The sequence below is a fragment of the Erinaceus europaeus genome, chromosome 3 (assembly GCF_950295315.1).
Source record: "Erinaceus europaeus chromosome 3, mEriEur2.1, whole genome shotgun sequence".
In the NCBI taxonomy this organism is placed as follows: domain Eukaryota; kingdom Metazoa; phylum Chordata; class Mammalia; order Eulipotyphla; family Erinaceidae; genus Erinaceus; species Erinaceus europaeus.
This window is the reverse complement of record NC_080164.1, coordinates 87,645,126-87,717,214: the sequence shown is the minus strand read 5'-3', so window position 1 is coordinate 87,717,214 and position 72,089 is coordinate 87,645,126. Positions and strand designations below refer to the sequence as shown.

At 44.1% G+C, this 72,089-nt stretch overlaps 1 long non-coding RNA gene across 1 annotated transcript; it reads right to left on the bottom strand.

Annotated features, from left to right (window-relative positions):
• Positions 1 to 21,113: 21,113 nt before the first annotated feature.
• On the bottom strand, positions 21,114 to 44,110 carry LOC132537514 (uncharacterized). Its single transcript, XR_009548975.1, has 3 exons — positions 43,859 to 44,110; positions 39,161 to 39,319; positions 21,114 to 21,197 (listed from the first exon to the last, which is right to left on the bottom strand). It is a non-coding gene; the product is annotated as an uncharacterized LOC132537514 (long non-coding RNA).
• Between the last annotated feature and the right edge of the window lie 27,979 nt (positions 44,111 to 72,089).

Genomic DNA, 72,089 nt, shown 5'->3' with positions numbered 1-72,089 from the left:
TTTTTTTTTTTCCAGCCAGGGTTATCGTTGGAGCTAGGTGCTATAGACCCACTGCTCCTGATGGCCTTTTTATTTTATTTTATTTTATTTTATTTTATTTTATTTTATTTTAGTTTGTTTGACAGGATAGAGAGAAATTGAGAAGGAAGGGGAGGGAGGGAGAGAGAAAGAGACATCTTCAGACCTGCTTCACCACTTGTGAAGTGTCTCCACTGCAAGTAGGGAATGGAGGCTCTAACCTGGATCCTTGCTCATGGTGATAATTGCCTCCAGGGTTATCACTAGGGCTCTGTGCCAGCACTCCAAACCCACTCTCTCTGGTGGTTATTTTCCCCATTTTATTGGATAGGACATAGGGAAATTGAGAAAGAAGGAGGAGACAGAGAGGCAGAGAGAAAGACCTGAAGACCTGCTTCACAGCTTGTGAAGCATCCCCACTGTAGATGGTGAGCCGGGGTCTCAAACTGGGAGGCTCGAACCGGGATCCTTGAGCTTTGTACTATGTGTGCTTAACTGGGTGTGCCACCGCCTGGTTCCCAAATTTGTGAGTTACATATAAAGACATTGTAGGGAGGGATATGATGGTTATAAGCAAAGGACAGCCCATATGCCAAGTCTCCAGCCAACTCTAATGATAGATAAACCAGTTATCTTTATTTCAAGTCACCTTGTTCCTCTATGGAAATGGGATAGACAGAACTTCTGAGTGCATAGACATTGTGTTGATAATATGTGTCTATTGAAGAGAGTTATCCCTTTTACTTTTCTTCTTCTTCTTCTTCTTCCTCTTCCCCTTCTTTTTTAACCAGAGCACTGCTCAGCTGTGGTTTATGTTGGTGCAGGGGATTGAACCTGGGACCTTAGAGTCTCAGGCATGAGAGTCTCTTTGCACAACCATTATGCTGTCTACCCCCACCCGAGAGTTATCCTTTGACTGAGTAAATTTCACCTTTGCCTGCCTCTACAGGCCCCCTTTTCCCAGGAACCCTTGGTTCATTTGTTTTCCCTCCCTTCCTTCCATTCATCCTCCCTCCCTTCCTTTTTCTTCCTTCCTTCCTTCCTTCCTTCCTTCCTTCCTTCCTTCCTTCCTTCCTTCCTTTCCCTCAAGGGCAGCCCAGGATGCTTTACCACAGGCCTCAAGGCTTCTGCCCTCCCCTAAGGGTAGTTCCAGACTCCACCCAGATTCTTCCTTCTCATTAAATGGCATTTAGGGCCTGCAAAATAGCTCAGTTAGAGGCAGAGAGAGAGACCCCACAGAGAACACAGCACTGGAGCTTCCTTCAGTGCAGTGGGGGGCCAAGTTCGAGCCTGGGTTGTTCACATACTGAAGTAGCAGACTATCATGTGAGCTATTTCACTGACCATTATTGTTATTATTTTTTTTTTAAGCATAAGATAAAACATCAGGAACTGAGTGATTAGACATGCCTTTGTATATGCATGTTCTCTTAGCCCTCCCCCTGAATTGTTTCTATGGGCAGAAATCTCTAGCTATTTTTTAATTAACAGAGAGCTAGCTGCTCAACCCTCCCAAGCAATGCAAATATTCCTCAGGACTGTTCAGAGCCCAGAGTAACTGTCTTATCTTAGTTGTCCTGCTCTGACTCTTTGTCTACACTGGGTAAAGCCAGGCATTCTGGTATGTGCTGTGGTGTTGTCCTTGGGGCACTATGCTCACCCTTCCACATACTGTACCCATCTCAGCTTTCTAAGGCAGTTAGTGTCTACATCAAATGACTCTCCACCCCTCATCAGCACTCTAGGTCCAGGAGAGAAGACTCAGACATTATCCTTAAGGAGTGGTCATGTGGGTTATAGCAGGTTGCTCACAGTGGGGGCACAGGGGGACAAGCTGGGGGAGCTGAGGACTTCAGGGGAGCTAGAGACGAGACCTCACACCAGGCCTGGCAGAGCAGAAGGTCCACTGTTTATCTAAGTGAAGCCACATGACAAGCTAAGAGAACATGAGGCAGAAGAGCCATTGTACTTGGTGTGTGTGTGTGTGTGTGTGTGTGTGTGTGTGTGTGTGTACAGGCAGGGTGGTTGAGAGAGGGAGGGAGACTGGGCCATTGTGCACTGGGCACAGGTTCAAGTCCCTAGTCCTCACCTGCAGGGAGGAAGTTTCACAAGCAGTGGAGCTCTGCTACAGGTGTGTCTCCTCTCTGTCTCTCTCCCTCATTCTTATCTCTCTCCATCTCTTACCCTCTATAAAAATAGCTCCCAGAAACAGTGGAGTCATGCAGGTCCTGAGACTCCTGCAAAAACCCTGGGAGAGAGAGAGAGAGAGAGAGAGAGAGAGAAACACCTGTGAGGAACTGTAGCCAAAGTCTAGGCCAGAAAGGGTCTCGGCCAGGAGTGTCAGCCAGGAGCCACCCCCCCCCCCATGCTCTTCTTCAAGTTGCACAGCTTGTTAGTCCTGCTTAATCTGTTTCTGAACTCGCCAGAACCTGGTCTCTGTTGTCAGTCCCCAGTGACCTCACCCAGGGCCCATTTCTCCCATCAGTGTTCTTCTGAAGTGTAGTATGGCCTGGCTCTTAGCCCTGGTTCCATAGAACTGCTGCCCAGAGGACAAGACCCAGTTCCCTCACTCAGCATGGCCAGACCCTTGTCTGCTCCAGGTTGACACCCCTACTTCATCCCCTCTGTTCTGCTTAGATTTTTCAGTCCCCAGCACCTGCCTTATCCTGGAGCATTCCAGAGCTTTCTCCAACAGTCAGAAAGCCTGCCCCCAACTCTACAGTGTGGATTCTTTTCCTTCAAGACTTGATTGAAATATCACTCCTGGTGGAAGGTAGATAGTATAATGGTTATGCAAAGAGTCTCTCATGCCTGAGGCTCCAAAGTCCCAGGTTCAATCCCCTGCACCACCATAAGCCAGAGCTGAGCAGTGCTCTGGTTGGAAAAAAAAAAAAAAAAGAAAGAAAGAAAGAAAGAAAGAAAGAAAGAGAAAAAAAGAAATATCACTCCCAAGCATAACCTTTCCAAGCACCCCCCCCCCCCAATAGACAAAAGTATGTCCTCCCCTTCCTTCTCAGAGTCCTTTATGCATCTCTGGCTTTTCTTTTCTTTTCTTTCTTTCTTTCTTTCTTTCTTTCTTTCTTTCTTTCTTTCTTTCTTTTTTTACCAGAGCACTGCTCAGCTCTGGCTTATGGTGGTACGGAGAATCTCTGGCTTTTCTTGGAGAATTCCAGTGTCTGTTTATCTATCTGCCTCCCACTCTGAGCCAGCCAGTGCTCTGAAGGTCCCCTGGAAAAGGCCTGCAGGATTAAGAGGGACATGTACTCAATACCCCCTCTCTCTGAACATTCATCTCTGTCACAGTGGCTTTGTACCTCATCTACAACACTAGTTTGTTGACTTATGTGATCACTGAAGTAGATAGTCAGCCTGAGTCAGGCAAGTAGAGAGCCTTGGAGAGAATTCAGATGGATGCCCTGTCCCAAAGAAACACAATGCGAGGCATGAGAGGTGACACAATAGATAAGACACTGGATTCATAAGTTCAGTGTCCAACATTTCATGTTCTAGAGCAACGTTCTGGTTCCCTTTCTCACTCTTCTTCTCTATCTCCCATAAACTAATAAATAAATCTTAAAGAAAAGGAAATGTAATATAAGCCACATTTAAAACCTTCAGAAGCTTGTCACATTAAAAAAAAAAGGGGGGGGAGTCGGGTGGGTAGTGCAGCAGGTTAAGCGCAAGTGGCACAAAACGCAAAGACTGGCATAAGGATACCAGTTCGAGCTCCCGGTTCCCCACCTGCAGGTGAGTCGCTTCACAAGCGGTGAAGCAGGTCTGTAGGTGTGTTTCTCTGCCCCTCTCTGTCTTCCCCTCTTCTCTCCATTTCTCTCTGTCCTATGCAACAACAACATCAATAACAACAACAATAAAACAACAAAGGCAACAAAAGGGAATAAATAAATAAATAAATATTTTTTTAAAAGTTAAAAGAAAAAGTTAAACCATGGTCCACAGTTATTTTCTTGGCAATAGTCCTGAACTTGAAATGCCAATGTCCCTTAACAGAGGACATGATGTAGTCACATGATGGGGTACTACTCAACAGTAAAAAGTAAGGTACCCCTAACACCGGCAGCAACACAAAGTGAGAGCAGTAAAAACTGTACATAGTATATGATTCCATTTACCAGAAATTCTAGGAAATGCGAACTCTTCTAAAGTAACAGAAAACAGGTGGATTATTACCTCAAGATGGGGTGAAAGGAAGAAACTACAAAGTGGCACAGGAAATCTGCTGGGGTAATGGTTGGGGAATATCTTGACTATGATGACAGCTTCATGTTGTACTCATATGTAAAAATAGAATTGTATACTTAATCTTTTTTATTGTTGCCACTGCTTTGGACCAACTTTTTCAGATAGAAAGAACAGAAAGAGAAAGAAAGGGGGTGGGAGGAGAGAGAGACAGAGGCTATGACACTAACTTCCTCCACTGAAGTGAAGACTGGGCTCAAACCTGCACCATGATTATGGCAAAGTTAGCTATATTTCTCTATTGAGAAAAAATTAACCCAAAAGATATAATAACACTGATTCAGAGATATGTGCAAAACATGGAAACAACCAAAATGACTTTTGCTAAATGACTGGATAAAGACAGTATGGGACATCAACTCAATGGAGTATTCCTCAGCAATAAAAAGATGTTATGTCCTTTGAGATTAAAGTGGATGGAATTGGAGAAGATGATGCTCAGTGAAGTAAGTAAGGGGGTGAAGAACAACCACAGAATGGTTTCACTCATATGCAGAATATAGAGAACTGAGCATACGAATGTGAAAGAGGGAAAAAGCCAAGCTATATCCAAGACTGTGGGAGAACTATAGTGGTTATCTATGGTGACAAGAGTTACGAGGGGAAAAAAGTCTACACTATAAACCACTAACCCCTTAATAAAAATTAAGTTAAAAAAAGATAAAGATAAAAAGAAAGGAAGACATCCTGAACTAGAGCTATAAAACTAGACCTGCTGTCAAATTCCTGACCCACAGCAAGTCTGCTTCTAACAAATGATTGTTACTCACCCATCCAAAAAGATCTGTGTACTTATATGTTCTTAGCAGCACAATTTGTAGTAGCCAAAACCTGGAAGCAACCCAGGTGTCCAACAACAGATGAGTGGCTGAGCAAGTTGTGGTATATATGCACAATGGAATACTACTCAGCTATAAAAAATGGTGACTTCACCATTTTCAGCCGATCTGGGATGAAGCTTGAAAAATTCATGTTAAATGAAATAAGTCAGAAACAGAAGGATGAATATGGGATGATCTCACACCCAGGCAGAAGTTGAAAAAACAAGATCAGAAGATAAAACATAAGTAGAACTTGAACTGGAATTGGCATGTTACACCAAAGTAAAAGACTCTGGGGTGGGTGGGTGGCGGGGGAGAATACAGGTTCACAAAGGATGACAGAGGACCTAGTGGGGGTTGTATTGTGTTGGTATGTTTCTAAATTTTGCTTATAAGACCTTCTGTTTTGATCATCACATTAGGTTCGCTTGTATTACTTATGATGTGGTCTATTTACATAATCACTGTTTTACCTGGGTCCCGCCCTGCCTGCAGGGTATTGGTTTAATCCCCACTGGTTAGATGGAAGCTTTCTATGTTCTTTTTGCACTCTTTTTTATGCTCTGCCCCCTCTCCTAGTCATTTCCTTTCGCTTGCCACTTCCAGTGAAGAGATGCATAAAAGGCGATATATCTGATTAATAAACGAGATACTGCTTCCCAGCTCAGCCATGAGTCCCTGGTCGTCTCTCTACCGCCCGTGAAGCTAGCCCAGCCCGGCAGTATTGTTATATGGAAAACTGGGAAATATTATGCATGTACAAACTATTGTATTTACTGTTGAATGTAAAACATTAATTCCCCAATAAAGAAATAAAAACAATAATAACAACAACAAAAATGCTTGTTACTAGTGGCTGAGAGGAGATGCAGAGGATAAAGTGCTGAACTCTCGTTTCCTGCCATCACATGTGCCAGAGTGATGTTCTGGTTTCCTCTCTCTCTCTCATAAATAAATTCATTTTTAAAAATGAAGAAAGAGGGGTCCAGGCGGTGGTACACCTAGTTGAGCGCACATGTTACAGTGCACAAGGACCCAGGTTTGAGCCCCTGGTCCCTACCTGCAGGGGGAATGCTCTGCACGTGGTGAAGCAGTGCTGCAGGCCCCTCTTCCTTTCTGTCTCCCCCCCTCCCCCAATTTCTGACTGTCTCTATCCAATCAAGATAATAAAATTTATGTGGTCTGGGAGGTGGTGCAGTGGATAAAGCATTGGACTCTCAACTGTGAGGTCACAAGTTCAATCCCCGGCAGCACATATACCAGAGTGATGTCTGGTTCTTTCTCTCTCCCCTCCTATCTCTCTCATAAATAAATAAATTCTTTTTTTTTAAAAAAAAGCTAATAAAATTTAAAAAATAAATTCAAAATAAAGATATATTAAAAATAAAAGGAGTGATATTTTTCATTGTTTTCTTTTAATTTTTCAACTTTTTATTACCTTTATTTATTTATCAGATAGAGATAGTAAGAAATTGAGAAGGAAGGGGGAGATATATAGAGAGAAATAGAGAGACACTAGCAGCATTGCTTCACCAGTCACAAAAAGCTTTTCCCCTACAGGTGGGGACCGGGGACTCAACCTGGATACTTCTGAACTGTAAAATGTGTGCTCAACCAGGTGTTGTACTTCACCACTCATGATCCTTTCCCCTTGCAGGTGGGGACCAGGAGTTTGAATCTGGGTCCTTGCGCACTGTAGTGTGTACGCTTAACCAGGTGTGCCACTACCTGGCCCCTGAGGTTTGGTTCTTCAATCAAAGTTTGCTGACACATCAGGAGAAAAACAAGGAAGTCAGGAAGATGCATCTGTGCAAGCATTGGGGACCAGGGAAGTGGAGTGATTTCCCTCACTTTTTACTTAAAGAGACCAAACTGAATTCTGAACTATGTTCCCTTGCTCTCCCAGATCCTGGTTCTAGTAACCATTTGCCAAGCGAGCTGAGTGTCAGATGACTTGGCACAGAACATAAGAAATGAAGCTTTCTTCTGGGCTTCTGCAGAGTCTTTATTTCTCTCCCTGGATGTATAAACAATTCAGTAGCACATGATCAGAGTACAGAAGTGGTGTGGGGTTAGGGGGCGTGGGGAGTGGAACCCACATTAATTTCTTTCGAGGCTAAGATAAACTGGCAGATTTGGCTTTATGGAAGGAGATAAAAGCCCCTAAATACAGTGGAATGACTCTTGGGGCCCCGAGCCTGGTACGGATGCAAATTAAAATCAAAACTATATAAACAGCAGCACAATGGCCCTATTCAGGCCTCCTTCATTAGTGGCCAATCCTCCAGGGTCATAGCCTGCAAACACAACTTCCCTTTTCTTCTCCTTCCCAACTCATCCCCAAGCTGGTCAACAAAAGGAGGCGAAAGACAAAAGTGGTTCTAATTGATGTGGCTCTGGGGAGAGGGGCTTGGGGGGGCTTCATTCTTTGTGTGCACAGCAGAAAGCAAATGTGGTGTGTCAGGCCAGCTGACAACAGACCTCCTGCCGAGGATGCTGAGGTCCAAGTTCCTCCTCTCCAGCTCCTCATGGTCAGATGATGGTCCAACGGGCACCTTGATCAGCCCTAGTTTCCTGGTACTCAAGAGAGTCAGCTTCCCCAAAAAACTGGCTTATGGAGGGAAATCACAATCAACAGCTAAGCCTAGAGTGAAACAGCCTGCTAGCATGGCAGCTCTCACTTTCTGGTGAGTTCACTCACTGTACCAACATCACAGTAATTGGCTGTACTTGGGGTGAAGAGACATGATGTTCCCCAGCTTATTTCACCCCTGATTAAACATTCAGACTCTAGGAGGGGACCACTGCTTACAATACATGGACTTCTCTCTTTTTCTTTTAACTTAATTTTATTAATTTACCAAAGTATTGCTCAGTTTGGGCTTATGGTGGTGTAAGGAATTGAAATTCTAAGTTTGAACTTGAAGTCTATTTACATAACCATTATGCTATCTCTCCCACCTGATAGTTTTTGGTTTTATTTGTTTTTTCTTTCTCCAATGGGGTTGACATTCCCCATCATATATTCCTCTCCAAGAAGTGCTTCAGATTCTAAGGTGCTCCAATTAGATTGCTCCTCTTACGAAGATTCCTTTCAGCTCACCTGACCCCAGCCCCACACATATAATTCCTTACTATTTCCCTGTAGCCCATTTGTGTCCTCTTAGATTTTTTTTTGTAAAATTTTCTCATATTCCTGTTCACTTTTTTTATTTTGCTAGTGATTTAGTAAGGCTTTGAGATTATAAGATTACATGGGTATGATTCGACACCATGCCCACATCCAAATGTTTGTGCCTGCTCCCTCAATAATGACCAATACTGTTCTTGCTTGGTCTGAGAGGCTACTTCACTGACACCTATCACAGAAAGAAAAGAAATTGTGCCCAGGGAGTCAGGCGGTAGTGCAGCGGGTTAAGCGCAGGTGGCACAAAGCCAAGGACTGGCGTAAGGACCCAGTTTGAGCCCTCAACTTCCCACCTGCAGGGGAGTCACTTCACAGGTGGTAAAGCAGGTCTGCAGGTGTCTATCTTTCTTTCCCCCTCTGTCTTCTCTTTCTCTCTCCATTTCTTTCTATCCTATCCAACAACGATGACATCAATAATAACAACAATAATAACTACAACAATAAAACAACAAGGGCAACAAAAGGAAATAAATAAATACATAAATAAATATTTAAAAAAAGAAATTGTGCCCATGTGGCAATAACTGGACTGTAAACAGCTACCCCCTCAACAAGGTGATTTGGAAAGAAAAATAAGACATAGTAGGGTACACAGATATGAACTAATATTCATAGACTGGTAAAGACAATTGCGCTATTCTGCATTTGTAGGGCAAAACAGGAGGAGAGGAACTTTGCTGAATGGCCAGATGGTTTCATTCATTACATATGAGAGACAGAATGTTTTACATGAAGCAGAGAGAGAACTCGATCCAGAATAATGCTCCAATATATACAACTCTAGGGAGTGAATGAGGAGCTTCAGACAAGCAAGTCCAATGCTTTACCATTTGAGTAATTTCCCAAGTCATTGTTCTCTCATTTAATTAACTTTTAAAAATTTATTAATGACAGAGAGGAAGAGAGATAGAATACCACTCTGGTACATGCAATGCTAGGGACAGAACTCAGGACTTCATACTTGAGAGTCCAAAGTTTGATCCACCTCCTAGGCTACATTGTTCTCTTATATTGAAATGGTAATAATCTTTGCTCTCCCTATCTCATGGGCTACCAATGAAACAAAAAAGATCATGAAAACAACTATACGTGGTAGATACACATTGCACAGCCATGTTCTGAGGCAACAACAACAAAAAAAATCTCTCTCCACACTGAATGAGAGGGCAATGCTTTTCACTCATTAGAACAAGTTAGAGCACTACCCATCCACACCAAGGTAAACTTCCAACAGTTCTAAATGATAGTAACCAAGACAGCCAGAGTGCATACCCCCCCAATACACACACACACACACACACACACACACACACACACACACACCAGCCCTCCAGAGATCCTTTCCTACAGGCATGAAGCTTCACTCTGCTCCACCCAGTGGACACTTCCCACCACACTGCTCTGACTTCTGGCAGAAGGACTGGTGCCTGGGAAAGGGACAAGCCAAAGACAGAAATGAGGAGAGCACAGAGGATGGACACATTTATTTATTATATTAATTTATTGGATAGAGACAGAAATCAAGAGAGAAGGGGGAGATAGAGAGGGAGAGAGACAGAGAAACACCTGCAGCCCTGCTTCATCATTCACAAAGCTTTCCCCCTGTAGGTGGGGACCAGGGGGCTCAAACCTGGGTCCTTGCACATTGTTAATGTGTGCTCAACCAGGTGTGCCACTATCTGGCCCTTGGAGAAATTTGTTGTGTGTATGTTTATATATATTTTTTCCAAAGCATTTTCTTGGGGAAATAGTGGCTTACAGGACACTATTGATACATGAATACAGTTTATCTCCTCATGATATCTCCCACCACCACACCAAGTCTCTCTTTATCATTGTATTTTAGGTACCTGATGCTGTCTCTCCCCAACACTACTCCTATTCCAGAGGCCTTTGCTCTGCTGTAATACACCACAACCAGCACCACCTAGAAGTGAGATTCAGTCTCCTCCTTGTGGCTTATTTCATTTAACATAGTTCACTCAATCTCTATGCAAGATATGGAAAGGAAAAAGACTCCATCATTTCTTACAGGTAAGTAATATTCCAGTCTGTATATATACTACAACATTTTAAAAAAACTTTTTCTTTTGTTAAAGGTAGACAGAGAAGGCAGAGAAAGAGAGAGGGAAAGAGACCATAGCACTGAAACTTTCTTTAATGTAGTGGGGTTCAGACTTGAACTTGGGTCATGAACATAGTGAGCTATTTTGAGCTATTTTGTATATAAGTGAACTATTTTGCTGGCCTTAGCAAAATCAGTTTTATCTGGAGATCCATGCATTAACTATAAATTTTTTTTCCTTCCTTCCTTCCTTCTTCCCTTCCTTCCTTCCTTCCTTTCTCTTTTAATAAGGCCATTGCACAAGTTACAAGGATTGGAATTTAGAAATATTTTTTATTTTTTAATGTTTCTTGTTGTTTTTGCCGGGCTGGCTTCGCGGGTGGGAGACAGAGATGACCAGGGACTCATGGCTGAGCGGAGAAGCAGTATTTCTTTATTGATGAGCGGGGACCGGTACAACAAATTAATCTCTTCTTATTACAACACAATTCTCTCCTCCATCTCTCTCTTCCGTGGAAGAGTCAGCCACCAAGGAAATATGTATGATAGGGGGCGGGGAGAAGAAAGAAATGCGAACTAGCGATGATTAAACCAAATGTCCCAGAGGTGAAGGGGGGAGACCAAACCAATATCCGGGAGGCGGGGGTGGGGGGGGTGCCCAGCCAACGTGCAAACAGAACACATAGCAAGCAACACAAGCGCACAAGCAGAATCCAGAAGCATACCAACAGTTTCTTATCCTTATTTATTTTACCAGAGCACTACTCAGCTCTGGCTTGTTGTGGTGTGGGGGATTGAACCTGGGACTTCAGAGTTTCAGGCATGAGAGTCTCTTTGCTTAACCATTATGCTATATACCCTCACCCTAGACATGTTTTTCTTTTTCCTTTTTAAATTTATTTTAAAAAGGAGATATTAACAAAACCATAGGACAAGAGGGGTACAACACCACACAATTCCCACCACCAGATCTCCGTATCCCATCCCCTCCCCTGATAGCTTTCTTATTCTTTATCCCTCTGGGTGTATGGACCCAAGGTCATGTGGGATGCAGAAGGTGGAAGGTCTGGCTTCTGTAATTGCTTCCCATTGAACATGGGCGTTGACTGGTCGATCCATACTCCCAGCCTGCCTCTCTCTTTCCCTAGTAGGGTTGGTATCTGGGGTAGTGGAGTTCCAGGACACATTGGTGAGGTCATCTGTCCAGGGAAGCTAGACATATTTTTTAAGGGCCACTATTGAAATTGCTACAGCACTCAGACAAAGGGAAAGGGAGAAGAGGAAGACACCACAATGAGCCTCTATTCAGAACTGCAAGAACTTGTGGGTGGAGACAAAATGGCTGAAGTGCTGCAGTCAAGGGAAAGGGCTATGTCACCAGGTTGGGGAGATAGCATATGGTTCTGCAAAAGACTTTCATGGCTAAGTCAATACCCAGCATCACTATAAATCAGATCTGAGCAGTGCTTTGGTATCTATCAATCTATCTATATATCTATCTTTCCCTCTGTATCTCATTCAAAATAAATAGTAAAATAAAAAAATATATTTTAAAAGAAGATATCCCTTCTGTTAAAAAATGAACTGTGTCATCAATCTTTTAAAAACATTATTTCTTTAAAATATATATATTTTTTTACTTAAAATTGAATAGAGACAGAGAAATTGAGAAGGGAGAGGAAGGGGGGATAGGGAGGGAAAGAGACAGAGAGACACCTACAACCCTGCTTCACCACTCTCGAAGCTTTCCCCCTGCAGGTGGGGCACCAGGGATTTGAACCTGGGTCCTTGTGCACTGTAGTATGTGTGATTAACCAGATGCGCCATCAGCTGGCCCCTGTCATCAATATCTCTTGATACACATCCAGCCCATTCTTCCCACCTGCATGGGAAGAATCACTCGATGCCCTCTAGAGAAACCAGAAGGGTTTTGATTTGTTTTTGTCTTTTTAACTCTATTGAACTGTGAGCAAGGATGCAGCCTGGGCTGAACCTCAGAAGCGTTCCCAGTGTCTTATGTGTTCAGGTCTTCAGCTGCCTGTTCTGTGGAGGTCAACAAATTCTCTCCTCAAGAATTGCCCAAGTGACTATACGACCACAAGCTTTGTTACTTACCTTTTTCCCTGCTGGTGCTAAAGTACGTAAAAAAGAAAATGGATTTCAAAGACATTTTTAAAAGTCCCTGCTCTCATTTGGCTCTTTCTAATAAAAACTCCACTATAGGTCCCTCCATGTTCTTATCACCAATATCAGAATGTTCCAAGACACTGGCTTGCCTCGGCAGAGGGAGAAGAATTAACCCTGGCAAAAAGCTCACGTGTCTGTGTACTGTGTAACCAGAGGCACTTATTTGGATCCAGGCTCCATTCTGGAATGAGCCTTCCTTGTGGCATGTTAGATCATTAGTACTTGGCTTTCCTTGTCTAACTTACTCCACCAGGCATAACACCCCCACCACCACCACCATCATTTTGTGAAGTAATGGCCGTGCTCATTTTGAACATGAGAAAAGACAGACTTGGCAATGTACAGCAATTGCTCAAGCAGCAGTCCATGTCTGGACTTCGCTGTGCCTATCTGTGTGCTTCATCATGGCCCCCAACTGACCCCATTGGCTGCCAAGTGCTTACACACATTTGCAGAATTAACAGGGGTATGCCACCACTCTGGACAAAAGAGACCACGGGTAGGGACTTTATCAAGTGACTTGGCACAATAGACTGTATTAGCCTGTCCCTGTGACCTAGTTTCACAGTGTTGATTCCTTGGAGCCTTGTAACCTTGGAGGTTCAGCTACTGATGGGTTTCCTTTTGAATTCTTACAGTCAGAGCTGGTGAAATAACTCATTTGAAGAGTGCACTGCTGCAGCCTGCACTGTTCCCAGCTCTGACCATGAGCTTCAAGCTCAGACAAATAGGGGCCTATGGGTTACACAGGCTCTTGTGCTATATATATATGCCCTGGGTCAGGTGGATGGAGGTAAATAGTTCATTCTATCCACGGAATTTTTTTCAAGAATGGGAGCTACTTTCTGTTTAAGCCAACTCACCAGTGTGTCCTGGAACCTCACCTCTCTAGAGCCCTACCCCACTAGGGAAAGAGAAACAGGCTGGGGCTAAGAATCAACCTTTCGACACCCAATTCCAGTGGAGAAGCAATTTCAAAAGCCAAACCTTCCATCTTCTGTACCCCCAAAATAACTTTGATTCATGCTCCCAGTGGGGGAGAAGTGATAGGGGGGAGAGGATAAGAGGGTTCTCAACTCTAGCTCTATCAGGTCCCAACGAGAGGGAATGAAAAGAGAAATATTTGGATGTAGTAATAGAGGTATGTGTGGCTTGGAGGGGTAGAGAGGACTGGACCTGGAAGGAAAAAGGGGCAAATATGCACAAATGTAGACAGATAGCTGTAGAGATGATAGTTAACCCATATCTGCAACCTTGGGAGAACTGGTATTCAGAACTCTGGTGGTGGGAATGGTGTGGAATTATACTCCTGTTGACATGTAATTTTGTAAATCAATATCAAATCGCTAATAATAAAATTTTAAAAAAAGAAAGTGCACTGCTTTGCCCAGTGTGACCCAGGATCAAGCCCTGCCCCTGCCTCTCTCTCTCTCTCTCACACACACACACACACACACAAGCTCTTGTAGTTGTATGCCACCATAAGAACATGAGAGAAGTCAGGAACCATTCTGAAGAAAGTTCGCCTTATTACAAAGACCACCCATGGCCTAGTCATTCCCTCTAGTTCATATCATCCCAACCATCACATTATAAGCAGCCATTCTTTTTTTTTTTTTTTTTACTTTTTAATTTGGGGATTAATGGTTTACACTTGACAGTAAAATACAATAGTCTGTACATGTGTAACAAATCCTAGTTTTCCACATAACAACCCCCATTAGGCCCTCCTCTGCCATCATGTTTCAGGACCTGAACTCTCCCCCCCAGCTCCCCACACCCCCACCCCCAAAGTCTTTTACTTTGCTGCAATACACCAACTCCAGTCTAAGTTCTGCTTAGTGTTTTCCCTTCTAATCTTGTTTTCAACTTTTTATTTATTTATTTTTGCCTCCAGGGTTATTGCTGGGGCTCAGTGACTGCACTACGAATCCATTGCTCCTGGAAGCCGTTTTTCCCCTTTTTTTTTTGCCCTTGTTTTTATCATTGTTGTTGTTACTATTATTGTTGTTATTGCTGTCATCGTTGTTGGATAGGACAGAGAGAAACTGAGAGAGGAGGGGAAGACGGGGGGCGGGAGAGAAAGACCTGTTTCACTGCTCGTGAGGCGACCCCCCCACTGTAGGTGGGGAGCCGGGGCTCAAACCAGGAACCTTATGCAGGTCCTTGTGCTTTGCACCACATGTACTTAACCCACTGTGCTACCGCCTGGCCCCCTATTTATTTATTTATTTTTTACAGAGCACTGCTAAGCTCTGGTTTATGGGGGTGCAGGGGACTGAACCTGGGACGCTGGAGCCTCAGGCATGAGAATCTCTTTGCATAACCATTATGTTATCTACCCTCACCCTCAACTTCTTTCTATGACTTATCTCACCTAACATGATTTCTTTAAGCTCCATCCGGGATGGGCTGGAAAAAGGTGAAATCACCATTTTTAATAGCTGAGTAGTATTCCATTGTGTATATATACCACAACTTACTCGGACACTCATCTGTTGTTGGACCCCTGGGTTACTTCTAGGTTTTGGCTATTACAAATTGTGCTGTTAAGAACATAGGTGTACACAAATCTTTTTGGATGGTTGTGTTTGTTTCCTTAGGATATAGCTCCAGGAGAGGAATTGCAGGGTCATAAGGTAGGTCCATGTCTAGCCTTCTGAGAGTTCTCCAGACTGTTCTCCACAGAGGTTGGACCAATTGACATTCCCACCAGCAGTGCAGGAGGGTTGCTTTGTCCCCACAATCTCTCCAGCATTTGTTGCTGCTACCTTTTCTAATGTATGACATTCTCTCAGCAGTGAAATGGTATCTCATTGTTGTCTTTATTTGCATCTCTCTGACAATAAATAACTTGAAGCATTTTTTTCATGTGTTTGTTGACCTTTTGTATCTCTTCTGTGGTGAATATTCTGCCCATGTCCTCTCCCCATTTTTGGATAGGGTCATTTGTTTTCTTGTTGCTGAATTTGGTTCTTTATGTATTTTGGTTACTAGCTTCTTGTTTGATGTATGGCAAGGATGATGGTTTCTTTTGCTGTGCGGAAGTTTTTTTTTTTTTTTTTGCCTCCATTGGGGCTCAGTGCCTGCATTACGAATCCACTGCTCCTGAAGTCCATTTTCCCCATTTTTTGTCACCCTTGTTGTTGTTATTGCTATTGTTGTCATTGTTATTGTTGCTAGATAGGACCAAGAGAAATTGAGAGAGGGGGGGAGAAAGAAAGACACCTGTAGACCTGCTTCACTGCTTGTGAAGCTACCCCCTGCAGGTGGGGAGCTGGAAGCTCTAACCAAGATCCTTACTCTGGTCCTTGTGCTTCACACCATGTGTGCTTAACCAGCTGCGCTACCGCCCAGCCCCTGTGCAGAAACTTTTTTAATTTGATGTAGCCCTATTGGTTTATTTTTGTTCCAGTCTTCTTCATAATTGGATTTGTGTCACTGAAGATGGCTTTAAAATTTATACAGAAGGGGGGCCAGGTGGTGGCGCACCTGGTTGAGCGCACATACTATAATGCACAAGGACCCAGGTTCAAGCCCTTGGTTCCCACCTGAAGGGGAAAGCTTTGCAAGTGGTGAAGCAGGTCTGCAGGTGTCTCTCTGTCTCTCTCCCTCTCTATCTCCCCCTACTTTCTTGATTTCTGTCTCTATCCAATAAATAAAGGTAATAAAAAGAAAAAAAATTTATACAGAAAAGAGTTCTGCCAATATAGTTTCTGGTCTAACATCCAAGTCCTTGATCCACTTGGAATTTACTTTTGTGTTTGGTGAAATATAGTGGTTCAGTTTCATCCTTCTGTACATTTCAACTCATTTTTTCCAACACCATTTGTTGAAGAGACTCTGCTTTCCCCATTTAATAGTCTGGGTGCCTTTGTCAAAGATTAGATGTCCACAGGTGTGGGGGCTTACTTCTGGGCTCTCAATTCTATTCCACTGGTCAGTGTGTCTAATCATGTTCCAGTACCAAGCAGTTTTGATTATAATGGCCCTATAATACAATTTGAGCTCTGGGAGTGTGGTGCCTCCAGTTCTGTTCTTTCTTCTCAAGATTGTTTTGGCAATTCTAGGTCTTTTCTGATCCCAGATAAACATTTATAGCTTTTGTTCTATTCTCCTAAAAAATGTGCTTGGGATCTTGATGGGGATTGCATTATATTTGTATATGGCTTTGGGTACTATACTCATTTTAATGATGTTAATTCTGCCAATCCATGAACATGGAATATCTTTCCGCTTCTTTATATCTTTTTCAATTTCCTTGAGTAGTGACTCATAATTTTCAGTATACAAGTTTTTCACTTCTTTTGTTAGGCTTATTCCTAGATATTATATTGTTTTTATTGCTATAGTAAAAGGGATTGATTTCTGGATTTCAACTTCTTCTAACTTAGTGTTTGCATAGAGGAATGCCACTGACTTTTGAATGTTAATTTTGTAGCCTGACACCTTACTGTATTGCCTGATGATTTCCAAAAGCTTCTTGCTGGATTCCTTAGGTTTTTCTATGTATCTATCATGTCATTTGCAAATAGGGAGAGTTTGACTTCTTCTCTTCCAATCTGTATGCCTTTAATTCCTTGTTCCTGCCTGATTGCTATGGCAAGAACTTCCAGCACTATGTTGAATAGTAATGGTGATTATGGGCAGCCCTGTCTAGTACCTGATCTGAGGGGGAATAAGCGTTCATTCTTATGAGCACTAAGGATAAACATCCTTATCCAGAATACAGAACCAGAATTATAAAGTGGTCCAGGAAATCCACAAAGGACAAAGCAAAGAGTAGGGGATTTGAGGTGATTTGGTGAAGCATCCTAGCTGTGCCTTTCTTATTGCAGAAGACCTACTAAGAAAGAACAACCTTCTATACCTCTTCTGTACAAGTTCTGAAAAACAATAGTTAAAGAAAATGGAGGCTGGAGAGATTTAACTCAGTCTGTAAAACCACCAGCTTGCAGGCTTAAGGTCCCAGAAGCTACAGGATCAATCCCTATCACCAGCTTATGCCAAAGCTGAACAATGTTCTGGTCCACTCCATCCTTTATTCCTTATTCTCTCTCTCTCTCTCTCTCTCATAAAAAAATAAATCTAAGATAAAAGGACTCAAACACTTAAAGTGTTCTAACAACCAGGAATATCTAACCATAGAAGAGACTAGTGAGATGATGAATTCACCCAGCTCTAAAGACATTCAAACCAGAGCTAGATGACATTTATCGAGAATGCTATGGCATGGATTTCTGTAAAGTTTGAAAGGCTAATTTAAGTCACTTTATGGTTCCCTCAAATTCAAAGAACCTACAACTCTGAATAAAGAGTTTTGAGGACCCCATTTGGAAAATCAGTGCTTCAAACCAAATTTGCTCTTTCTAAAAACATCCACATCTTAAACACAACATCTCACTAAAAGCCAATACCAATTTTATTTTTTATTTTAAGTATTTTTTTAAATTTATTATTTATTTATTTATTTATTCCCTTTTGTTGCCCTTGTTGTTTTTTTATTGTTGTAGTTATTATTGTTGTTGTTGTTGTTGGATAGGACAGAGAGAAATGGAGAGAGGAGGGGAAGCAGAGAGAGGGAGAGAAAGACAGACACCTGCAGACCTGCTTCACCGCCTGTGAAGCGACTCCCCTGCAGGTGGGGAGCAAGGGCTTGAACCGGGATCCTTACGCCGGTCCTCGTGCTTTGCGCCACCTGCGCTTAACCCGCTGCGCTACAGCCCAACTCCCTATTTTTAAGTATTTTATTTGATAGGACAGGGAGAAACTAAGAGGAAGAGGGAGATAGAGAAGGGGAGAGACAGAGAGACATAGCACTGCTTCACCACTCATGAAGCTTTCCTCCTGTATGGGGTGGGGGGAGACTGGGGGCTTGAACCTGGGTCTTTGTGTAACACATGCACTTAGCCAGGTGTAGCCACCACCTGGGTCCATCATTGTTCATTTTCAACCAAGCTTTAGTTGGTTGTGATCACAATTCACTGCTAACAAAGTACTGAAGCTATGTGAGTAAGAAGAATGACTTTTTGTCAAGAAAGACCAGAAGGTCTCTAACTTTAGAGTAAGCAGCAAGGAATGTGTGATCAAAATAAGAACTCTAATATTTACATTAAACTTTGTCACTTACAGAGGGCCTATGAACCAACAGATCCTCATAATAACGTGTGAGAAAGTAACATGTAGTGCAGTCTGGGAGGTGACGCAACAGATAAAGAATCAGATTCTCAAGCATGGGAACCAAATATCCAAGTTCAATTTCCAGCATCTCATATGCCAAGAGCAATGTTCTGATACTCATCTCTCTCATAAATAATTTTTGAAAATACTGTCTATTAGTCACTATCATCCATTTGTACCATGAGAGTACCATAGTTACAGTAATCATAAATGACCTCTTGGTGATAGTAAGAATCATGTTGATAGATGTTTGCTTGTTTGATCTGTGAAGCCTGGGACCTTGGAGCTTCAGGTGAGGAAATCCTTTCGCATAACTATGATGTCATCTCCCTGGCCTGACACCATTTTGGTCACTGCCTCACAGTTCATAGCTAAGAAGTAAGGACTGAAGAGATTTTTGCATTTTTGGAAGGGAGGTGGTCACAGGGAAGTTGGCACAACGCTCAGCACATCCTGTCCTCACAGTGTCCACTTACTACAAGCTTGCCAGCATTTTCCTGTGCTTAAATAATCAGCATAGTTTCACACCCTGAGGATGTCTTTAGCTTGAGAAGCGAGATACAACAGGAGATGATGATCAAAGCTCCTGTGCTTTAAATATAGGTTGTCATGATTGTTTGCTGCCTACATCTGTGGGGCTGGATTTTATATCCTGTTTTCCCATCGGGTATAGACTATCTCCTCCTCTCTTCAGTCACAACACTTGCCTTTAGAGGATTTGAGAAGGCTGACAGTGTGCAAATGTTAGCTGACTTATGTGCTAATTAGAGAGGGTCTGCAAAACTGTCACCTGGGAAACCACGCCATGCTGCTAGGGCTCCTTGAGGGTGGTGATTGGGCCTGTGAGTAGCTGCAGCCATCTTTGCTTCTGGAACTGGGAAACGGCCCTTATCAGAGAGATGCCTGCCAACATATGCACAGGCAAAGTTGTGCTTGGTTGTTTGTTTATTACAGGAGCTCTGTTCAGTTCTGGCTTATGATGGTGCTGGAGGTTGAACATGGGGCCTTGAAGCCTCAGACATGTAAGTTTTTTTTACATAGCCATTATGCTATCCCAACCCTGCAACATTTTTTCATTTTCTTTTCTTTTCTTTATTATTATTATTGTAATTTTTTTATCACAAACATGGGTCATGTACATGACATAGCAGGTACATTTTCCAAGTGAACTATTTTGCCAGTCTTGCTGTTTTTTTTTTTTTTGGGGGGGGTTGGCTTGATTTTGTTTTGCCACCAGAGTTATTGATGGAGTTGTATTTCATGGCTCCACTGGGGCCATATTTCCCCTTTTCTATCCTTCCTTCCTCCCTTTCTCTTTCCTACTTTCTTTTTTGATAGAGGATCACAGACAGAGAGAGATAGAGAAGGGTAGAGAGACAGAGAGAAGGAAAGATGCCTGCAGCACCATTCCACTACTCACAAAGCTCCCCCTTGGTGGGGTCCAGGGATTTGAACCTGCCAACACGTGTACTCTACCAAGTGAGGTCCCCACTCCCATGAACACCGACTCTGAGCTCATACTGAGAGGTAAACATATTAAGATTTCTGGTGGGTTAAGCGCATGTGGCGCAGAGCGCAAGGACCGGCCGTAAGGATCCCTGTTTGAGCCCCCGGCTCCCCACCTGCAGGGGAGTCACTTCACAGGCGGTGAAGCAGGTCTGCAGGTGTCTGTCTTTATCTCCCCCTCTCTGTCTTCCCCTCCTCTCTCCATTTCTCTCTGTCCTATCCAACAACAAACAACATCAACAATGGCAATAATAATAACCACAATGAGGCTACAACAACAAGGGCAACAAAAGGGGGTGGGGGGAATGGCCTCCAGGAGCGGTGGATTCATGGTGCAGGCACCGAGCCCAGCAATAACCCTGGAGGGAAACAAAGAAAAAGATTTCTGGAGCCCTTCATCCCATGTTAGGAGCCGTGGGGATAGCCCATGATCCAGCTGGGGAGCTTGGACCTGTGGTGCCATTACACTCAAGCTTGGTCAAGACAGTTGAATACTAGAGATCCACCTGCAAGTACAAGTCACATGCCAGCATGACCTTCTTCTCTCCTACTCAGTCACTTTGTTTGCTTTCTCTTTTCTTCTCCCACCAGGGCTATTACTAGAGCTTGGTGTCTATATGACTTCATAGTTCCTGGCAGCCCCTTCCCTCTTTTTTCTTTTTTCTTTTGATAGAGGGAGACAGAGAAAAGGTGAGACACCTCCAGCACTGCTCTACCACTTGGAAGCCTCCCCCAGCAGGTAGGGTCTAGAGACCTGAACCTGGGTCCTAGGGCATGGCAATGCGTGTGCTCTACCAGGTGAGTCATCACTCAGCTGCCACCCCCCCCCCCCAATTTACATGTTTAACCTCCCCCGGTGAGATTTTTCTTTTGGGACCAGATGGTGGCTCACCTGCTAGAGCACATGGACGTGGGTTCAAGTTCCTGGTTCCCATACACAGGGGAAGCAGGACTGCAGGTGCCTCTCCTTCTCTCTCTCAAAAAAAAAACAAAGTGGGAGTTGGGTGGTAAATAAATAAATAAATAAAAATAAAATAAATAAAAATAAAATAAAATAAATAAAATATTTATTTAAAAATAAAATAAATAAAATATTTATTTAAAAATAAAATAAAATAAAATAAATAAAAATAAAATAAATAAAAAACAAAGTGGGAGTTGGGGATAAATAAATATTTTTTTAAAATCCTCCTGGAATGAAGTTGGACAAGAGGCCTGGTGAAAAACAAACAAACAAACAAAGCCTGCTGTCCTATTAGCCTGGTTGATATAGGAGAAAGATTTCACCATATGCTCTGAAGTGTTGCTAATGATTACAGCTTGATGCATGGCTTCATTTTCTGTTTCATGAAGGGGATCTAGAATCAAGTGCCTCAGCCCAGTCTAGCTAGAAAATATCACAGTTTGAGGTTATACTTCAAAGAGTATGACATCTTCTATCTATCAATTGTTTGACCGGGACTCTTTCTATGGCTCCATGACTCTGGAGTGGGACAAGATCTTATCTTATCCTGTGGGAGAGGAGGGCAGCTATACCTAGTTATCCATATGACTCCTGCTATCCTTGGTCTTTGATGATTCTGCAACACCACTATTAAAGTCTGCATCTCGGTAGACAGCATAATAGTTATGCAAACAGACTCTCCTGCCTGAGGCTCCAAAGTCCCAGGTTCAATCCCCAGCACCACCATAAGCTGAGCAGTACTCTGGTTAAAAAAAAAAATAATAATAATAATAATAATAAAAAAGGGAGGCCGGGTGGTGGTGCACCTGGTTAAGCATGCATTACAATGCACAAGGACACAGGTTCAAGCCCCCAGTCCCCACCTGCAGGCAGACAGCTTCATGAGTGGTGAAGCAGGACTGCAGGTGTCTCTCTGTCTCTCTCCCTCCCTATCCCCCCCTTCCACTCAATTTCTGGCTGTCTCTGTCCCATAAACAAATAAAGATAATAAAATTTTTTTTAAAAAAGTCTGTGTCATGGTTTAAGAATGTCCTGAGCAGTAGTCATGGCCCTGTGTCCCCTGGACAGTTGGTTTTATCCAAACCCTGCAAACTTTAACTCCCTCGGGCAATTAGCATTTTCCTCTGTGCTGACTAGAGGAGACTGGGGTGAAGACTTTGCAATATGAGCAAGTATGGCCATTCGGGAGGTGGCACAGCAGTTACAGCACTGGACTTAAAAGTGAAGTTCCTGCACAGCTGGTGGGAATGGAAATTGGTTCAACCCTTGTGGAGAGCAGTCTGCAGAACTCTCGCAAGGATAGAAATGGACCTATCCTATGATCTTGCAATTCCTCTCCTGGGGGTATATCCTAAGGAACCCAGCACACCCATCCCTTTGTGTACACCTATGTTCATTGTAGCACAATTTGTAATAGCCAAAACCTGGAAGTAGCCCAGGTGTTTAACAACAGATGAGTGGCTGAGTAAGTTATGGTCTGTATACCCAATGATTCTACTCAGCTATTAAAAATGGTGATATCACCTTTTTTCAGCCCATCTTAGATGGAGCTTGAAGAAATCATGTTAAGTGAGATAAGTCAGAAACAGAAGGATGAATATGGGATGATCTCACTCACAGGCAGAAGCTGACAAACAAGATCAGAAGGGAAAACACTAAGCAGAACTTGGACTGGAGTTGGTATGTTGCACCAAAGTAAAAGACTCTGGGGTGTGGGGGGGAGGGTTCAGGTACTGGATCATGATGGCAAAGAAGGACCTAGTGGGGGTTGACTTGTTATGTTGAAAACTGGGAGTTTTTATGCATGTGCAAACTACTGTATTTTACTGTCAATTGTAAACCATTAATCCCCTAATAAAGAAAAAAAATTTTAAAAGCCTGAGGTCCCCAACCTCCCCATCTCTCTTTCTTGTTTATTTGTTTGTTGCCACCAGGGTAACCACTGGAGTTCGAGGCCAGCACTATGAATCCATTACTCCCAGCAGCTATTTTTCTCCCCCACCCCTCTTTCTACTTTATTTGATAGGACAGAGAGGAATTGAGAGGGAAATAAGAGAGGAGAGAAAGAGAGAGACACCTGTAGGTGGAGAGTGGGAGCTGGAATCTGGTTGTGGGTTCAACGGGGTATACCACTGCCCAGTCCCTTCTTTCTTATTGTAATAAATAACTAAATATTAAAAAACCAAAATGGGTGGGGGAGATGGTTGGTGACTCACGAGATAGAGTACACACATTACCATGCCTGAAGACCCGGGGGCCGGGCAGTGGTGCACTTGGTTAAGGAAAAAGTTATACATACAATATTGATGGTAATTGCATAGTAAAAGAGTCTTGTCAAGTAGTCTGGCTGTTGTAAACAAAGACTCCTCCGAAGAACTAATGATAGACTCTGGGGAATCCTGACCCTGGGATTCATCAATAAAACTGGCAGCTGTTTCCCAGGTATGAAAGACAAAGTCCCCCCTGCCCCTCCCACCCCTACCCCACATGGGATGCTTCCAGCTCAGCCTCAAAGAGAGTCACTAAAATCACTACTCATCACCAGACAATGACATTTGGAGGACATCAAACACCAGAGTGATCGTGCCAGGTGCCATTTGCCAAAGGCCAAGGCTTGCCTGCACAAATGGCAAACTCTTGTCAGGAGCAGACGGGTGGGAGTGCAGGCCTGGGTGCACAGGGGGCCACAGAAACTGTTTTTGCAAGCTGCTGCCAGAAAGAAATACTCCTCATGTTGGCTTTGCTGCATAATTAAGGCAGGTTTCAACTCATCGGTCACCACACCCGTTTCTGAGAGTGTACTAAGAATGCATGCAATAAACTGAACTAGGGTAAAGTTAACAGCTCCCAAGTAAACGGTGTGACTAGAAAATGGGGCCTTCTGGAAGCACCCCTTGAGCAAAGGCCCAGTTCCCAGCACCTCAGAAGACCATCTGACTTCATCCCCTGAATGAGTGGTTGAGGAGGAATGGACAGGACTTGCTACCATCCCAAATTTAAGAGACAAGTAGGATGGCGTTGTGCAATGAGTCTGCGGCAGACAAATTCCTTTCCCTCCTTTCCTCCTTCCCTCCCTTCTTCCCTTCTCTCCTTACTTCATTTTTCTTGTTTTCATCACTGCTCTGAGCTGACATTCTCAGACAGGGGTGGCGGGGAGAGCAAGAGACAACGGCACTGAAGTTTCGTCTATTCTGCTGGGGGCTGGGCTTGAACCTTGGTCTTGGGCGTGGCAAGTCAGCACACTACTGATGTGAGCTATCTGGCCATCTCACTCTTTCCTTTTCTGACCTCTATCCCCCAAACTACTGGAGACCAAGAAGATACAACAACGCCTCAGCTTCCACAAGTTCCCCAAATAAAGCCTAGATTTTTCAGTTTGGGGAAGTAGCTCACTTGGATAGTGTGCTGCTCTGCACTCAGGTTCTAGTGACTTGGGTTCAAACTTGGTCCCTACAGCACTGAAGGAAACTTCAGTACTATGGTTTCTTTTCTCCTCTGTCCCTCTGTCTCTGTCTGAAAAAAATCACTATAAAATGATTTTTTTTTCCTTTAAATCACATAAGCCTATGTTTCCTTTCTGCATTAAGAATTCAAGATAATATATCTAGCAACTCATGTGTCCAACAACAGATGAGTGGCTGAGTAAGTTGTGGTCTGTGTGCCCAACGGAATACTACTCGGCCATTAAAAAGGATGAATTCACTTTCTTCAGCTCTTCTTAGATGGAGCTTGTAGAAATCATGTGAAGTGAGATAAGCCAGAAGGAGAAGGATAAATAAGGGATGATCGTGAGACAAAAGCTGAAAAAATAAGAACAGAAGAGAAAACACAAAGCAGAACTTGGTCTGGAATTGGTGTATTGTACCAAAGTAAAGGACACTGGGTAGGGGGAGTGTGCAGGTCCTGGAACATGAAGGCAGAGGAGGACTGGGGTGTGAGGGTGAGTGTTATGTGAAAAACTGAGAAATGTGGGGCCGCGTGGTGGCACACTTGGTTGAGCGCACATGTTACAGTGTGAAAGGACCCAGGTTCAAGGCCCTGGTCTCCACCTGCAGGGGGGAAACTTTGCAAGTGGTGCAGCAGGGCTGCAGGTGTCTCTCTGTCTCTCTCCCTCTTTATCTCCCCCTTCCCTCCTGATTTCTGGCTGTCTCTATCCAATAAGTAATAAAGATAATAAAATTTAAAAAAAAGAAAAGAGAAAATTGAGAAATGTTACACACATACCAGCTACTATATTTTATTGTTGACTGTAAACCACTAATCTCCCCCCAATAAAGGGGGAAAAAGAATTCAAGATGATAAATCTAGCAGAGTGATCAGCATGCAAGAGCTGCAATACACAGCAGCTATTATTAGCAGCTAGTAATAAATCATCATATGTGGTTCATTACTATGTGGGGATAATTAGAAGACAGTAGGGAGAACAGGGCAGTTGGCATGAAAATGAAGTTATGTTTCCCTTGTGAAGACTGTTTTTTTTCCCCATGATGCATATCACTCCCCATCAGGAAAGTTCACCTGGTCACAACCCTGCCTTCCTCAAAAGCACTCAAAGCACAAGAGAGCCTCTTCTTTGTTCTCTTTAAGTAAGTTTCCTTGCAGACTTGAGAGCTCATGGATGGGCCTGTCTCATCCTGTCTCCTCCTCAGGCAGGAGAAACTGAGGGACAAAAGAACACCTGGTGCTCTGAGTGAGTCAGAGGCACCTCCCACAACAAATCCAGGGCCAGCACAGCCTCCAGTAGCTTTGGACCTAAACTATGTTGACAAACGATTCATATTGGTTAAGATTAGAAATGAAAAAGGTGTGTGTGTGGGGGGGGCGTCCAGTAGATAGAAAGTATGTTACCCTGCTTCCTCTTTGCTGTGGAGGTAATTTTCTCACCTCTCTTGGCCTACATAAAGCCTCCTGCACACTCACCTCTGGACAAGGGCCTTCTGCAATGTGTTGCTTCACAGAGATCCAAGAGAGATGAGTCTGCAGCTTGTGGCCAAATGGCCACTAGACACTATTACAGAGCTCCCTTCTCTCTCCATGTCCTGACTGACAGATGGGCAGTTCTACTCAGCCACTGGAGGAAGTAGGGTCTGCAATTCCTGGTTGTTTTACTCAGATCATGTCCTGATCTTGAGAATTGAAGAGGATAGTGCAAGTGTGGCAGTGGCTTCTCCTTCTCCTTCTCTTTCTCCCTTCTCCATTTTATTTTTTATTTTCTTTTCAATAATTTATCTATTTATTAATAGAGATAGAGAGAAATTGAAAGCATGTGGGAAATAGAGAGGGAGAGAGAGAGAGAGAGAGACAGAGAGACACCTGCAGCCCTGCTTCACCACTCATGAAGCTTTTCCCCTGCTGGTAGGGACCAGGGGCTTGAACCTAGGTCCTTGTGCACTGTAATGTGTGTGCTTAACCAGGAGTACCACTGCCTGGCCCCCCTTTCCTCTCCTTTCTTTTCATCATCTCTGGGGTTTCATCACACTGGACTGACTTCTTCCAGAGAGAAACAGAAGGCGTGGGGGGGGCAGTCTATAGCATTGAAGCCTCCTCCAATAAGATAGAGGCTAGATTTGAAACTCAGTCACACACTGTTTTGCCACCCCACAAGTGTGAACGTTTGTAAATAAGTACTTGGTTTTGTGCCTCTCAGAGTAGCTCAAACATAATAGGGGCAGTCAAAGATGTAAATGATTGGAGTAGGGCACCAAAGTAAAAGTCTCTGGGTGGAGGGTTAGGGTGGATCTTTGGCTTCATTGGTGGGGGGTGGGGATGGGATGGGATATAGACTTTTGGTGGTGGGAATGGTGTTTATGTAAACTCCTCTATTAACATGTAGTCATATAAATCACTATTTAAATAATCTGAGAGGGGAAAAATTGATTCAATGTCTCAAACTTTTTAATATAGAGACCATAGGCTGAGTCTTTGAAATGTTGACGCTCCTAAAAACTTACACCAGGGAGAATAGAAGCAGTGACATTACTCTATAAGACAAAGCTATATAGAAATAATGTCAAAGGGCATAAATTATAGTGATGTACATGATACAACAATCCTAACAAAGGGCTTTTCAAAGTTAACTCAGTTGCCAAATAATTTGACTACAGCAATAACTATCTATTGCCTTCTTAAACCCTAAGATTGCAGGAACCTCTCGCTTCCTCTATAGAGACTATATTTCCCCCAAACCTGGAACCTCTAGGGTGCAGCTCACTTTCCTGCATGCCTCTTAATTCATACCAGATGATACTGCATCTGCTGATCCCAACATAATCAATGCAATGGTATTCAGACTGTGTCCAGAGACGTCAGGCATGGATTGTCAACCCAACAGCCTCATTACTCTGGTGAGACCTTTCCTTTCATAGGATTCTCTAATTCTATTTTGGGTGGTTCACTTCCTAACAAAATCCCAAAACCTAGACATAAACCAGGTCCCATGAGATAGGACATATGTTCACATGTATCCATAAATTAGAGCAAAATATAAATCTCAAAGCAAAAGTGCACAATAGTCTGCAGTGAGTCAATATATGTAGCAAGCAAGCAGTAAGACCTAAAAAGACACCATAAAGTTCCTAATGAAATAGTGTCTACTTAGACTTAGATACCATCCACACACCTACTTCCTATTACACTTTCCTCAGTCACTCCAAAGCTAACCTTATCAAGTAAGGACCCAGAAGTAAGCCCCCCACACTTATGGACATCTAATCTTTGACAAAGGTTCCCAGACTATTAAATGGGGAAAGCAGAGTCTCTTCAACAAATGGTGATGGAAAAAATGGGTTGAAACATGCAGAAGAATGAAACTGAACCACTATATTTCACCAAATACAAAAGTAAATTCCAAGTGGATCAAGGACTTGGATGTTAGACCACAAACTATCAGATACTTAGAGGAAAATATTGGCAGAACTCTTTTCTGCATAAATTTTAAGGACATCTTCAATGAAACAAGTCCAATTACAAAGAAGACTAAGGCAAGCATAAACCTATGGGACTACATCAAATTAAAAAGTTTCTGCACAGCAAAAGAAACCACTACCCAAATTACCAAGAGACCCCTCACAGAATGGGAGAAGATCTTTACATGCCATATATCAGACAAGATGCTAATAACCAAAATATTTAAAGAGCTTGCCAAATTCAACAACAAGACAACAAATAACCCCATCCAAAAATGGGGGGAGGACATGGGCAGAATATTCACCAAAGAAGAGATCCAAAAGGCTGAGAAACACATGAAAAAATGTTCCAAGTCTCTGATTATCAGAGAAATGCAAATAAAGACAACAATGAAATAACACTTCACTCCTGTGAGAACGTCATACATCAGAAAAGGTAACAGCAGCAAATGCTGGAGAGGGTGTGGAGTCAAAGGAACCTTCCTGCACTGCTGGTGGGAATGTCAATTGGTCCAACCTCTATGGAGAACAGTCTGGAGAACTCTCAGAAGGCTAGAAATGGACCTACCCAGTGATCCTGCAATTCCTCTCCTAGGAATATATCCTAAGGAACCCAACACATCCATCCAAAAAGATCTGTGTACACATATGTTGTTGGCAGCAATTTGTAATAGCCAAAACCTGGAAGCAACCCAGGTGTCCAACAACAGATGAGTGGCTGAGCAAGTTGTGGTCTATATACACATGGAATACTACTCAGCTATAAAAAATGGTGACTTCACCATTTTCAGCCGATCTTGGATGGACCTTGAAAAATCCATGTTGAGTGAAATAAGTCAGAAACAGAAGGATGAATATGGGTTGATCTCACTCTCAGGTAGAAGTTGAAAAACAAGATCAGAAGAGAAAACACAAGTAGAACCTGAACTGGAATTGGCGTATCGCACCAAAGTAAAACCCCAAAAAGGATGACAGAGATCCTAGTGGGGGTTGTATTGTTATGTGGAAAACTGGGAAATGTTGTGCATGTGCAAACTATTGTAGTTACTGTCGATTGTAAAACATTAATTTCCCAATAAAGAAATTAAAATAAAAAATACACACACACACACACACACACACACTGATCAGTATTTGATTTTGTGTGCAGGTATACAATAATAAAAGCAAGGTATTTCATGGCATACTTTGGGGGTAAGGTTAGTACTGTATTTTCAGAATTATCTTAGAGTAAAACCTGCAGCCCAAAGCCTGCAGGTAAGCATTCTCCAGGTAAACAGAAAATGGGTTAAAATACACCCAGCTGCCTGGGAAGTGGTGCAGTTGCTAGAGTATTGGAATCTCAAGCATGAGGTCCTTTATTCCCCAGCATCACATGTGCCAGAGTAATGCTCTGGTCCTCTCTCTCTCTCTGTGTCATATTAATAAATAAATACATTTTTTTAAAGGTATTCCTACCTGGTTCTGTAGCACAGTAGACAGGAGATCCCAAAAAGAAGTCATGCCTGGCCCTTCTTACCCCCCCCTCCCGCACCACCACCACTACCACTAAATTCTCCTGGAGCAATTCAGAAACTCTGCAAGCCAGAACTGGCCCCTCTCCCAGCACATTCCTCCCGCTGATCCTCTTCATAAATGTTTGCTTTACTAAGATTATGTCCTGAGCACACATTTTTATTGCCATCCTCTAGGTCACTGCCTTTAGCTATAGTTCTCAGGCTCCTTCTAGGCCTTTCTGTCTGAACTGGAGGCATTTCAGAATCAGAGCCCTACTGGGTCCTTACAGGCAAAGGTCACTGTCACGGCTTAAACTTTCTATGTCTCACACAGGGGAGAAATATTTTTAGTCAACCAGTCTAGTCTATTCTTCACTCCCTGGACTCATTATGTGTATTATCATCTTCCAGCTCTCAGCTCTCACTGAAGCCTTGCCCCCTGCCAAGAAGGCACTTCCTGCTTCTTTCCATCTGTGTAACTACTGATAGTCCCTTGGGGGCTGGGTGAGTCCTCAGAGACCTTGCAGAACCCTGTTCTCTTGGCAATGAATACACTGCATTTTGCATCTGCGTGTGTCTAGGTCTTGTCTCCTCAATTAATCTGAATGTTGTTCCATCTGGGTTGGACCCAGCTGCTAGAACAAAAACCAGTAAGTATGCTGGTCAAGGTGAGAAACATAACCTAGCACGGAGTCTTTGCTGTGGGGCTGATAGCAGAGATTGTCACAAATCAGGCACTGAAATAACAAGTGAAAATGCCCACATGGCAACAGAAAATGGTTTAGACGGGCAGGGAGAAACCAGTGGCCAGGAAACTGGTGGAGCATCAGGTATGCATGTCTGAGGTAGCCAGCTCATTCCCAGCACAGCACGCTTGTGGTGCTCTAGCTTCTTCTCTTCTTTCTTCCTTCCTTTCTTTCTTTCTTTCTTTCTTTCTTTCTTTCTTTCTTTCTTTCTAATATATTTTTTTGTTTTTCCCTTTTGTTGCTCTTGTTGTATTTTTATTGTTGTTGCAGTTATTATTGTTTTTGTTATTGATGTCATTGTTGTTAGATAGGACAGAGAGAAATGGAGAGGGGAGGGGAAGACAGAGGGGGGAGAGAAAGATAGACACCTGCAGACCATGTTTATGACTTTTTAAATATGGTTTTTAACATTACTAGAGCCCTCTAGACATGAAATAACACCCCTTTAGCTTTGCTTCCTTGTTGAAAGGCTGTCTCTCTCTTTTTCTCATTCTCTATCCAAAATGATGATGATGATGATGATGATGATGATGATGATGATGATGATGATGATGATGATAGCCAGGAGCATGGAGTTGTGCAGTCATAGAAACTAGCAGTGACCTTGGTGGCAGCAATGGCAGAAACTGCCCCACTCTGCAGATGGAGGTTGGATCAACACACTGACACTTGAGGAAGATGGGTTCTGAAATGAGTTTAGCCTAGAATGTTCCTAGCCATGACCATGGAATCCTAACTGAGACTGATGGGGATGCAGAGGTTACACAGACTCCTGTGCTAAATATGAAAAGAAATGGGCCCTAAGTCAGATCGCTGGAGTTTATAGTCAATGGAAGTTACATACTTTCCTCATGTTTGGGAGCTACTCTTTGTCCTAATCCAGCTTTCTAGGTCCAGTCTCAACTCTTACAACATTTTCCCAGACAATAATTTTAGTCCACCTGCATGGTAGCTATTAGGCTCAGGCAAAAATTACTAAAGTCATGGGCCCCTTGGGATATACCTAAAATCCACTCCTAGCTTCTTCCCATACATGAAACCCCTAGTGTCATCTGCTCTGTTCTTACCTTTGGGCTCCTGTTTATTAAACAAGTTATCATGCTTTATATCTTACCATCTTTCAGCCACCAAATTGCAGGCACTACCATGATGCCACCCTTACTTCCGTGGACAGATGACCTTACCAATGTGTCCCAGAACCTCACCTACCTAGAGCCCTACCTCACTAGGGAAAGACAGAAACAGGCTGAAAGTATGGACCCACCTGCCAATGCTCATGTCCAGTGGAGAAGCAATTACAAAAGCCAGACCTTCTACCTTCTGCGCCCCATGAAGGATTTTGGTCCATATTCCCAGAGGGATAAAAAATAGGGAAGCTTCTAATGGAGTAGATGGGACACAGAATTCTGGTGGTGGGAACTGTATGGAAATGTACCTCTTGTACAATCTTGCTAATGATTATTAAATCACTTGTAAAAATTAAAAATAAATAAAAATAAAGGTACTTCTTGCTCAATTAAAAAAATTAGGGAAAAGGGGAGTCCCCTTTAAGCAGGAATGCTTACGGACTCCCTAATTGGCATGGGCAAGCCAACCCTACCCCAAACCTAGCCCAGTGTTCTACAAGCAGAAGGGTTCCTTCCTGCCAGGAAAAATGAGAGGGAAGAGGAAGCACAGTGGTTAGTTCCCACCCATCAACCAGTTCAGGAGTTGAAAGCAAGCCCAGATCACTGCCCTTATTTTTTTTTTAAGTTTTTTATATATATTTATTTCCCCTTTTGTTGCCCTTGTTTTTTTATTGTTGTTGTAGTTATTATTGTTGTTATTGATGTTGTCTTTGTCAGATAGGGCAGAGAGAAATGGAGAGAGGAGGGGAAGACAGAGAGCTGGAGAGAAAGATAGACGCCTGCAGATCTGCTTCACTGCCTGTGAAGCAATTCTCCTGCAGGTGGGGAGCCAGGGACTCCGGGATCCTTACGCCAGTCCTTGCTTCGCCACCTGTGCTTATCCCGCTGTGCTACCGCAGGACTCCCAGCCCTTCTTATATACACCCTCGCACTTGCTTTGTCATAACTGCACCACTGTTAATGCTTTGTGGAGTTGCTTTAATCTGTTTTTTTTGGGGGGGGGGGCATTGTGAGTTCCTCAAGTATCTGTACACTGCACATTCTCTTTCTTTTTAAGATTTATTTATTTATGAGAGAGAGCCAGACTATCACTCTGGCACATTTGGTGTCAGGGTTTGAATTCAAGGCCTGATGCCTGAGAATCAAAGGTTCTGTCCACTGCGTCACCTCCCAAGCCTTGAGATGTTCTCTTCTCTTTCTTCCTTCCTTTCTTTCTTTTTCTTTCTCTCTCCCTTTTACTTTCTTTCTCTTTTTCTTTCTTTCTTTTTAAATCAGAGCACTGCTCATCTCAGGCTTATGATGGTGGTGTGTGTGGAGGGGGGGTGGGATGGTGTCGGGAATTAAGCCAGCCCCCCCCTTCCATCCTGCATTGCTGAATCATTGTTTTGCCTGAAAGATCCCCACCCATCCCATTGATCTATCGTCCTTCTACCTCGAGACCTGCCCTGCCTGTAGGGTAACATTAATTCCACCAGTTAGAACCCTCGCAACAGTTGCTAAGGAAGCTTCTACCTTCCCAGTGTAATTTTGCCTTTCTCCACCCCCTTTCCTAGCCATTTCCATTTCCAACTTGCCACTTCCAGTTTTATCCTATAAAAGCATTGGCTCTCTGATCAATAGATCCTTTTGCATTACCACACTGCCACGAGTACCTCAGTCATCTATCTCCTGCGTCCCTGAGTGAGTAGCAGCCCAGAATGAGTCTGGTCGAGTTCTCTCCAACCCAGAGAGCACGCACCCGGGGAAGAAGTACCCCCACGCTAGCCCAACAGGATGGGACAGGGCTTGAACCTGAGATGTAGGAGCCTCAGGTGTGAGAGTCTCTTTGCATAGCCATTATGCTATCTACCCTGTCCTATCTTCTCTTTTGTGAAAGCACCATTGAGAAACAGGTGTCTGGGGGCTGGGTGGTGGAATACCTGGTAGAGTGCACACATTACATAAGAATTTTGGTCCATACTCTAAGAGGGGGAGAAGTGTCAGGGGAAGATGACCAGAAGGCTCTGAACTCCAATTCTATCAAGTCCCGGAGAGGGAAGAGGAAAAAAAGAAGGATGTTCAGAAGTAGTGACAGGTGTTGGTGTGACTTAGAAAGGAAGAGAATAGTGGTCCGGGAGGTAGTGCAGTGGATAAAGCGTTGGACTCTCAAGCTTGAGGTCCTGAGTTCAATTCCCAGTAGCACATATACCAGAGTGATAATCTAGTTCTTTCTCTCTTTCCTCCTATCCCTATCATTAATAAATAAATATTAAAAGAAAAGAAAGAAGGGAATACAAGGCCATAGAAAAATGGACAAATATATATAGATAGTTAAAGAAATAATAGTCAGCCCTTATCTGTGAACTTGGGAGAACCACTGCAGTTTCTAATGGAAGGAATGGGGACACAGAACTCTGGTGGTGGGAATGGTGAGAAAAGTACCACTGTTATTTTGTAATCTTGTAAATCACTAGTAAAACAAAATTGGGGGGGGGGCAGGTTTTGGTTCTGATTTCTAGAATAGACATGGAGGGTCACCCTGAACTGCTCTAATACCCCACCTCCTATCTAACTATCTATCTATCTATCTATCTATCTATCTATCTATCTATCTATTTATTCTAGATAGAGACAGAGAAGGCAGAGAGTGGGAGAGACTACAACACTAAGGCTTCCTTCAGTGTGCTGAGGACTGGGCTCAAACCTGGGTGACACATATGGCAAAGCAGTGCCCTAACCAAGGGCAGTGGGGCACCTCTATGAACAGAGAACTCCAGGCAGAGGCACAGAGCTGAACCCTATACCCCTTTATTGCTCCATGTCTACCTCACCATTGCCAAGTGCACCAAGAAGGATGCATGACTTGACCTTGACACTGGGTCTCCCTGTCTTCCTCCTGCCTATCTGTCCAGGCAGAATCAATCATGCCCAGGGGAAGAGGAAGTTACTATTATACTATTGTTCTTAACTGTGGCCTCTTCCTCTAATCATGTGTGAGGTTTGAGAACTAAGTGTATCAGGAGAATTCCAAGCAATAAAAGCTAGAATTAAAAAATCCAGGGTGTGGCCCATAAAGTGGCATCCTGGATAAGATTTTGGACTTGTAAGCATGAGGCCATGAGTTCTGTCCCTGGCTTCATATGTGCCAGAGTCATCCTCTGGTTCTCTATCCTCTCTCTTGTGAATAAATAAATGCATATGTGGCCAAGGAAGTGGTACAGTGAATAAAGTTATTGGACCCTCAAGTATGAGGTCCTGAGTTCAATCCCTGACATTACATGTGCTAGACTGATGCTCTGATTCTCTCTGTTTCTCATTAATAAATGAATATATTTTAAAATAAATCTTTTAAAATTTTTTCCTTATTTGTGATTAATAACAAATTACAAGATTGTAAGACTACAGTTTATAGTTCCACATCACACCCACCACCAGAATTCTGTATTCCCACCCTCCCACCTCCCAAAGAGAAAAATCTTCAATAAATAAATAAACAAACAAACAAGGCTAGGGAATTGGCTCAGCAGCAGGGCAACCACCATCTCATATGTGAAACTTTGGGTTCCATCCCTGGTACCATATGAAAGCAGCAGGGAGAAGTCCATGGACGGTGGGATGGTGCTATGCCATCTTCTATATCTCTCATCTCTCTCTCTCTAAAAATTGAGGGGGAAAAAAAGCTGGGCCTAGGAGGCAGCTTAACGGTAAAGCTCAGCTATGAGACTGACCCTGGGTCAGGTCTCCAAACTGTATAAAAAGCCTAACAATTGTAGTCCAGGAGGTGGTGCAGTGAAAAAGCTTTGGACTCTCAAGCATGAGGTCCTGAGTTTGATCCCCGGCAGCACATGTGCCAGAGTGATGTCTGGTTCTTTCTCTCTCTTCCTATCTTTCTCATAAATAAATAAAATATTAAAAAAAAAAACCCTAACAATTGGTGTACTGCACCAAAGTAAAGGACTCTGGGGCAGGGAGAGTGTTCAGGTCCTAGAACATGATGGCAGAGGAGGACCTAAGTGGGGGATTAGAGTGTTACGTGGAAAACTGAGAAATGTCACACATGTACCACCTATTGTATTTTACTGTCAACTGTAAACCATTAATCCCCCCAATAAAGAAAAAAAAACTTACAAAGGGAAGAAAAATAGGGTGACAAGTTCTCCTATTTTAGGAAATCTGTGCTGTCTCATTAGATAGAGTCATGAGGTGGCTTGAGATTAATGGAATGTAGAAGGAAAAGTGAAGTCAAGCAAACCCCAAACAGTAACACTGAGAAGGTAAGGAGTTCTTTTCCTCATGAGTATCAAAGAGGCAGGATGACTGGGAAGAGCAGAGGAGCAGCTGTTTGAGTGCAGAGGCGACCCAGGGCCTGTGAGCCATCTCTAAGCCAACAAAAATGTGTCTCTTATCAGCCAGTGTGGAGTGACAGCACATTGCCATGAGCCAATGATAGGTACACACACAGCCTCCCCTCTCTGTATGTAGACAATAGCCTTGGACAGAAGGACAGTTACTCACTAGACAGATTCGAGAAAGCCAAGTTCCAGAAATATTTGTGCTAGACCTTATCAGAAAAAAAAATATATATGCAGCCACTAGGTTGCAGATGTTACCATGATTCTATCCTGACTTTCCTGGGCAGACAACCTAACCAATGTGTCCTGGAGCCCCACCTCCCCAGAACCCTTCCCCACTAGAGAAAGACAGAAACGGGTTGGAAGTATGGACCCATCTGCCAATGCCCATGTCCAGTGGAGAAGCAATTACAGAAGCCAGACCTCCCACCCTCTGCACCCCATAAAGAATTTTGGTCCATATTCCCAGAGGGATAATGAACAGGGAAGTAGCACGGTGCGAAGTGCAAGGACTTGCGGAAGGATCCCGGTTCGAGCCCCAGCTCCCCACCTGCAGGGGAGTCGCTACAGAGGCGGTGAAGCAGGTCTGCAGGTGTCTATCTTTCTCTCCCCCTCTCTGTCTTCCCCTCCTCTCTCCATTTCTCTCTGTCCTATCTAACAATGACAACACCAATAACAACAACAATACTAACTACTACAACAATAAAAAAACAAGGGCAACAAGAGGGAAAATAAATAAATATAAATTTAAAAAAACAGGGAAATTTTCAATAGAGGGGATGGAACACAACATTCTGGTGGTAGAAACTGTGTGGAATTGTACCCCTATTATCTATTTATTTATTTATTTATTTATTTAACTTATTTATTCCCTTTTGTTGCTTTTTATTGTTGTAGTTATTATTATTGTTGTTGTCATCATTGTTGGATAGGACAGAGAGAAATGGAGAGAGATAGGGGAAGACAGAAAGGGGGGAGATTAAGATAGACACTTGCAGACCTGCTTCACCGCTTGTGAAGTGACTCCCCTGCAGGTGGGGAGCCAGGGCTCGAACCCGGATCCTTACGCCAGTCCTTGCACTTAGCGCCACCTGCGCTTAACCTGCTGCACTACAGCTCGACTCCCATATCCCTATTATCTTACAATCTTGCTAATTATTATTAAATCACTAATAAAAATTTAAAATAGTTAAGCAGCCTAGGATGTGGCCCAGAGGATGAAGTGTTAGACTCACAAGCATGAGGCCCTGAGTTCTATTCCTGGCACTGCACATGTCAGAGTGATGTTCTGATTCTCTCTCTTCCTCCCCCATCCCTCACTGATAAATAACTATTTTTTAAAAGGAAGATTATTTTTAAAAGAGAGTATGTGTAGCCTAGGAGGTGGCACAGTGGCTAGATCATGGGGACTTAAAAGCATGAGGTCTTGCGTTCAATCCCTGGCAATACACATCGCTACGGAATGCTTTGGGTCTCTTTCTCAAGATAGTAAATCGTAAAGCCAGGCTTGGTGCTCTCAGCCTGTCCCATGAGACCCTGGGGCTCTACAGATGGGAAAGGAACTCAGGTGGGGAGTCTGAGGTTCCTTGGGCTTCTTTCAGCTCTCTGAAGCAGGATGTGAGAGCAATGGCTCCTCTCTGCCCCACCCCCAACCTTCCTCACTATTCCAGCGAAGGCTCTGATGCCAAAGCTTCTTCTTCTGGCAAAATGAAGTTGTAGAGAAATTTGTGCTCAAGAGGACCCGCCCTGCTTAGCCAGAGTGAAAGAATGGGTAGGGGAAACAAGTCCTCCTATTTTAGGAAATTTGTCTGTGCTGGATCAGCAGAGACTGGGCTTCTGGCCACCAAATCCCTGGAGGGAGGAAGAGTAAGTGAGTGAGCAAGAGAGGAGTCAGGGGCAACTGTAAGTCCACACTGCTATACAAGTTCAAAGTTTCCAGGATAAGAGTGACCTCAGCCCTTCTGGTGCAAGAGCAAGGCTGCTGTGGCCCAGCTCCTTTGTCCCTTTTGGGGTGGAGCTGGGGAGGAGGCAGACATACCACTTCCCACTGCCTGGCCCCTGAGCCCACTGGGGGGTGGGATTGGGGGGTGGGGGAAGGTATCAGCAACACAAGCCTGGAGAGGAGGAGGTGGAGTCCTGCAATATAAAGAGACTGAGACATCTATTCCAAAGAACATAGGTAATTCAGTTAGAAATTTGTGAGTCTGCTAGTACAGTGGGGCACTCAACTAAAAGGCTGAATCCAGCCTTTCCTCTCAGCAGGATCCCCAGTTGTCCTGTAGCCTCAGGTTCTCTTAGATCTTGCTCCACATCCATTTCAGTATTCTCTGAAACTCAAAAGCACTGCTCTCAATTCTCCATAGCTCCCTTGACCCCCTTCCCAGAGCTTAGCTGTTCTGCACATATTATTAACAAACACCTATCTATCTAAGCATTTCTTACAGATACTAGGTGTCTCCAGACACCTTTGAAAACTATCCCGCTTAAGTGCACGTAGTACATGTGCAAGGACCCGCATAAGAATTGGGGTTCAAGCCCCCGACTTCACACCTGCAGGGAGGACACTTAACAAGCAGCAGAGGAGCAGGTCTGCAGGTATCTCTTTCTCTCTCCCTCTCTATTTCCCCCTCCCCTTTCAATAGCTCTCTGCCCTGTCCAATAACATGGGGAAAAAATGGCTGCCAGGAGTAGTGGATTCACAGTGCCAGCATCAAGCCCCAGTGATAAATCTGGAGGCAAACAAACAAACACCAGGAGGCTGACATATGGCTCACTCTTAAGGGTATGCATGTTATCTATCATGCTCACGCCACCACAGGGATGCACCTGCAGGGATAAAGTGAGGTAGGACGCTGTGGTGTCTCTCCTCCTCCCTATCTCCCGCCCATTTTCCTTTAGATAAAGGAAAGGGGAAACAGTGGAGTTGTGCAGGCACTGAGCCCCTGCAGTAACCCTGGTGGGCCAGAAACAAACAAAAGTACAGCACCAATTGTTTTGGGAGCAGGCATAGAGGGAGCATTGTGGATCGTGTGGAGGGAGCACAGGGGCCCCTTCTGCACCCCCTTTTACTTAATTATCACAGTGCTTGTCCCTTTAATGTCTTCAGTGGCCTGCTCAAAGTGCTTCTTTTGCAAAGAAGATTGGAGATACTACTGTCTCTTATTTCTATCCCCAAGTATAGTCCTCTGCCTTCTCGGGTGTTTCCAAAGCCCGCAGACTTCTCATGTGAGCATGTGATATTGCTTTAAGAATGTCCTGACTCGGCCTCTCCCACCCGCCCCATTCTGAGACTGAAGTGATATTCAGAGCTGCAGCTAAACTGCTGAGCCCAGCAAACTGGGAGTGTGGGCGCTCTCCTTCCCAAACTTACTGTGAGGGGGATGTCAATGCCAATGTCAAGTTAGAAGTCCCAGCAAACGGCCCTTGTGGGGTTAGCCAAGGAGACAGTGTCAGCAGCTTCAGGAGACTCAACCAAGCCACTTCCAGTGAAGATTTCTGCTCAGCCCCCAGGCCAGGGCCACATAATGCCCTGCGATGATAAGCAGCAGTCTAAAAATCAATACTCAAGGAGCAGCCAACACAGCGTCTGTCTATGGAAACAGCCAACCCTTGGGTCTGCTCTCCTGAGGACCTGGCAAGCACCAGGCCCTGCAGCACAAGCAGGAGAGAGGATCCTGGGGCTAAAAACCAAGGCAACAAGGAAAGGGGATGACAGGTGGGTTGCTGTAAAGTTTCAGAACACTTCTGCAAATAGAAAGTCAAAGAGAGGAGCAGTGCCCCTGAAGTGGTGGCTAGCTTCCTCCTCACCAGTATGGCCCCAGTCATCTCATAAGAGAGACAAGAGGGAGGCCTGCGCCTGTATCATACCCAACGTTGCCCTCCCACCACTGAGCACATCAACTACCAGCTTTGGGGGCTGCCTGAAGGCTGATGAGAAAAATAGGAAGTCCAGATCTGTTGATGCTAGGGGTGGGGGATGCTATTGGGTCAGCTATATGTCCTGCCAAAAGTGCGAATTGGGTTAGAATCCCAGAACCACATGGGGATACCGCAGTGCCAGGGGAAGCTCTGTGGTGTAATTTCTCCCTCTCTGTTAGTCTGAATGAGATTAATAATGATGATGATGATGATGATGATGATGTTGGCTAAGGATTAGTGAAATTGTGCAGGCAGGTCATGGCTCCAGAAAAAAAAAAAATGTTGTTTGATTTGAGAATGACAAAAAAAAGCAGAACAGTGACGTGGGAATTCCAGTGGATAAGATGTTTGGTGTTGGACTGCAAAACATGAAGTCCATGGGTTCAGTCCCTAGCATCCTATGTGCCAGACTGATGCTCTGGTTCTTTCTCACTATCCAAATAAATAAATGAATCTCTCTCTCTCTCTCTCTCTGACACACACACACACACACACACACACACACACACATACAATAATAGCAGGAGATAGATGTACTAACACAAACTCCTAGTTAGATAAAGGTTACTACCAAATATCCGGGGGGCTGGGTGGTGGCGCAGTGGATTAAGTGAACATGGCACAAAGTACAAGGACCAGCATAAGGATCCCGGTTCAAGCCCCGCGGCTCCCTACCTGTGAGGGCGGGGGTCGCTTCACAGATGGTGAAGCAGGTCTGAAGGTATCTGTCTTTATCTCTCCCTCCTCTCTAGATTTCTCTCTGTCCTATACAATAACAATGACACTAATAACAACAACAACCATAAACAACAAGGCAACAAAAAGGAAAAAATAGCCTCCAGGAGCAGTGGATTCCTAGTGCAGGCACTGAATCCCAGTGGTAACCCTGGAGGCAAACAAACAAACAAATCAGACTCCTTACTGTCCCTCTGACCTTCCAGCAGGAAGCATGAGGTGCTGGGCTGGCCTTGCAAAATGGGTTTTGTTCTGTCACCACTCTTTTCCCTGAGACTCTTGAGTTGGAGACTATTTGGAAAGGACCAAGGCACACCAAGATCCCATATTTCTTTTCCTCTTCCACTCCTGCAAGGAAGCTATTACATGCTCACTTAGTGATGCTTGGCAGACCACCAGCTGATTTCATCCATGAGTCCAATCCAAGCAAGTACTTGATTCCCACCCATACATCCTCCTAGTAAATGACTGTTGTAGGAAGGTTGATCCATTCATGAAAGAAACAAACAACGTGACCTGGGAGGAGGATTAATGGTAGAACTTTGCACTTGTAACCATGAAGTCTTGAGTTCAATTCCCGGCATCCCATATACCAGAGTGCTATTCTGGTTTCTCTCTCTTTTCTCTCTATCTCATAAAGTGAATAAGATAAAACCCTCTTAAGAAGGATGAAAGAAATAATGAGAGAAAGAAAGAAAGGAAGGAAGAAAGAGAAGGGGAGAGAGGCAGAGGGGGGATAGTGAGGGGGGAGAGAGAAAGAAAAGAAGGAAGAGAAATGAACAGCAACCTAATGTGATGAGGCTGGGTCCTGAGACCTGGGGTTTGTATATAGTTTATCTGGGACTGGCTGAACTGTCTGCTGTGTGTGTGTGTGTGTGTGTGTGTGTGTGTGTGTGTGTGTGTGTTGGGGGGCTGTCCTCCATACTCCTCGATCTGAAACCAGCCCCCTGAGGGGCCATACCCTATGTAATTATGGTAGCTGGTCAGGGTGTCTTTCTCCCTGCTGGGGATCTGGCCTCCCAGGCCCCCAGTAAACAAAGGGCCCCAGTAGAATGAAACGTCCTTTCTGAGATGACAGTGTCCTCCAAACTTGGGCTGCCAAGACCACACTGGCCTTTCTTCCTCTTTTCTCTACTGTACAGGCTGGGGAAGGGTTGCTTTTCTGCTGAGCCCGCAGCTTCCAGTCACAGCCTGCCATGAACTCCCTGGGGGCAGCCCTGTGCTGTTGGTTGCCATGGCGCACCCTACAGGGCCACTCAGCCACCTCTGCCTGCCATCCAGCCTGCAGCTCCTCCGGCTAAAAGCAGACTGCCAATAAGACAGGGGCTAATGAGCAGAGGTGGGAATCTCATCAGCAGAGATCTCCTCAATCCCAAGAGCTTTGTTTCCTCTGGCATACTCCCTGTCATCCTAGAAAGCAGGGGTTAAAACAAAACCTATGACACCAGCCTGACTTCCTTGGGCACAGGACCTCATCAGTGTCCCAGAACCTCACCTCTCCAGAGTCCCACCCCACTAGGGAAAGACAGAGACAGGCTCGGCATATGGATTGACCTGTCAACACCCATATTAAGCGAAGAAGCAATTATAGCAGCCAGATCTTCCACCTTCTGTACCCCATAAAGATCTTTGATCCATATTCCCAGAAGGATAAAGAATAGGGAAGCTTCCAGTGGAGGGGATGGGATCGTCAGTATTTTTAAATATTTACTTATTTTCCTTTTTGTTGCCCTTGTTTTATTGTTGTAGTTATTATTGTTGTTATTGATGTCATTGTTGTTAGATAGGACAGAGAGAAACGGAGAGAGAAGGGGAAGACAGAATGGGGAAGAGAAAGATACCTGCAGACCTGCTTCACCGACTGTGAAGCGACTCCCCTGCAGGTGGGAAGACAGGGGCTCGAACAGGGATCCTTCCTCTGGTCCTTGTGCTTTGCACCACATGTACTTAACCTGCTGCGCTACCGCCTGACTCCCTCGTGGATCATTATTAAGTGATTACAAAAAAAAAAAACTCTCAAAGGCAGGACTGGTGAGTTGAGAAGAACAAAGCATTTAACCCCACCTTTAGGCCTCAAACAAGGCTCTCCCCCCTCCACCCAACAACAATAGCAACACACACACACACACACACACACGCACGCACGCACGCACGCACGCACGCACACCTCGGCAGATGCTCACTGAATTTGTTAAAGTGGATAAATGAAGAACAAGAGCTTAGTTGAGGCTTTCTGAGGGGAATTTTCAAAGAGGGCAGGAGGGTTGTTGATTCATTTGCTGTGTCACATCCTGGCTTTCACACCCTATCAAGTTTGATCACTGCCACTGAGAAAGGGCATTGGAGCTGGACTGGAGGGGCAGTTTTCACTTCGGGGCTGAGAGAACTTAGGCTCAGAGAAGAGACTTAGCTCAGTGGCCTGGCATCTCTGGGCAGGTCGCACAGTGGGAGCCCCTTGCATAGCTCCCCCTCCCCCCTTCCTGGGTCAGAGCCACTAGCCATCTAAGAGGGAGGAGGAGACTCGGCTGTACACTGAAGCCCTGTCTGTGCCAGGGCTCACTGAGGACTCAGACAATGCAATATTAATGTGGTGATAAGACCTTGCCCTTCAGCTCAGATGGCTGTGCATGCCTGGATTACTTTTCAACAAAGCAGGCCCGCCTCAGTGTCTGCTGTCTGCTGCCCCCAGCTTGCCTGGGAGCCACAGTCAGCCAGTCCCCCCCACCGCCAACCCCCAACCCCTCAAGCAGGGAAGCAGAACCTGCAGGAGACTAGCCACATGGGGCACAGGCCTGGCTCCCAGCCCGCACCCAGAATGGCATTTGAGAAGTGGCCTGCTCTTCTTTCCATAGCATCCCTCCCTAGAGCAACCTTGTGAGGCAGAAGATGGTCTTCCTACTTCTGGAAACATTCAGGAAGGTGGAGGTAGATGGCATAATAGTTATACCAAGAGACTCTCATGCCTGAGGCTCCGAAGTCCCAGGTTCAATTCCCCCACACCACCATAAGCCAGAGCTTAACAGTGCTCTGGTTTAAAAAACAAAAGGGAGAAAGGGAGAAAGAGAGAAAGAAAGAAAGAAAGAAAGAAAAGAAAAGAAATATGGGGGGTGGAGCCAAGATGGTGACTTTGGAGTAGCAGCTGCCAACAAAAGAAATATTCAGGAGGAGGAGAAGCAACACCGTGGAGAAAGGACCAAGGTTTGAGTGTCCTTGAGCCCATGGTGGCCCCTTTCCTTCCTTTTGCTGCAAACTCCCGTGGTTGGGCTTTATCACACACCCCACTATACTGAGTGTGCCAGAGGCATGAACAAACACCCCTAGCCTGTGGTTCTGAGAAGCCCTGGTGTGGGGAATTCTGAAAACTCAAAGAGCAAACACAAATTACAGGAGATGTCTCAAACTCCCTTTGACTCACCTCCTTGGGTTCCCAGGTCTGACCGTGAGGAGGACAGCATCCTGAGTTTCTGAACTGCCTTCTGGCTTGGCCTGAAGAAAAAAACCTGGGTACAGCCAAGCCCTCCCTACTTGGGAGCCCTGCCTCTGGGCCTTTCTTCCACAGTTTGTAGGACTTACTGGCTCAGGCATCAAGATGCTTGTCCTCTTTCTCTCTGCCCTTTAATCCCTGGGGGCTGAAGCAAGTCTCCAGGCACAACATTCTCTGTGTTTCCTTAAACCTGCCTGCACCATGGTTACCCTGTTCACTGGTGTCTTTTTATTTGAACCATCTGGAATAGATTCTGTTTTCTAGCCAGACGCCTGTTTGATCATGGCAGAGACACCCACCTACATCTGTGTCAAATCAGCCGGAAGGGCCAGCCCACCTTCTCCCCTTCTTCACAAGGGGCAGGAGACCTGCAGTGTGCAGTGCTGCTTCACTGCAGAGCCCTGCAATCCCATGCAAGGTGAGCTTGCCCTTCCTCCGCCTCTCATTTTTCTAGTCAGTGGCCTTGCTGCACATTCCTCTGAAGCAGTTCAGCGTGGGCTGCCAACAATCTGATGGCACGATGGAAGAATACAGAGGCCTCCAAGGTTCTGCATGTTCTGGAATCTAATGATTCTGCGGATCCTCTGGTGTTTGGCAAAAGCAATGCAGTTGCAAGATACTTAAGTCACTTCTTTGTTCTTGCTGCTGGGTGACTAGGGCACCACTTAGAGTATAGAGGAATGGCTCCTGTATAGATTCCTTCCTTCCTTTCTTTTCTTTCCTTTCTCTCTCTCTTTCTTTCCTTCTTCCTTTCCTGTGGGGGAGGGACAGAATTCCGAAGGGAGTTAGTTGCCTTGTTCTCAGAGAGAGTCAGACCATGTACTTGGAAGGCCAAGTTTGTTTGGGATTTTTTTTTCCTGCCATAGGTCCATAGCTGGCCTCTCTTCAAATAGTGTTCCAATACAGATTCCTCCTCTCATGTCAGGGTGGGTATCTACTTTGGGAGACCCATACTCTCCCCTCTTCTATTTTTTTTTTAATTATCTCTATTTATTTATTGGACAGAGACTGTCAGAAATTGAGAGGGAAGGGGGAGATAGAGAGGCATCACCACTCCTGAAGCTTTCCCCCTGCAGGTGGGGGCTGGGGATTGGGGGCTCGAACTGGGGTCCTTGAGCATTGTAGTATGCGTGCTCAACCAGGTGCACCACCACCTGGCTTCTCCTATTACTTTCCCCTCCCTCCAACTCCCAGATTCCCTACATATTTATTTACTGAAGGCCTGCCATGTGCCAGGGACATTGAACATAGGGAAAAAACAAAAACAACAAACAAACAAACAAACAAAAAAAAAACAGTGACCAAACACTGCTTGCAATGTCTGGGAACTCACAGCTTAGCAGGGAAAAGGAAAGAATAAAAAGCTCTGGGAAGCCCCACCCCACTAGGGAAAGAGAGAGGAAGGCAGGGAGTATGGATCGACCTGCCAACACCCATGTTGAGTGGGGAAGCAATTACAGAAGCCAGACCTTCCACCTTCTGCACCCCATAATGACCCTGGGTCCATACTCCCAGAGGGATAGAAAATAGGAAAGCTTTCAAGGGAGTGGATGGGATACGGAGTTCTGGTGTTGGGAATTGTGTGGAATTGTACCCTTCTTATCCTGTGGTCTTGTCATGATTTCCATTTTATAAATAAATAAAATATGTTAAATAATAATAATAAACTATGGGAGTGAACATGAGTACCTGGGCGAGGATGGGGTACGGAGGAGGGTGGGGTCCCACAGCCTCCTGAGCCCTCATCTAACAGGGCTGCCATGAGGTTTACGGCTAGTCTGTCTTCTACATCTTAAAGGCAACGTGCTTCATAAACAGCCACACCTGAGGTACTCTGCAGGTGAATCCAGCCTGGCTTTCTCAACAGCCAGGGAGGGCCACGCTGCCACTAGCCAGTCTTTTCTCTTCAGGCCTGCCCTTGGGTTAAAGGGAGCTGTCCAGCCTAAGGTTACCTCTCTCTAGTTAAGCATTCTGTCAGCTGTGCCAATCCCTGGGGACTTATGCACAATGGGGATGGGAGGGGAGGGCTACTGTGCTCTCTAAAGGAATATTATACTGGAAAAACTCTTAAGGAAAGAAAAACAGAAAAACAGGCATCTGCTATTTAGCTCACCATCCAGGCTGGCTTCACGAGGCACAAACTGTAAGCAGGTGAAACTGCTTAATGAAAGCTACAGGAAGAAGCGAGAATCAAGCGGGAGGAGGATCTGTCGCATGCAAGGCAGAGGCCATGACTCTGCATTTACTCCACGTGCTAAGGTGGGAAGGGCTGGGCTAGAACGAACGAGGGTGAGGGATGGTGTTCCTGGAGGAGAGAAAAACGCTTCCTGTATCAGTAAGTCAAGCCTCTGGAGCCAGTAGAAGGCCCGGGGTGTGGCTTGTGGTGAACACAGCCACATGTCCTCAGCTCTTTTACAATAAACAGTTTGGGCAGGCAAAATAGCTCCCTTGAATAGTGTACCACTTTGCCAGGTGCATGACCCAGGTTCAAACCTGGTCACCAGTGCATTGAAGTAAGCTTTGCTGCTGTGGCCTCTCTCACTTTGTCTCTGCCTCTGTTTCTGTATAAGAAAGAAAGAGGGGTCTGGGCCGTGGTGCACCCAGTGAAGAGCACATAGTATTAAGCGCAAGGATCTGGGTTTGAGCCCTCGGCATCCCCACCTGTGGGGGGCAAGCTTCACAAGCGTTGAAGCAGGTGTGCAGGTGTTTATCTTTCTCTCCCCCTGTTTTTAAATTAATTAATTGATTAATGAGAAAAGCTAGGAGGATAGAAAGAACCAGCTATCACTCTGGTGCATGTGCTGCTGAGGGTTGAACTTGGGACAGCATGCTTGAGAGTCCAATCTCCCAGAACACTCATTCTCCCTCTCCTCTCTCAATTTCTCTCTGTTCTGTCTAATAAAATGAAAAAAAAAAAGGCTGCTGCTAGGAACAGTGGATTTGTAGTGCTGGCACTGAGTCCCAGTGATAATTTAAGAAAGGAAAAGAGAAAGAAAAGAAGGAAGGAAGGAATAAAGAGGAGGGAGAAAGAAGAAAAAGGAAAGGAAAGGAAAAGGAGCGGTTGGTTGGGTGGCGGTGCACTTGGCTGAGCACATGTTACAGTGAGCAGGGACCCAGGTTCATGTCCCTAGTCCCCACCAGCAGGGGAAAGCTTTGAGAGTGGTGAAGCAGGGCTTCAGGTGTCTCTCTGTCTCTCTCCCTCTTTAATCTCCCCCTTTTCCTCTCAATTTCTGACTGTCTCTATCCAATATATAAATGAAGACAATTTTTTTTTTTTTTAAAGTAAAGATTTAACTCTCCTAGTGATGGAAATGCTGCCTCTGCTATCACCCACTGGGGGAAGAGCTTGGGTTAAAGGGAGCTGTCCTTCCTGACACCATCGCTTCTTCTGTGACTCACCATCAGGTGGACAAAGGACTAGCCTTCTTGCCCCAATGGGACACCTCATAGAGCCCATCCCAACATCATAGCTTCCCATGTGGTCAGTCAAGTTCTCTATTGGAAATGTCTCAGAGCTTAACTTTTCCTTTTGCCCACTTCTACTCAGTCCTGACGTCCAGAAGGAAGCTCTGTTGAGGGAGGCAGGAAATAACATTAAGGGTTATGTAATGGACTTTCATGCCTGAGATCCAAAGTTCCAGCATCAATTCCTGGTACCGCTATAAGCCAGCACTCTCTTAAACAAACACCACCACCACCAACAAAAACCACAACTCTGTCTAGGTCACAGGCTATTGCTTCACTACCAATCATAAAATGAGCATCATACCATCCAGTGCCAGAGCAGTAGGGCTGAATAGCTACCCCTCCTCTTGCAGAACCACACCCTACCTCTATCAGTCGGCGAGAAACAAGTCCTAACAATCCTTCCAGACCTTTATAGAAGATTCCCACATGCTGCATAATACTAGCACTCCTTGTGAAGTTGACGAACCTTGACCATGAGAAGGGTTCTGCTACAAGCATTTAAATAGCCAACACTGTATTCGCTTCTTTTTATTAAGTCTTTCTTTGGTTGATTCTCAAACTTTTCTTCAAAGTGAATGATCCCATTTTCACTAGTTTCTCTGCAAGTGATCATGCTATGCTACCCTAATCTCTGTAGCTTTCTGTAAAAGCCACTGAAAAACCGCTTTCAAACTTTTTTTTTTTTCTGTGTTGGTGCATCACATGTGTGATACTATCATCCCTGGACTGACCTTATTTATTTATTCTCTCTCTCTCTCTTTCTTTTTCTTTCTTTCATTTTTATTGCTGCCAGGGTTATCACCGGGGTTCAGTGTCTACACAACGAAGTGGCAGCCATTTTTTTCCTTTCTGTATTTATTGGATAAAGATAGAAATTGAGAATGGATGGTGGGGGGATAGAGAGGGAGAGACACCTGCAGACCTGCCTCACCACTTATGAAGTGACCTCCTAGCCCGCAGGTGGGGAGCCAGGGGATCGAACAAGGATCCTTGCGCAGGTCCTTGTGCTTCCTACTATGTGCACTTAAGTTGGGGCATGGTTGCCCAGTCCCTTCATTCATTTTCTTTTTCTTTTGTTTATTTATTTATTTATTTATTTACTACCTTTTGTTGTCATTGTTGTTTTCTTGTAGGTATTACTGTTGTCATTGTTGTTGGATAGGACAGATAGAAATGGAGAGAGGAGGGGAAGACAGAGAGGGGGAGAGAAAGATAGACACCTGCAGACCTGCTTCACTGCCTGTGAAGCAACTCCCCTGCAGGTGGGGAGCCGGGGGGCTAGAACCGGGATCCTTATGCCGGCTCTTGGGCTTTGTGCCACCTGCACTTAACCCGCTGTGCTACTGCCCGACTCCCCATTTTATTTTTCTTTCTTTCTTTTTTTATTTGTTTATTTTTTTTTATTTTTTATTTTTTTTAATTTTTTTTTTAATATTTATTTTATTTATTGATTCCCTTTTGTTGCCCTTGTTGTTTTATTGTTGTAGTTATTATTGTTGTTGTCGTTGTTGGATAGGACAGAGAGAAATGGAGAGAGGGAGGGGAAGACAGAGAGGAGGAGAGAAAGATAGACACCTGCAGACCTGCTTCACCGCCTGTGAAGCAACTCCCCTGCAGGTGGGGAGCCGGGGTTCGAACCGGGATCCTTATGCCGGTCCTTGTGCTTTGCGCCACCTGCGCTTAGCCCGCTGCACTACAGCCCGACTCCCTTGTTTATTTTTTAATTATCTTTATTTATATGTTGGGTAGAGACAGTCAGAAATAGAGAAGGGAGGGGGAGATAGAGAGGGAGAGAGACAGAGAGACACCTGCCAACCGGCTTTACTGCTTGTGAAACGTCCCCCTGTAGATGGGAAGCCAAGGGGCTGGAACCCGGGTGCTTGTGTATAGTCACGTGTGTACTCCACTGGGTGTGCCACCTCTCATTCCTCATTCCTTTTATTTCAACTATATGTACACCACAGAGATAGCTGACTGGGTAGGGTGCATGATTTGGGGTCCAGGTGGTAGCACACTGGATTAAGTACAAGGATCCCAGTTCGAGCCCTCAGCTCCCCACCTGCAGGGGGGGGTCGCTTCACAGGCGGTGAAGCAGGCCTGCAGGGGTTTATCTTTCTCTCCCCTTCTGTGTCTTCCCCTCCTCTCTCCATTTCTTTCTGTCCTACGCAACAACCACAGCAGCAGCAATGACAACAATAATACAATAATGACAACAACAACAAGAAGAAAATGGGAAAAAAAAGGCTCTTGGGAGGAATGGAGTCATAGTATATAGGCACTGAGCCCCAGCAATAACCCTGGGGGTAATAAATAAATAATAATAAATAAATTTAAAAATTAAAGCTTTTAGTTCTGAGGAAGACAATATGAGAGGCAGAGAGGGAGATGTCCCAACACTGCTACACCCCCCCCCCCCATGGAACTTTCCCTAGTGTCATAGTCCTCCCTCATGGTGTTGGAACTTGAACCCAGGGCCTCTTGTCTGGCAATACTGTACTGGGTGAACTGTACTGGGATACTGTATTGGGTGAACTGTCTCCTGGCCCCTCAAACCTTAATTTGAATACTGGTCAGTTTGAGACTCATGCCAGTTCCTTACCAGTTAGCATCAATTTTACCATCCTGTGTGGCAAATGGCCCTCAAGCACAGTGAGTCTCCATCAACAAGTTGCCAAGGGCACTTTCCTCAATGCACTCTTCAGAACAGGCATTCCTGCAGCCTGGAGGCTCTGAAAGGGTCTCAAGCTACAGAGGTAGGAAGGAATCAAGAGGTGTGAAGAAGAAAGCTTAAGGGAGCACAGGCAGTGGCACACTCAGTTAAGAGCACATATTACCAAGGGTAAGGAAGGGTGTTTGAGTCCTCGCTCCACACCTGCAGGGGGATGCTTCACAAGCAGTGCAGCAGGTCTGCGGGTATCTATCTCCAGGTATCTCTACCTCCCCGTCCTCTCTCAATTTTTCTCTGTCCTATCTAAAAAAAGGGGGGGTGGGCAGTAGCACAGCAGGTTAAGTGCACATAGTGTGAAGTGTGCAAGGGCCGACATATGGATTCTGGTTTGAGCCCTTGGCTCCCCACCTGCAGGAGGGTCTCTTCACAAGTGTTGAAGCAGGTCTGCAGGTGTCTTATCTTTCTCTTCCTTTCTCTCTCTGTCTTCCCCTCCTCTCTCGATTTCTCTCTGTCCTACCCAGCAACAACGACAGCAGTAACAATAATTATAACAACAAAGATAAACAAGGGGAACAAAAAGGGAAAAAATAGTCTCTGGGAGCAGCAATGGATTCATAGTGCTGGCACTGAGCCCCAGTGATAATCCTGGAGGCATAAAAAAGGGGGGGCGGGGAATGGCCACAAGGAGCAGTGGATTTGTAGTGCCAGCATTGAGCCACAACAATAACTCTGGTGGCAAAATAACTAAAGGGTGGGGGCCAATTTTCCTATACCCATGTCTGATAGAGAAGCAATTACAGAATATAGAACTTCCACCTTCTGCATCCCAAAAGGAATACCCAGAGGGGTAAATGATAGGGGAAGTAAACCAGAGGATTCTGTACCCCCATTCCACCAAGACCTGAAATGTTTGTCACCAGGAATCTTTTAAAAAATTTTTATATTTATTTATTTATTTTCCCTTTTGTTGCCCTTGTTTTTTTTTTATTGTTGTTGTTATTGATGTCATCATTGTTAGAACAGAGAGAAATGGAGAGAGGAGGGGAAGACGGGGGGGAGGGTTGGAGAGAAAGATAGACACCTGCAGACCTGCTTCACTGCTTTTGAAGTGACACCCCTGCAGGTGGGGAGCTGGGGGCTTGAACTGGGAAGGAATCTTGTTTTTATACCAACAATGAAATGGAAGTAAATCTGGAAAACACCGGAGGAAGCCAAGCACTATTTCTTTTAACTGAGAGAGAAGAGGAAAAAAGGAAAGACACCTGGAGATAGTAACAGGTGAAGGGTCAACTTAGAAGGGAAATGAAGGCAGGACTGTCGAAAAAATTGGAAAAAAATATAGATATGGAATCAGCCCTTATCTGTGACCTTGGGAGAACTACTGCAGTTTTCCAGTGGGGGGGGGGGATGGAGAGAAAGATAACTCTGGTGGTGGGAACTGTATGGAATTATGCCACTACTACAATTTTGTATATCAATATTAAATCACTAGTAAAGAAAAAAAAAAGGAGAAAGAGGAGGAGAAGCAAGAACTCAGCCAAAGGCCAACATTTCACAGAGAGCTCAGCACTGTAATTACTTCCTGCCTGCCAAGACCCCTTGAGATATGATTATTCCTGAGTTACAAACTTTAAGGAAGGGAAGCCCTGTTTTGTTTCCTTGCATTTAGCTTAGGATGCTTTCTGGATCCACATGCTAACTTTGGTACAAGAAATTCAAGTGGTACACTCACTTATCTTGCTGCTTTTGACCCTCTTTCCAGAAGAACCATTCAGTGGTTAGGTCTCACTGGAATGGGTGAGTTTTTGCACTCATTATGAAAACTGATGTGAGTGGTTGTCAACCGCTTGGCAAAGGCTGGACACCTGAGTCATCATGGACAGTGTAGGAGGGAGCAACAGTGTCCTCTAGTGGAGAGCACTAGAATAACAGCCAACAGCCCATGCTGCTCAGGACACACAAATAATTAACCTTGTTCAAGATAGTAATAGTGGTGTAATTGAGAAAGCTTGATTTAAAATAATTCCATGGGGCCAGATGCACCTAGGAGAGCACACACACAAGGACCTGGGCTCAGCCCCTAGTCCTCACCTGCAGGGGTTTGGGAAGTTTCTTGAGTGGTAGAGCAGAGCTGCAGGTATTTTTTACAAAGACTCCTAATTTTATCTACTCTATTCCTACATTTGGGTTCCTTTTCACTAAACAATTTGTCCTGCTTTATATTTTAGCATCTTTCAGCCACCAAGTGGCAGGTGCTACCATCCTGGGCAGATGACTTCACCAATGTATCCTGGAACCTCACCTCTCCAGAGCCCTACCCCACTAGGGAAAAATAGAAACAGGCTGGGGATATGGATCCACCTGCCAACATTGGCCCATGTCCAGCAGAGAAGCAAGAAACCAGAACTCCCACTTTGTGTACCCCATAAAGAATATTGGGAGTGGGGATAGATAGCATAATGGCTATGCAAAGAGACTCTCATGCGTGAGGCTCCAAAGTCCCAGGTTCAGTCCCTGCACCACCTATGGATAGAGACATAAACCAGAGCTAAGCATTGCTCTGGAGGAAAAAAGTGAATTTTGGTCCATACTTCCAGAGGGGATAAAGAAAGGGACGTTTTCAATGGAGAGGATGGAACACAGAACTCTGGTGGTGGGGACATATGGAACTGTACCCCGTTACCTTACAGTCTTGTTAACCATAATTAAATCACTAATAAATAAAAATTTTAAAAAGGCCACCAAGAGCTATGAATTTGTCATGCAAGAATCCAGTCCCGGGGGGGGGGGGGGAACCCTGATGGGAAAAAAAGGAGAAAAGAAAGAAAGAAAAGCAAATGAAAGAAAAGGGGAAAGTTAACTTCCTTTTGAAAAATAATTTAAAAAATTTATCGCACCAAAGTAAAAGACTCTGGGGTGGGTGGGTGGGGAGAATACAGGTCCAAGAAGGATTCAGAGGACCTAGTGGGGGTTGTAATATGGGAAACTGGGGAATGTTATGCATGTACAAACCAATGTACTTACTGTTGAATGTAAAACATTAATTCCCCAATTAAAAAATTTTAAAAATTAAAAAAAAATAAATATTAGAAAATCAAAAAGAAAAAGAAAAGAAAAAGAATAAAAAAAATAAATTAATGCCATGCTCTCCTAAATACAGTCACCTCTTCAGAAAGCTTTGGGTATTGCTGCTTTTCCCGTTGGAGACACCCACATGGCCTGAAGAAATTGTAAGTAGCCTGATGCAGGCAGAGCCACCCCCACTCCCACCCCCACCCCCACTGTGCAGTGGAAACATGCCTGAGTTGCTTCATGAGCCCCATTCAAAAACTCTGTGTAAGATGGGGATCTGAGAGTGGGTGGGTCTGGCTAGAAACTAGATATTCTCAGAATTGCTTCCTAGTTTAGTTTTATGTATTCATGTCTTACTTTTCTATGAACCAGACCCAGAGCTTTTGTTAAGTTGCAGTTGTGGTATAAACAACACTATGTGGACAGTGTGTAGGCCAAGCCAAGGTAGAGACAGGAAAGAAAGCCAGACCACAAGGGTATGCTCGAGCTGATAGCTGTGTGGGTGTGCTGTATTGCAGGACACGTCATGCTACAATAAGGCCTTTGACAGGTCTTGAAAAGAAACCTTCTGTCTTGAAAACAAAGCCCTCCTTCCTCAGCCCAGGCTCCCCTACTCATTCCACCCTCATCTCTTCTTCTGCTGGGGAAAAAAAAAAACTGAAGAGAAAACCTGTTGGGTAATTGTGCAGATACCCTCAGGGTATCACCTATTCCTATTCGGGCAAGAGCTGAAACCCTAGCTTCCCAGAGTGCCTTGTTTTCTCCACCCCCTTTTTTGCCACTTACAGAATTTCTCCCATAAAAGCACTCCCGCCTTTCTCTCTTGCCTTTTCCCCCTTTTTCGGGGACCCAGAGAAGGGCTGCTGCACATAGTGGGAGACAGCCATTTTGCTACTTCCACGTGGCCGGAATGGCTGTCCCCACACCAAATTCTGGGGCGTCCCTGTGAATAAAGATTTGTGTTCCCGCTCTGCTCTGGTCTCTTCTCTCTCCCCTGCAACGCAACTCGACATCAACCTACTCCAATTGTAATGTGTTTAGATATAGAATAGCATTTTTTCTTTACAGGGCCCATCTCCAGTGGGAGGGGTAGCTCAGAGGTAAAGCACAGGGCCTTGCAAATATGAATTTCTAGGGTTGATCCCCATAAAACCAAGATAGACAAAAATAAAACAGCCTAAGTAGCTGAGCAGTGAATTGGTCTATTCTCTTTCTCCTCCTTTTTTTTCTCTCATTAAAATAATAATAATGGTAAGAATAACAAATAAAAATAATGAATCAACTTCCTAAAAAAACAGATGTCCCAATGGTCTATTTTTTAAAAGACTTTATTTATTCATGAGAAACCCAATTGCAAGGAAGACTAAAGCAGAAACAAATCAATGGGACTACATCAAATTGAAAAGCTTCTGCACAAAGAAACTATCACACAAACAAGGAGATCCCCTCACAGAATTGGAGAAGATCTTCACATGCCATACATCAGACAAGAGACTAATCACCAAAATATACAAAGAGCTCAGCAAACGTATCACCATAAAAGCAAATGACCCCATCCAAAAATGTGCAGAGGATATGAACAAAACATTCACTAGAGAGGAGATCCAAAAGGCTAACAAACACATGAAAAATTGCTCCAGGTTGCTGATTGTCAGAGAAATGCATATAAAGACAACACTGAGATACCACCTCACTCCTGTGAGAATGGCATACATCAAAAAGGACAGCAGCAACAAATGCTGGAGAGGATGTGGGGACAAAGGAATGCTTCTGCACTGCTGGTGGGAATGTAAATTGGTCCAGCCTCTGTGGAGAGCAGTCTGGAGAACTCTCACAAGGCTAGACATGGACCTTCCATATGACCCAGTAATTCCTCTCTTGGGGATATGCCCCAAGGACTCCATCACACCCAAACAAAAAGAAATGTGTACACCTATGTTCATAGCAGCACAATTCATAATAGCTAAAACCTGGAAGCAACCCAGGTGCCCAACAACAGATGAGTGGCTGAAAAAGCTGTGGTATGTATACACAATGGAATACTATGCAGCTATTAAGAACAATGAACCCACCTTCTCTGACCCATCTTGGATGGAGCTCAAAGGAATTATGTTAAGTGAGCTAAATCAGAAAGATAAAGGTGAGTATGGGATGATCCCACTCATCAACAGAAGTTGAGAAAGAAGAACAGAAAGGGAAACTGAAAGCAGGATTTGACTAAATCTGGAGTAGGGCACCAAAGTAAAAACCCTGGGGTGAGGTTGAGGGTGGATATTCAGCTTCCCGGGGAAGCGGGGGGGGGGGGGGGGGGGAGGTTGGGGTGGAGAGGTTGGGGGGTTGGAATGAGACACAGTCTTTGGTGGTGGTAATGGTGTTTATGTACACTCCTATTAATTTGTAGTCATATAAATCTCTAATTAATATGAGAGGGGGAAAATTGTATGCCTCAAACTTTTTAAAGCACAGACTGAGTTTTTTTAATACATAGGCTGAGTCTTTGATATGTCGACTCTCTCAAAAGCCTAGACCAGGGAGAACAGAAGCAACGGGTGGCATAGCTATATACAAATAATGTCAAATAATGTCACCTAAATTATGGTGACATTGGGTATTTTACAGCAAATCCTAACAAAGGGATTTTTCAAAGTTAACCCAATTACCAAACAATGTAATTATAACAATAACTATCTACTGTCTTCTTGAACCCTAAGACAGCAGGAACCTCACATTTCTACTATAGAGCCTTTATTTCCCCCAGTCCTGGAACCTTAGGGTGGGGCGCACTTTCCTGCATGCTTCTCTCAATTCATACCATATAATATTGCATCAGCCAATCCCAACCTAATCAATGCAACGATACCACCTCAACATGCTTCACTTTAGACTGTGTCCAGAGACTTTAGGTGTGGAATGACAACCCTTCAGTGTTATTACTTTGGTGAGACAGACCTTCCCTTTCATAGTATTCTCTAGTTCCATTCTAGGTGTTTCAATTCCCAACAAAGTCCCAAAACCTAGATATAGACCAGGTCCCGTGAGATAAAGCATATGTTTACACGTATCCATAAACTAGGGAAAAATAAATACATGTACCTGAAAGCAAAGTACACAATAGTCTGTAGTGAGTAAGTATAAATTTCCGAATAAAACAGTATCTAATTAGGCTTAGATACCCTCCTCACCTACTTCCTATTATAGTTCTCTCACTCACTCCAAAGGAGCCTTAGCAAAGTAAGGAATGCAAAAGCTGAATAAGGGCAAGAGACTGGCATACTTTAAGGATAACTCTTTAGTCACTATCAGACCATCCCATCAGCTGGGGCCCTATTCAGGGAGTCCTGAGATTCCCAAACAGACTTGGTGGGCCTAGACCTCAAATAAATCCCTCTCTCCACTGTTACAGGTCATCTCTATCAGGAACAACAAAAAGGACCCCTTTGTGTGCCCCCCATAGGACCTTGCCCTCAATTTGGATCAACAACAATAGACAATGTTCCATCCTCTGAAAGGACTAAGGACAACATACTCTATGCTACACCTGAGGAAGAGGAGTCCTGATATTGGGGCAGCTTGGAATGTTCCTACTCATGACCACAGAATGTGAGCTCAGATCTACAGGGATGCAGAGGTCATATAGGCTTGTAAGATGAATATGGGCCCTATATCACATCAAATTGATGGGGTTTACAGTCAACAATATTTATACCCATTCCCCATATTAGGGAGCTACTCTCTTCCCTGATCCAGCTTTCTGTCCCTTTTCCAGTAATCAGTTCACCTCCCCAGACAATAACTTGGATCTACCTGCATATCAGATTTCAGGCTCAGAGGGAAAAATAAAAAACTAGTATAGCTACAGGCCCTTTGAAATATAACTAAAATATGCCTACTAGCTATCTACAAAACGGAGCACCTCCCCCCAACACTTCATCTGCATATTTCCTGCCTTTAGGTCTATGATTGTTCAACAATTTGTTTGGCTTTGTATGTAAACTTTCTTTTCAGCCACCGGGTTCCAGATGCTAGCATGATGCCTACCAGACTTCCCTGGACAGATGACCCCACCAATGTGTCCTGGAGCTCAGCTTCCCCAGATCTCCACCCTACTAGGGAAAGAGAGAGGCAGGCTGGTAGTATGGCTCAACCAGTCAATGCCCATGTTCAGTGGGGAATCAATTACAGAAGCCAGACCTTCCACCTTTTGCAACCCACAATGACCTTGGGTCCACACTCCCAGAGGGATAAAGAATAGGAAAGCTATCAGGGGAGGGAATGGGATATGGAGATCTGGTGGTGGGGATTGTGTGGAGTTGTACCCCTCTTATTCTATGGTTTTGTCAATGTTTTCTTTTTATAAATAAAAATTTAAAAATAATGAATGGGTAAATACCTCACAACAGATCTTCAAGAACACCTACAGATAATCACAGGCATTAAGGGGTCATCTATAGCTGTCAAACATATATGTCACCAAGCTGTATGTGTACACATAACATTGCATATATGAGCATGAATGCATGTTGGCATGATTGTTATCTACGTCCCCAAAGGTTGGGAGCCATGTTCTTCACAATTCTGTTTCCACCATGCTGCTGCCACTTCATGAACTGATGAGACAGTGGGTTCTGTTTTTACCCCAGTCCAGAGAGTATGTGGCATCAGACTGGATGTGAATCAGCAGATGCTCTGAGTCCTTTCTGTCAGAAGGCGCACCTGAAGTCAGTGGGGTCTGGGTTCCCACATCCTGGTGGGACCAGTCCCAGACAAGTGCCAGTTGGGCTCCCCAGCACTCATGGGTGTGAGCAGCACCCTGACCTCTGCAGGGGTAGGAGGGTAGAGTTGACATGTTGACTGTGTTATTTGGGGCCCCTCTCTGTGCTTAAGGCACAGAAAGGTTTACACACCCTTTGCACCACAGTATCCAGCCACAGGTGTTCTGCCAGGGCCAGGCTAATGTCCTGGGGGACACCAGCTGTGTGATGAGGACTCTTCTAAAGGCTGCCACACTCCTCTAACTCATACCAAACCCTTACTGGTTCCTTTTCCTGCAGGAAGAGGCCTTCTGCCACTGCAAGGCCTGTGCAGAGACAGGCCCCCAAGTCTGACAAGGCCTGGGGAACCCCTCTCAGAGCACTGGCACCTATCCTCTCCACCTGCCCCCCATCTTGTCCTCTTTCCCTTCTCATCTTGTAAATGCTGACTTAGTCCTTTTCCCTTTCTCCCACTTATGCCCTCAACCTTCTCAGTGATCCTATCTGGAGAGCCATTCAGTCTGCTGCTCATTCTTTAACCGTCTGGGAGTATGGACCCAAGATAATTGTGGGTTGCAGAAGGTGGAAGGTCTGGCTTCTGTAATTGCTTCCCCGATGAACATGGGCGTTGACTGGTCGGTCCATACTCCCAGTCTGCCTCTCTCTTTCCCTAGTAGAGTGGGTCTCTCAGGAATCAGAGCTCTGGGGCACATTGGTGGGGTCGTCTCTCCAAGGAAGTATGGTCGTCATCATGCTAGCATCTGGAACCTGGTGGCTGAAAAGAGAGTTAATATACAAAGCCAAACAAATTGTTGAGCAATTATGGATCTCAAGTCTAAAATTGTGCATATGAAGTGTTAGTGGGTACTCATTGTAGACTACAGTGTAATTTTGGTTTCAGGTATATATTTTGCCCTAGTTTATGGATACCTGTGAACATATGCTCTATCTCAGGGGATGTGGTCTATATCTAGGTTTTGGGACTTTGTTAGGAAGTGAACCACCTGGAATGGAATTAGAGAATACTATGTGCTGGGAAATTGTGCAGACGCAGTCACATCTGCCATGTTGTCCCCTTGGGCTACTGCTAGTTCCCACGAGAGTTGGGACATTCTTGGAGCACCTGTTCCACCATGTTGTGCCCTCAGGGCATTGTCTATTTCCCCGCCATAGTTAAAATGCTTTGGTTACTCCTCCCCCTTCCCATTCCCGCTAAAGCTACTCCTATAAAAGCCCTTCTTCTTCCGCACCTCTCTCTCTTGCCAGTGCTCCACTTCGGTGTTTAGACACAGGAAAGGTTACTGCATGAAGTAGCCATTTTCGCTACCTCCACGCAGCCCAACCTGCTTCTCTCTCACCCAACTCTGAGGTGCCAGCGCAAATAAAGATTTGTGTTCCCTCTTCGCCCCGGACCTCCTCTCTCTCTTTTCCACAGCGCAGAACGACACCTGGCCCCCGACGTGTCCCGCACTCACGCCTGGCCTGAGGTCCAGAAAAGCCACCCAGACACAGGTAAGTAGCAGCCGCCTGACTCTGCGGCCCTGCGTTTCCCCCCACCATGGGATTTTTTTCCATTTTACGAAGAGGTGTCCCAGACATTATATCCTTCTCTCCTGGGACAGGCTCTCGACCTCAGAGACGCTTTAATTTTCACTACACCATGGGTTCTCATGGCTATATTTGCTACTTTAAGGATATGTACAAGGCCTCCTGCCAAAAGGTTAAGTGACCTTAAGGCTGAGATACGAGAGTTAAAGGATATGTGCTTAAGACTTGAATGCCCTAAGCGATCTGCAGTCAGCCCCAAAACCGCTGCCCCTGGAGACACATGTTCGGTTTCTCCTGCAGCAGCTTCCGCTTCCATGACCCCTCCCTCCGCTGCTCCCAGAGACACGTGTTTGGTTTCTTCTGCAGTGGCTTCTGCTTCCTTGACCCCTCCCCCCGCTGCCCCCACAGACACGTGTTCGGTTTCTCCTGCAGCAGCTTCTGCCGATACCTCATTATTAAGAGACCTTGTGACTGAGATACAAGAGTTAAAGGATATGTTTTCAGTGCTTAGAGACCTTAAACCTTTTGCAGTCTGCCCCGAGAGCTCTGTCCCCATAGATACGTGTTCAGTTTCCCCTGCGGCCACTATGGCAGATTCCACCTCTGTGACTCTTTCCCCCACGTCATCAAACCAAGTCCACACCTTCCCGGTAAATGTGGCCCCCAATAGACAAAACACTCAGGTGTGGCATCCATACTCTTCCAAAGAACTCAGAGAACTCAGGCAAGCAGTGAAGGAGGCCGGTTTCATGCCCCATGGACCAAGTCCATTTTACAAAACTTTTTCCAGCACCTTATCACCCCCAAGACTGGAAAGACCTGGCTTGTGCTTCACTCCCAGACCCCCTCTACCTGCAATGGAAGGCATGCTTTCGTGATGAATGCTCTAGACAATCTCAGGAAAATAGTAACAAACAGATAGCATGGAATTTTGATGCATTGTTTGGAGTAGGAGAGTTTGAAACTGGAACTCAGCAGGCAGAAGCCAAGTTTCCAACCGGTTATTTTGAATAGGTACACATCTGCGCAACACAAGCATGGGAAAGGTTAACCCCAACCACAGTAGAGGCCTCAGTCCCCATTAACTCTCTTCACCAAAACACTGATGAATCCTTAGTGAACTTCATCTCCAGGGTGAAAGAAAGATTAGAGAGAAAGATTTATAATCCTGAAGTCCGCTCTCTCCTCCTGCGTTCTAATGTCTGGGATGGCATGATACCACAATTCCGTCAGGCATGCCTTAGTCTTAAACACCTACACCCAGATAATTGGATTTTAGCGACACAGTAACTTACATCAGGCTCTTATGAGGCACCCATTACAACACAGGTTTATGCAGTTACGCCACGTAATCAAAACGGGGCCTGCTTTCAGTGTGGCCACCAAGGGCATTGGCGTAACCAATGTCCAGATAAGCTCCAGTCAGGGCAACCATGCCTCCAGTCAGGGCAACCATGCCTCCAGTCAGGGCAACCCGCCTTCAGTCAGGGAGCCAGAGGCCACAAACACCTTGTCCTAGATGTCAGAAAGGTTTTCATTGGAAGAGAGATTGTTGGTCCAAATTTCATAAAGATGGCATGACCCTGAATGGTACAAATTCGGGGCCTGAGATTTTGTGGACCACTCCTGTTTTAGAACGAGGTCACCCTACTATGACAGTAAAGATTGGCAATATTCCTTTTAAATTTTTGATTGACACAGGAGCAGAAAAGATAATTTTAAGGCAATCAGAGGTTCCCCCAAATTGGGAGCTCCTCCTGGGACCCCAGATACATGGGGTTGGAGGGGTGACCCAATCTTTTCTCACACGAGACTCGCACATGTGGTAAGACCCGAAGGTTCTATTGGACACTTCCACCCATTGGTAGCTGATATTAGCACCAACCTATTGGGCAGGGATCTTCTAGAATGTCTTGATGTTAGGATATCCACAGATGCCTCTGCAGAGCGTAACACCCGCTCCTTCGAGACCAGATCTAATCAGCACCCCCAATACTAACTGCCACTGTTCATAACCAAACTCCCTGCTTAGATTGGCTTTCTAATGAGCGTGTCTGGGTGGAACAGTGGCCTCTGCCTAGGGATAAGCTAGAAATTTTAAAAGAGCTCGTCCGAGAGCAGTTATCCTTGGGACACATTCGTCATTCTTGAAGCCCATGGAATACTCTTGTCTTTGTGATTATAAAGCACTCAGGAAAATGGCGTCTTCTCCAAGATCTCCGTGAGTAAATAAAACCATGCAGGTCTGGGGCTCCCCCCAAAGGGGTTTGCCTCCTGCTTCTGCAATTTCCACAGGAATTTCAATCATAGCTATTGATATACAAGGTTGTTTTTTCTCTATTCCCTTGCATCCGCAAGATTGTAAACGTTTTGCCTTTTCTGTTCCTTCTATTAATAATGCCAGCCCTGCCAATAGATTTGAATGGGTGGTGCTGCCCCAGGGCATGGCCAATAGTCCTGCAATTGTCAAGAGGCTGTTAAATCTGCCCTTTTTCCATATATTCATAAGGACCTCAATGTTTTTCACTACATGGATGACATCTTAATATGGGGAGAATTAGATACAGATCTCTCTGCCCTACATGATTTTCTCATTCCTACCTTAAAGAAAAACGGCCTTAATGTAGTTCCTGAGAAGATACAGCTAATTCCTGCAATATCTTTCTTAGGTTCAGAGATTTCTCTAATGGAAATTCGTCCCTTAAAACCTAGTGTTAATTTTCCTTCTAACCTCACTCTTGCTTCTTTACAAAGTTTTCTTGGAAATTTAAATTGGCTTAGGCAGTATCTTTATCTGCCTACTAGCTGCCTCCAACCACTGTTTGACCTGTTAAAAGAAAACAAACAGCCCTCCTCAAAATGTAGGTTAACTCCTGAGGCCTTCTTGGCACTGGAAAGGGTTAACCAGGCCCTCCAGGATATGCACCTTGTTTGATTCTCCCCCTCCTCTTCGGTAAACCTTCTAATCTTTAACTCCACCCCCACAGTAGTGGGAGCATTGTGGCAGAACCATGGGGTTCTCCAGGCTTCACACGCCAGTAGGCGGAGCTCCAAGACTCCTCACTGAGATAGACGTGTTAGCATTCATGGTTCGCCAAGCAAGAAATAGGTCTGTGCAGGTCTTAGGGAAAGAACCAGATTTAATTATTCTTCCCTTTTCTCTCACAAATACAGAGTGGCTCATAAGCCATCATTCCCGTTTTGCCATAAGCTTCCTGGGGTTTCCAGGACAAATAGATAACCTTTTTCCTTCTAATTAATTGATAGCTTCTTTACCTCTACTAGTACCTAAACTTTTCTCTCAGGATCCCATCCCCTCTGCTCCTACAGTCTTAACTGATGGTGGAATAAAGGGAGCTGCTGCTCTTATACATTACCCAGACAAACAATCCCCTAAACCTCTCTTTACTGAGCTTCCTGATAATTCCCCTCAGTACAAAGAACTTTATGCTGCTTTCCTTGCATTAAAAGCTGTACCAGAGTCCTTCAACCTTTTTTATGACAGTGTGTATACTGTTAACTTACTTCCATGGCTTGCTCGTTCTTATGTGAAAATTGATGACAAACCACTTTCCCCTCTCTTGATTCAAATTGCCTCTATGCTCTGTTCTCAAACCCAACCACTGTATATTCAACACCTTCGTTCCCACAGCCCTCTTCCTGGTTCCCTGTCCGAAGGGAATGCTGCAGCTGACCGCCTTGCCTCCACAGGAACTCTCCTAGTCTCTGTCTCTGATCCTGCTGACTTTCATTCCCTAACCCATGTTAATCTTAAAGGCCTTCGAGCTCGATTTCCTGATGTTCCTTTACCACAGTTGAAACATATCCTTGCTACATGTTCTTCCTGTGCAAGTCTCATAAAAACACCTGCTATTCAAACTCTTGGGGTTAACCCCCGAGGCTTAAAAGCCAATGCTCTTTGACAAATCAATGTCACCCACATACCAAACTTTGGCAAACAAAAATATGTGTTTGTCTCAATTGATACCTTTTCTAAATTTATGTGGGCGACAGCTCAGACGGGAGAAAGCTCTAAAAAACTTATAAGCCATATGCTCTCCTGTTTTGTTGTAATGGGCTTACCTCTTCAACTGAAAACTGACAATTAGTCTACGTTTACCAGCAAACAATTAAAAAAATTTGTTCCCTCTGGAACATTACTCATACCACAGGCATTCCTTATAATCCACAGGGACAAGGCATTGTTGAGAGGGCCCATCAAACCCTTAAGGATCAATTAAATAAAGATAAAGGAGGAATGTACCCCCCAATATCCAGCTAGAAAAACCCTTAACTACATTAAATCTCTTTAATATTTATAACTCAGACATACCTCCTATTATTCTTCACTGGCAAACACCATCTACCCTCCCAGCTATTAAGGTCAAATGAAAGACCCACTCGATAAAATTTGGAAAGGGCCTGACCCTCTATTGACCATGGGGAGGGGTTTCGCATGCGTTTTCCCACAGAATTACTCTAAACCTGTCTGGGTTCCTGCCTGCCATGTCCAACAATACCCGCATGATGGCACTGCTATCCCTGAAGAACAAGAAATACTACAAGAGGACTAGATGCAGGATACATCCCAGGACCCATGATACGACATGGCAGAATCTGGGAAATCTGGCTCACAGAGCCCTCTCTCCTAACCCTTTTCTGTATGTCTTATGTTATGACTAGCCAGTTGTGATTTGTGAGTCAGTGTGTTGAATGGCCAAAAATTTTTGTATGACCCATCTGCTCAGAGTACTCTAAAAGGTAATTGACTTTATATAAAAATGCTGGACGCAGCCAAAGTTTCTGGAGACGTCTAGAAACATTCCAAAAAAATTTTTTTTCTCTCTTTTTATTTTTATATATAAGTCTTGGTATATATGTAAAGTGCTTAGTCTTAAACTGTGTGAGTAAAGATGGATATAAATTTGTTTTTAAAATGATATGTTTTTATAACAAAAGTTTTTCTCCTCCTGTGTGTTATAACTAAATGTTTATAGGTGTATTTCGAGTTTGGTAAATACTAACTTAATGGTTAAAAGTGTAACCTTGAAGCTACATTATTACCAGGCAAGTTAAAATTAATTTGCTAAAAGTAACTAACTATTTAAGGTAAAGTCTAAATATTCAACGTGACAATATATCCCCAAAACTAAAATGCAAATTCTCTATACAGGGCACTTTTGGAGGGCCCCCAAAAGTGCCCTGTAAACTATCTTGTGGAAATTAATCCACAACAGATCTGGCATCAATCTGGCACTGTAAATGTTAAAACCATTGTCACTAACATGCGTTAACTCTCTAAGTAACCTGAGTCTGTTTGTAGTCCAAAGTAAAAATAGTTTAAAAAATCAAAATATATATTTTAACTAAAATTGGTCTGAAGATCCTGCTGTAGAGACTGCTACGAGAGGTAACATTAGATGACCTTTAAACAAAATCATAAAGATATTTAAACCAATTATAATCATCGAGGTATCAATTATAGTAAACCTCTAACTTGTTACAAGTTTTATTTTTTTCACAAGTAAGTGATTACAAGCCTTCATTTGAAGAATCATCTGTTCATATGGTAAGGTATTAAACTATAAAAAGTTCCTCCATATACAACTTATGTGAATGAACAACATTCACATATTCTTCTACACTTAACTGATGTATCTCGTCTTGCCACTATAGGCCTGCCTTTGTCAGCCAACAATTTAAAGATATTTCCCTTTATAACATCACCCATGCCACGGACATCTCTTACTACCCACAAAGACAAATGGCTGTTGAGAAGGCCTGCCAAATACCTAGGCTCAATTAAGTTAAAAAATTAAAATAATAATAATAATAATAAATAAATAAATATGAAAGATACATCCCCCAATACTCAGTTGGCTAAGGCACCAAACCTCTTTTTCTATAAAAAATTCAAATCAGATGCCCTGCTAACCACGAGAAGCAGATTGTTTGTGTTTCTTCCACAGGAATCCTGTAGAAAACCATCTGGACCCCTGCACACCCTGATGTCACTCACTAGACAGCACGACTACAGTGGCATACCCCCTGAAACCCTAGATGTCACCTGATGCGATCTGAAGAACCTGATTCACAGACTCCAAGGACAGAACTTTTTCCTGCCTGTCTGCCTTTCCTGCTTCTGCTTTGCCTGTCACGTTTTGGCGGTTCCAGCTCACTCTCTACAGAAAAGCAGAATTTCAGCAGCTGACCTTCCTCATACAGCATTTCATCCCCTGCCATTTCTCCCACTAGTCACCTACTTTGGACTGAGACTTCTATTGGATTTGCTGGTATACCCCTTGGACACTTTAGACAATTTTACAGCAGCTTCCTTCTCTTCATGCTACTGGTTTTTCATAGACTGACCATGAGTAGTTCATAGACTTTACAGACTGTTGCCTTGAGGACTATACAATGCCAAATAGCCCCTCTGCTTGACAGGCCATGTCCTCCCACCTACAGGTCCTGCCCTTTGAGGCAGGAAACGCCCCCTCATTATGAACCCTTGAGACAGGAATGTTCCTTTGTGCACCAATCCTTCCCTTGACATCACACTGGCTTTTACTGCTCCCCTACTTGTCCCTTCCTGTTTTATTATATCATTCAGGTTTATGCCCAAAAGGTTTCTGCTCACCCCTACACCACTATTCCTCAGTCACAGATGGAGTCTTTTACAGACATTGACCCATCTTAATGCGATGACTAGATAGAAAGATAGGGAAAGATGTAGAAAAATTGTAAGGAGATGGTGTAAGCCTGGCAGAGCTTAACCTATGAGATGAGTCCCTCCAGTTAAGTCTCTCTCTCTACAGAGGGGTTGAGCACAGGGGGGGCACATAATCTCACAAGGTTGGAAGCCATGTAAGTCTTCCCTCCCCCACAAAAACGTTCTACATCTTCCCACCTGAGCATGGCATTCCTTAAAAACACTTAAGCTGGCTCCACTCTAAATTTCCTATACTGTGGCCATTAGATAAAAGGAAAGGGGAAGATGCTGGGAAATTGTGCAGATGCAGTCACATCTGCAATGTTGTCCTCTCAGGCTATTGCTAGTTCCTGTGAGAGTTGGGACATTCTTGGAGCACCTGTTCTGCCATGTTGTGCCCTCAGGGCATTGTCTATTCCCCGTGATATTTGGAGTGCTTTGGTTACTCCTCCCCCTTCCCATTCCTGTGAGAGTTATTATCCTACCCTGGAGTGCTATGGTTACTCCTCCCTCTTCCCATTCTCACGAGAGCTATTCCCATAAAAGCCCTTCTTCTTCTACACCTCACTCTCTTGCCGGCCCTTCACTTCTGTGGCTAGACGTAGGGAAGGTTGCTGCGTGAGGCAGCCATTTTTGCTACCTCCACGTGGCCCAAGCTGCTTCTCTCTCACCCAACTCTGAGGTGCCAGTGCAAATAAAGATTTGTGTTCCCTCTTCGCTCCGGATCTCCTCTCTCTCTTCTCCATGGGGCAGCTTGACACAAGCTAGAGAACCAGGAAGAAATGGACGATTTCCTAGATACCTACCAACTTCCAAAACTAAGTAAAGAGGAAGTGGATAACATGAACAGGCCCATCACAGCTAATGAAATTGAGACAGTTATCAAAAATCTCCCCAAAAATAAAAGTCCTGGACCAGATGGTTTTACAAATGAATTCTACAAAACCTTCAAAGAAGAACTAATACCTCTACTTTTAAAAGTCTTACAGAAGATTGAAGACACTGGAAAACTCCCTGCCAGCTTCTATGAAGCCAACATCACCCTGATACCAAAAGCAGACAGGGACACAACCAAAAAAGAAAACTACAGACCAATATCTCTGATGAAGATAGATGCGAAAGTATTGAACAAAATTCTAGCCAACCGGATACTGCAGTATATTAAAAAGATTGTTCATCATGACCAAGTGGGGTTTATCACAGGCATGCAAGGTTGGTTTAATATATGTAAATCAATCAATATGATCCACCACATCAATAAAAGCAAGACCAAAAACCACATGGCCATATCAATAGATGCAGAGAAAGCCTTTGACAAAATACAACATCCCTTTAGGATCAAAACACTACAAAAAATGGGAATAGATGGAAAATTCCTGAAGATAGTGGAGTCTATATATAGCAAACCTACAGCCAACATCATACTCAATGGTGAAAAACTGGAAGCATTTCCCCTCAGATCAGGTACTAGACAGGGCTGCCCACTATCACCATTACTATTCAACATAGTGTTGGAAGTTCTTGCCATAGCAATCAGGCAGGAGCAAGGAATTAAAGGAATACAGATTGGAAGAGAAGAAGTCAAACTCTCCTTATTTGCAGATGACATGATAGTATATATGGAAAAACCTAAGGAATCCAGCAAGAAGCTTTTGGAAATCATCAGGCAATACAGTAAGGTGTCAGGCTATAAAATTAACATTCAAAAGTCAGTGGCATTCCTCTACACAAACACTAAGTTAGAAGAAATTGAAATCCAGAAATCAATTCCTTTTACTATAGCAACAAAAACAATAAAATATCTAGGAGTAAACCTAACCAAAGAAATGAAAGACTTGTATACTGAAAATTATGAGTCACTACTCAAGGAAATTGAAAAAGACACAAAGAAGTGGCAAGATATTCCATGTTCATGGGTTAGAAGAATTAACATCATCAAAATGAATATACTACCCAGAGCCATCTACAAATTTAATGCTATCCCCATCAAGATCCCAAGCACATTTTTAGGAGAATAGAAAAAATGCTACAAGTGTTAATCTGGAAAAGACCTAGAATTGCCAAAACAATCTTGAGAAAAAAGAACAGAACCAGAGGCATCACACTCCCAGATTTCAAACTGTATTATAAGGCCATTGTCATCAAAACTGCTTAGTACTGGAACATGAATAGACACACTAACCAGTGAAATAGAATTGAGAGTCCAGAAGTGAGCCCCCACACCTATGGACATCTAATCTTTGACAAAGGGGCCCAGACTATTACATGGAGAAAGCAGAGTCTCTTCAACAAATGGTGTTGGAAATAATGGGTTGAAACATACAGAAGAATGAAACTGAATCACTGTATTTCACCAAATACAAAAGTAAATTCCAAGTGGATCAAGGACTTGGATGTTAGACCACAAACTATCAAATACTTAGAGGAAAATATTGGCAGAACTCTTTTCTGCATAAATTTTCAAGACATCTTCAATGAAACGAATCCAATTACAAAGAAGACTACGGCAAGTATAAATCTATGGGACTACATCAAATTAAAAAGCTTCTTCAAAGCAAAAGAAACCACTACCCAAACCAAGAGAACCCTCACAGAATGGGAGAAGATCTTTACATGCCATACATCAGATAAGAGTTTAATAACCAACTATATAAAGAGCTTGCCAAACTCAACAACAAGACAACAAATACCCCCTTCCAAAAATGGGGGGAGGACATGGACAGAATATTCACCACATAAGAGATACAAAAGGCCGAGAAGCACATGAAAAAGTGCTCCAAGTCTCTGATTTTCAGAGAAATGCAAATAAAGACAACAATGAGATAACACTTCACTCCTGTGAGAATGTCATACGTCAGAAAAGGTAACAGCAGCAAATGCTGGAGAGGGTGTGAGGTCAAAGAAACCCTCTTACACTGCTGGTGGGAATGTAAATTGGTCCAGCCTCTGTGGAGAACAGTCTGGAGAACTCTCTGAAGGCTAGAAATGGACCTACCCTATGACCCTGTAATTCCTCTCCTGGGGATATATCCTAAGGAACCCAACACATCCATCCGAAAAGATCTGTGTACACATATGTTCTTGGCAGCACAATTTGTAATAGCCAAAACCTGGAAGTAACCTAGGTGTCCAACAACAGATGAGTGGCTGAGCAAGTTGTGGTATATATATGCAATGGAATACTACTCAGCTGTAAAAAATGGTGAATTCACTGTTTTCAGCTGATCTTGGATGGACCTTGAAAAATTCATGTTAAGTGAAATAAGTCAAAAGCAGAAGGATGAATATGGATGATCTCACTCTCAGGCAGAAGTTGAAAAACAAGATCAGAAAAGAAAACACAAGGAGAACTTGAACTGGAATTGGCTTAGTGCACCAAAGTAAAAGACTCTGGGGCGGGTGGGTGGGGAGAATATAGGTCCATGAAGGATGATAAATGACATAGTGGGGGTTGTATTGTTATATGGGAAACTGGGGAATGTTATGCATGTACAAACGATTGTATTTACTGTTGAATGTAAAACATTAATTCTCCAATAAAGAAATAAATTTAAATAAATAAATAAATAAGTAAATGAAAGTCAGTGGCATTCCTCTATGCAAACACTAAATTAGAAGAAGATGAAATCCAGAAATCAATTCCTTTTACTATAGCAACAAAAACAAAATATCTCAAAATAAACCTAACCAAAGAAGTGAAAGACTTATATACTGAAAAGTATGTCACCACTCAAGGAAACTGAAAAAGATACAAAGAAGTGGAAAGATATTCCATGTTCATGGGTTGGAAGTATTAACTTCATCAAAATGAACATACTACCCAGAACCATCTACAGATTTAATGCTATCCCTATCAAGATCCCAACCACATTGTTTAGGAGAATAGAACAAATGCAACAAATGTTTATCTGGAACCAGAAAAGACCTAAACAATGCCAAAACAATCTTGAGAAGAAAGAACAGAACAGGAGGCATGACACTCCCAGATCTCACATTGTATTATAGGGCCATTGTCATCAAAACTGCTTGGTATTGGAACATGAATAGACAAATAATAATAATAATAGGATCATGGAAAAACAAATCAATGGTTAATTGAATCAGTAACTAATAATTCTAAATGCCTAATCATTCAACACACCACAGGAGAAACTGGCTTTGTGACAACTCTGTGTGATTCACTTTTCAAAATCCACTGTACCAAGTCTCATCATAGTCCATAAAATGCTTAGAAATACCCAGGCATATGGTGGTGGTCTGCTGCTGCCTCAAGCCACACTAAGCATCTGAACAGAGAGAGTCATAAACTCCCACTCTCTCCTTTAGACATTAGAAATATTCGTGGAACTTCATTTGAGAGAACAATAGAGCCACCATGGAGGTGCTCAGGCTGACACCCGGCCACCAGAGGAGAGCACCTGTACACTGGGAGATTCACCAGAGGGAGAGCTGTGCTGTAGCGTTCTTACTTCTCTGTCTCTGTCTCTTTATCTCCTTCAAAATACATCTGCTCAATCCCACCCCCTTCCTGAAACACGCCCACTACCCAAGTGAAATGGCAAAGAGGATCAGGAACCCTGCAGATACCTACACTCAACTCACTATACTATGGGAAAAAAAAAATACTAAACAAATGATTAAATAAAAACCTTTCTATACCAAGTCAGTCAACATCTCATAGGAAAAAGAACATTTTTCTCAATAATTTGTGCATTTCACATGTTAAATAAAATTAACAGTGCAAAATCTGAGATTCCGAATTCCTGGAAATACTTAGAAAGCTCGGCTTCCTGGTGGTTTTCTGCCGCCTTGTGCCTTGTGGACAAACTGCAGAATGCATCTGGATAGACAAGGACTCTGTTACTGGGGTATCAGGAATTGCTTCAAATAGGCCTCTTGTTCAGCCAAGATTGTCTCATAGGAGAAACTCACCTTAAACTAGTTTTTTTTTTTATATCCCTGAATGCCCCATACCTTTGTGGACTGAGATTCACTACCAAACTACACACACAGATTATCTTCACTCCAGGAAAATTAGATATTCAGGTTCCACTAAAGTAAAACCCACTAAGTGTTCTGGATGACACCGTAAGGAAGGTGACCCCAGAAGTGTGGGCTAATGGAAACCTGTTACACTGCAGGAGGTTATATTTCCCAAGATATATGCTACTGCATCACATAGAGCCAAGAAACAGGGTATAACTCAACTCATGGAAAAAAATAACCACCCAGAAGTTCAACTGCACCCAACCAGGTCTGGTCCTTACCGGGGACTTCTAGCTGATCTTCTGTGGTATTCCTAGTTGACCTGGGAGAGGAGAGGAGAAGGAGAGGAGAGGAGAGGAGAGGAGAGGAGAGGAGAGGAGAGGAGAGGAGAGGAGAGGAGAGGAGAGGAGAGGAGAAGAGAGGAGAGAAACACAGCTGCTGCTGCTACTGCTGCTGCTACTGCTGCTCAGTAACCCTGCCTCCTGATTGTCTATATGTTAACTGTTTTTTTCAGCCACCAGCTTCCAGAAGCTAACATGAAGCCAACTGGACTTCTCTGAGCAGATGACCCCAGCAATGTGTCCTGGAGCCCCGCTTTCCCAGAACACCACCCCATTAAAGAATGAGAGACAGGCTGGGAGTATGGATCAACCTGCCAATACCTATGGTCAGCAGGGAATCAACTACAGAAGCCAGACCTTCCACCTATTGCACCCCAGATGACCCTGGGTCCATACTCCCAGAGGGATAAAGAACAGGAAAGCTATCAGGGGAGGGGATGGGATATGGAGTTCTGGTGTTGGAAAATGTGTGGAGTTGTACCCCTCTTATCCTATAGCTTTTGTCAGTGTTTCCTTTTTAGAAATTAAAATTTAAAAGTCTGGAAAGAAAATGAAATAGTCTCCTTTGCATCCACATGGCTGAAACTTGATGATATTATGCTCAGTGAGATAAGACAAA